This window comes from Telopea speciosissima, chromosome 10, assembly GCF_018873765.1.
Source record: "Telopea speciosissima isolate NSW1024214 ecotype Mountain lineage chromosome 10, Tspe_v1, whole genome shotgun sequence".
NCBI classification, from domain to species: domain Eukaryota; kingdom Viridiplantae; phylum Streptophyta; class Magnoliopsida; order Proteales; family Proteaceae; genus Telopea; species Telopea speciosissima.
In genome coordinates this window covers 25491900-25563988 of record NC_057925.1, presented here as the reverse complement: position 1 = coordinate 25563988, position 72089 = coordinate 25491900, and the positions used below count along the sequence as shown (strand labels likewise).

The 72089-nt window shown below is 40.5% G+C and overlaps 1 protein-coding gene and 1 long non-coding RNA gene across 3 annotated transcripts; one reads left to right on the top strand and one right to left on the bottom strand.

Moving 5' to 3' along the window:
* Window positions 1-23678: 23678 nt before the first annotated feature.
* Window positions 23679-49846, bottom strand: LOC122641787. Its single transcript, XR_006329963.1, has 3 exons — window positions 49738-49846; window positions 25905-25909; window positions 23679-23689 (listed from the first exon to the last, which is right to left on the bottom strand). It is a non-coding gene; the product is annotated as an uncharacterized LOC122641787 (long non-coding RNA).
* LOC122641786 (alpha carbonic anhydrase 4-like) lies at window positions 25592-28484 on the top strand. 2 transcript variants are annotated; one of them, XR_006329962.1, is made up of 7 exons: window positions 25592-25737; window positions 26296-26513; window positions 26661-26767; window positions 26899-27001; window positions 27591-27749; window positions 27811-27879; window positions 28349-28484. XR_006329962.1 is itself a non-coding variant. In XM_043835087.1 (7 exons), exons 1-7 carry the CDS (start codon window positions 25647-25649, stop codon window positions 28436-28438), a joined length of 822 nt encoding a protein of 273 aa, XP_043691022.1. In that variant the 5' UTR covers window positions 25592-25646; the 3' UTR covers window positions 28439-28484. The 2 variants fall into 2 exon arrangements, 1 of the variants encoding a protein (XP_043691022.1); XM_043835087.1 differs by having other exon boundaries at window positions 27826-27879.
* Window positions 49847-72089: the final 22243 nt, after the last annotated feature.

Genomic DNA, 72089 nt, shown 5'->3' with positions numbered 1-72089 from the left:
GGAAAAAAGTATTCCTCTGAGTATCTCCAACCCAAGGATTGCTACGTTTCAATAAGAAGGGCAAGTTGAGCCCAAGATTCATCAGTCCATATGAAATTCTTAACAAAGTGGGACCCGTAGCATACCAACTGGCTCTGCCACCATCCTTGTCTGACGTCCATGATGTTTTTCATATGTCAATGCTACGAAAGTACTTAAACAATCCAACACATGTATTGTCAGCTGAACTTGAACAGTTGGATGTGGATATGACCTACGAAGAACACCCCACGGAGATATTGTACAGGAAGGAGCATAACCTCCATAACTGTACCATCGCTTTTGTGAAAGTTCGATGGGGAAATAACCCAGTAGAAGAAGCTTCATGGGAACTTGAAGAGAAAATGAAAGAGAAGTATCCTCAACTTTTTGGATTACAAGGTAAGCAAATTTTGAGGATGAAATTTTTGTAAGGTGGGGAGAAATGTCAAACCCTACCCCTGACTGGCTGAAATTGTTGCTAAAGAACAGGAACCCCTGACCATGCAACCAGGATCACTGTGGAGCATCACTCCAGTGATATGGATCAATGAAGAAACCCAGTGCATGTCTTGCTATACACCTGTCAGAAGATGGATAGAAGACCCCTACAACTGTGCAGCTCACAGCCTGATGTATAACTTGGATCCCAGGTAATCTCTCTCTCCTCCCCATTACTGTGGGACCCACCTATGTAAAAATGTGCCAAAAAACCCCTAATGGGCATGTGGGGACAATACTCTGACTTGGGGTCAAACCCTGTGCAAGCCCCATTGAATTTCAGCTTGCTGGAATTCTCTAGACGATGGCACTGGGCAATGCAGCAAGGCCCAGAGACATCGCCCAGTGACTGATTTTGCATATTTTTAAGTATTGTAATTATGGGGACCACCCATTATGGACATGGGCACCCTCCATAGGATGAGGGGAGTCTGGGGAATCATCTCCTGCCCTCGGATCACTGTGGACCCCACCAGAGAGCTCAGAATCAGTCAAAATCAATTTAAAAACTGATTTTTAGAAATGGCCTTCACACGCAAACAGGCCTCAGTGAAGGGGGGGTCTATAAATAGGGGGGATAGAGCTCATTTTGGGTTTTTCTATCTATTGGAAAACCGTGGGAGAGTAGAGAGAAAAGGAAGGAGAAGAAGAAGAAGAAGAAGGGAGAAGGAAGGAGAAGAGGAGGAGCTGCCACCACCCTCATCTAGACTGGAACCGAGCTTCTCTTGGCTCTGTGCAGGTATAAAAACACCCTTATATGCTGTTGTTCCCAATCTCTTCCTTGCTTTCACTGTGTTTATGCTCTCTGGGCAGCCCAAACTAGCTAGCGTTTGCCCAGATCTGATCCAGATCAACCATGCAGACCTTGTGCATGGAGTATCTGAGATTTTTATAGAAAAATAAAAGTCTGATATGCTGTTCGTGGGAGCCAAATCTGGTTGTGCCCTACTGCACTGCCCGGATTTGCTTCTGATGAGCTGATTTGAGTCCTAGATGCAAGCTAGGGCTGCATAGACCAAACCCTAGGTGGTTGCAGTCCTGAACTGTTGTTTTTTTTACTTTCCAGCCTTGCATGTGGCTGAAATCAGATTCCAAGCTTGGCAAAACCCTGTGGCACTATTCATCGGGACTGTCTGGGCAGCCATTGGCAGCCTAATGGTGGATCTGATGGAGGATCCAATTGGACCAATAGGTGGGCCATCTCAGGGGCTACCAAACGCCCCTAACATGCAGGAGATCCAATCTGACCTCAGCCCATAAGGCCCCACCTTGGAAACTCAGTCCATATCGATTCTATAGCCACTGGGTGATGCACTGGGCGATTCTATAGCCACTGGGTGATGCACTGGGCGATGCAGACATCGCCCAAAGCCAACGCCCAGCGAAGGAAAATTGGCTGGATTGATGGACAGACTTGGGGGACCTCACCCTTTGACCCCTGGACACTGTGGGAAGGCTGGAAAATTACCAAAAAGCCCTTCTCCAACTCTATCCTAAATTGGAGATGCTTTGGAACCCTAGTGGGCCCCGCAGGTAAAGGGAGCCCTGTTGTGCTTGGTCCTACAGCACAGACAAGCTATGGATATCACTGTAAACATATTCTGACCTATGGTCAGGTACTACCATTGAAATGACTATTCTACCCTTTGAGCCACTGACACTGGTTGATGCACCGAGATATGAGCCTAAGGCCCAGTGCAAGGCCCAGTGATTCCGAGTGTAACCAACTGAACCCCGGGTCAACCCGATAAGTTTAGGGTAACCCTAGGACTTCCAGTGACAGACTGATAACCTAACATAACAACTTTTGATTTACATTTAGGACTGGATTCTGTGCTCGAGGTCAACGACCAGACAACTGCTGGAACTGAGATTGTGACTGAATACCTAGAGCCAAGTGTAGGTGAGTGAATAATACTATCATATATGTATATGTAATTATGATCTGATGCCAGCTAATAAGAATTGAATATAATTGCTATGTTATTTACTTTTGTTCAAATTACTCAAATCACTGCATAATGACTGTTTGATGATCAACATTGTGAATTCTTCTATGATGATTGTGAATGTTAGACTAGATGCCGTAGTCGGCTTGGAAATGAGACCCGTGGTAGCCCGTAGTATGGGATGCGGTTGACACCACCTGACTCATATGATGCCATATAGACATGGGGTTAGAGTTTCATCACCCGTGCTACGCACCCTTACCAACAGGGGTTAAGGTGTTGGATGCCTGTGGGGGCGACCATCAGAAATTGAGAAAAGAGAAAAAGAAATTAATAGAACACCGGAATGGTGCACATGGGCTTTAAGCCAGAAAAGAAAAGAAAAGAAAGAAAGAAATGGATTGTCCCACGGGTTAATCACAAAGGGCTGGTCGGGCTGACCTTGGTAAACGAATGCGGGAGCTGAATAGTCCTCTTCGACAACTCAATGGATATATCGCGGGAAGAGGTAACCAAGCCTGCACCAGGGATACATGTATTGGGGATTGTAGTAGCATAGACCCGACTTAGTTGTATTGCTAGGTGGCTAATAATTAAACTGGACTTGCATATCATGTAGGACCATATGAATTATGAATTGTGATTGCATGTGCATGCATGATTGATGTTATTTGCTCACGAGCTCAATGGGGCTCACACTCTGTTATGCAATGTTTTCTTAGATGATTTTGCAGGTGGATGCCGCTATGGCCTGGCGGGTCATCTTGAGGAGAAGACTTTTGGTTGTTACGATGATATTGGTGTGGACCCCGATGGAGGTCATACCGATCCTGCGCACATTTTCGGTGGTTGTTGATGAAGACCATTGAAGTGTGTTCGTGACAGCTTTTTGACTTGGGGACTCCTTTTGGGTTATCTAGAGTTATCCCCATTCTGACTTGGTTGTGTAGTTTTTTTTTCTTTTTCCTTTTTAGGGTTGAGTATGCTCGCCCTGTACATGTCTTTGTATGTAGTACTCTACTTATCAGCTTTGTTTCATTGTTTTCTTTGTGTGTGGGTTGATGGGAAATGTAAGACTTTTATATGTATATATTATCACTGTTTCCCTGTATCGCTATGCTTCCTTTTATTATTGAACTATAGTTTATCTGCTGCACTTTGATCTTGCCTATGGTAAAGAGATGGTTGTGGTTCCGTGATCGTAAGCACTACTTCTAGATCCATGGGATTTGGCGGATTGCCGTTATACAATTCGGGTCACCTACCCAATCCTCCTGGGGGTGGTTTGGGGTGTGACCACGCATACTCCAAAGAACTATACACATGGTATAAATCATTTGATAATGCGTTCAAGATCCAATTTTTGCACTGATAATCCGCTTGAATCTGAGCCACCCTTTTACCCTCCTTTTCAAGATCATTGCTATTTTCTGTCATGGTTTCAGTCAAGGTAAACACCACCCCAACTTGGGCTAATGCAAACAACATCATTTGCCTCCATCGTTTGAAGTTTTGACCTCCAAACTGTTCGATCTTGTCAAATTCAGAGACAATCCTCATCTTACCCAAATCCGGGATAAGCTCCGTTATCGATGGGATAATATTGGTGGAAATTGAATCAACGGTAGGGAAAAGAGGAATCTCCTTACAATTGCGGCTAACAGGACTCCACCTTCTTAGTTGTGGATTATTCCTTCAATACTGTTATTTAAAGGATTTCCTTCGTTGGTAGCTCCATCAACGGTGTTGTTGTTTGATGCATCACCCTTGTTGTAACTTACAATTCCAAGATCAGCCATGAGATCTTATAACAATCAATTACCTTAAACTTGTTGGGTAATTGTATTATAATTCCTTACAAACAATTAAAATAACACAAATTGTAATACAATAGCTTAAGCAGTAGAAATTAGGCTGTTGTTATTTTGACCTTTGGCTAAAATGAGAAGACCAAAATTTGAATTTGATGTTGAGTCACACCTGCAACAACTTGAACAAGCTTGAGGTTGAGTCACATTTGTGGTGCTGCCTTTAAGGTAATTGATGCCTCCTACTGCCAAGGATTGTTCTGCATCACTACCCCAAGATAAAACAATCTCCAACTAGAAGATAAAGCAGTTCTTCTAGTCCTTTGAAGGAGCCAAAAGCTTCAGTACAGCAACCCTCTAACCTTATACAGACTTAGAAGAAAAGAGGGAAAGAAAAAAAAGACTGTATGTGATTGCAAAGTATGGGCATGGATGTGTATCAAGATGTGTGTTTTGCAATGTATTTGGTTGGATTTATATAGACCCAAAATCAACCCTTGCACACCCTTGGAATCCCCAAGAATAACCACCCACTAATGACCAGTTTAATTAGAGAATGAGACTTATAGACATGAATTAGAAATTAATTCCTAATTCATGGTCATTCCTCATGAAAGACCATGAAAGGCCTTAAAACTCCATAAAGGGTCATTCCCCACTAAAGACCATGAAAGGCCTTAAAACTCCATAAAGGGAAAGACATAACCTATGGCCATGAATTGAGAATTAATTTCACAAATGAAATTAATCTCAAGCAATATTCTTGACCCACCTTCCCACTCATAGTAGTGACCATGAATGGACTTTAGGGTACACATAGGATGTTACAACCCTTTGGAATTCAACCATTACTTCCTTGATCACATGGGTCCCACACTATAACAAAGCAATCAAATCCTTTTGAAACTTAAAAAATAAAATATAAAATACATTTTAAATATTTTAAATCTAACAGTATTTGATTTGATTAATTTCTCTTGGCATAAATTTTAAAAGTGTTTTGGCCAATTTAAAAATCTTGTCGAAAATAAGTCCCCCTAGACCAAAAATATAATTTCACTTAAAAAATAATATACATATCAAATCATTTTCAAAACGCACAAGTTTAATTATGAAACACATCTAATACTAAAATTTGGTTTCTACCAAAAAAGAAAAACTAAAATTTGGTCCAATTGTAAGGTCTTTTGACTGACTAATGTGTGTGGTATTATTGTTGTAAGCTTTTTTTTTTTATGCCAAATTTTTAATAATATTATTGAAGTCTATGTCCATTGAATAGCCATATTTGTCCATTCATATTTTTTACTATATCCATATTTACTAAATATGATCCATCCAAGACAATAAAGGGTGCGCTCAAGATGTTGAAAATTCTATGAGAGAATATCTTAAATTCCAATTGTGCATAAATTTTAAGAGTAAAAAATCAAAAAATTGTCTAGTCCTTGTAAAATTTTCTTCTATCAAACTTTTATAAATTTAAGAAAGCACGCAATGAAAATTTTGTTTCTACAATAAAATTTTGTTTTTCAACTATTTACACTAAAATGGATTTGATAAAAAAATTGTATAAATTAACAGTAGACATGAGCTAAGTAACAAGTATAGTGGAATGGCAAAGTATGATTCATGTATCCTACTCAACTATGTATAATAGAGTCAAGATGGCCTCATAATCTGGCTTCCTCCTTTGAAAGTGAATGTAAATGAATCAAAAGTTCCTTCAAACGGAAATCAGTTTGCAATCTCGCTATCAAGATGCTCTTTTGTGTTACTATTTACCATATGATGGGAATGGAACAACTGTAGATGGACTTCTACATATTGTACTTTTAATCAGATTTGGAATTTATTGAATTTGAGATCAAGACAAAGATCAATCATCTTCAAGCCTTTGACATAGACTATGAAAAGATCCATCACATTAGGGGTGTCAATTCCAGGCCCGGCCCGCCAGGCTCGATCGAGCCCGCCCGGTTAAAGCCCAGCCCGACATGTTTAGTAATCGGGCGGTCTCGGTGTGGGGTCCTAGCCTGTCGGGCGCCCGACCGAACTGACGGATTCCAGGCCCGACCTAGGCCACCCGGTTACAGCCCGACCCTTTAACTTATAAACTTCCCCTCCCCTTCCCTCCAAATTTCCTTTTTTTTGTTTGTTTCTTTATTAGTCTTTGACATTTATTGGTTAGATACACTTAATGTAAGTGAGATGAGGCTTAGTTTTAGTTTTTAGATCTTACTTTGTTAGATGTGCTTCTATTCGGTGTTGTGCTGCTATTTTTTTATTCCCCTCTATTTACTTTGTTAGATGTGTTTCTATTCGGTGTTGTGCTGCTATTATTTTTTCCTCTACTTACTTTGTTAGATGTGCTTCTATTCGGTGTTGCTGCTATTTTAGTTGGGAAAACCTTTATTTGACTTTGAGTTCAGGTGCACCATGACTGCCCAACGATGTGATGGTTTGAACTTAAAATTTTGGTTGCATGACAATTAGTAAGCCCACACCGTTTAGAGACCGTTTAAAGTTAAACGGTTCATTAGTCCATTTTTTACCTAGTTTAGGTCCGTTTAGCCCAAATAAGGCTGCCCCGATTAAAGACCGAACACCGATCGATCGAAACGAAAATTGGTGAGGCCCGTCTAGACCCGACCGGTTGACACCCCTACATTACATTGTCTCCTTTTCTAGCCTTGAGATATGGCTTCGTTAAGTAGCTTTTGTTTTTTCTTATGTTGGGTTCATGTGATCCCTTAGAACACAAGCCCTTATCGCCCAAGTGGGGCAGAGCAAGACTTTTGGGTCTAAGCGCAAGAGACAAAGGAAAACGGGAAATCAAGGACAAGCTCGGAATGCTGCACAAATGGAGGCAACTCCGCCAAGTTCAAACGAGGCAAGTGTGGCGGCAAGAGATATCTGTCCAAGGTCAAATGTTATAACATGTAGACACCTCATTTTGTCACCCCAGAAGTTGTCCTGACGAAGATGATTATCCCTTGACACTAAAAGACTTTGTATCTATGGATTTAGGAGGTTTTTCATGCTCTTTGATATGTCCACCAAATCATCCATGTAAAATTACCAAAATACCCTTAAAGAGAAAAACATGATAATAAGTGATTATTAATCCCAAAAATATGTTGAGATGCCCAAATAATGGATTATTTCACCATACCCAAATTTAATACGAAAATAAATTCATTTGCCCCTTTATTGGGAGAAGATTCTATTTTTGAAAAATGGGACCCACACTGGAGACAGTCCATGCTAGCCAGTATTATCCCCTATTTTCATACCAAAATATAGTATGCAAAATAAGGAGAAAAATGGCTTTTGAATCACTCGATTCGGGCATACGGATCAAAAGTGATGAGCATTTGAATATTCCAAACCAACTTTAGGTGGGCTAGACTCAGCCCAGTTCACTTTGGAACCGACCTAAGCAGCCTAAAATGCCCCATCGATACTCAAATACGAGGTTAACATTAAAAGGCTCTGGGTCGATATTGAGCCACTCTCCATCAACATTGACCCTACCCCCTTTCAATGTCTAACAGGGCCATTTGTGTGTCTATCCATACTCGACATTCAGACATGTCTCCAACAACATTGAACAGCCCCGAGTAGACATTGAACCTGGTTCATTGACAACATGTCAATGTCAATGGACCTCCTTTCAATATCGACTGAATCCCTGTTCAATGTCGATCCTATGCAAATTCAGGAAACCAAATCTTACCATATTTTGCTCTTATTTCACTTCCATTTGCGACTAAGCCTTATTTTGGCAACTTGGTTGCGTATATTGGCTTCCTTAGGCCTCAAGAAACACATATTTGGTAAGAAAACACTTGTTTGGACCTCATTGGCCAAGATTATTGGCATAACCAACACCATTGATGCAAAATCACTTGGGGAAATTCCCCATGGACGATTCGGATTAATTGAATGATCCATGGACTTGTTTAAGAGCATGTACACTCCACTAAATCTATAAGTACATTGTCTCCCATGTTGAGGGGGATCCTCCTCTAGTTTTCTCTATGACACAACTATGCTTAGAACTTGGAATGAGCTAGAAAGAGAAAGATGTACAATCCTAACACTTGGGTAACTATTGTGAACGAATTTGGGCCTTCTTATTGAGTCAAGGGCGACCTCTAACCCCACTTTTTTGTATCTCTTTGATCAGGTAATCTTCCATTATTTCTCTTCACTTTGCTTCTTCTCTTTTATATTTTCTTTGCATATCTTCTCTCTTTTCACTATACACAAAAGGGTATGTGATCCTACCCTACTAGGTAGTGGTCATACACCCATGTGTGTTGATTTTAATTTTTCTTCTAGTATTGTTTTAGATATTTTAATCAAGTGTATCAATTTCTGCATTCTTTATTTGTATCCTTAGATCTAGTTTCATGATCTTTGCATTACATATTTACGCTTTGGTTTTCTCTTTATTTTTCATGATATTTTTATAATAACAATTTTTTAATAACTCTTTTGATGCATTATGATCACTTTATGGAAGAATCTTCCTTTTCTTTTAGTGTAGGTTTTCTTTGTCTTCTTCATATATTCCATGTTATATGAGTTCATGCTATCTTAGGTGTTTTGTGGTCATATCTCACATTTCTCTTGTTTAGTCTTATGATAATCTCCATATTGATTGATGATACTTGATGTAGTACAACAAATGTGGTGATTTAATGGATTTGGTATTTATGTCATCTCCTAGTATGTTTTCTTTATACCTCGTGCATCCATGTATTTTTTATTTCTTATCTTGCATGTTTTGCTTATAACTTTAGATCATGATTTCTAGTATCATTGATTTATATGTGGCTAGCATGTCCATGTTTGGTTTTCTTTCATTATCTTCATGATGATTTGCATGCTTATTGATTCTTCCAATATTATGATGTCATTGTCAATTATGGATAGTTATTTTCATCTTTATATTTGGTGTTATCATAGCTTCTTGCATACATGCATATACTTTAGACATTCTTTTTAACTTTCATATAATAATACCCATGATAGGAGCTATGAAGCAGATCGGGGGATATGGGGTGGCAAATGATTAAGCATCCGGGCTTACTAATACATAACTCCTGCTCCCTTTATTGATAAAGCTGATCCAACCACTTCTACTATTTACTGATCCTTGATTAGTCATTACTCCCTTTACCAATCCCTTGATAAGTAACCCTATGGTGTGGGCCTCTTACCGCATTCCACTCCCTATTGCAATCCTCCTTCCCTTTACCCGAGTAGGCTTCTCTCCCAATAGTGTATCAGTGCTTGATGGGGCTGTCCAATAGTAATAGTGGCTATAAGCCCCGAATCTTACCAAGCCATCCTGGCAAGCTCTTCCGATTTGATTAGTACTACATCCATAAGACCACTTGACCGATCTCATCTATCCTGCCGGTTCCATTGCTTAGCGGGAGTTGCTCTTTTTCTCTCAAAAGAGAATCGCGTTCTTGCTGAAGTTCACGAATCCGCTCTTGTAATCCCAGTCCTTCGGGATAGTCTTGGTTCCTACGATGCATTGTGATTTCGTTGTTGTGCCACAATTACCATAACTGGTTAAGATAATCTGTTTTTCCTTCCATAATGCCAGAATAGAAAGGTGATTTGTGCCGTTCTTGGCACAAACTTTGCAAAATCTCGGAGAATGTCGTTTGGTCGAATTCAAAGCTCTCTAGAGCTAAACGAAGACAAAGATCAAAGTCATTTATTGGAATAAAAACCATCGGGTCCACTCTACCATAGAAAATGGTTTTGTCTAGGTCAATAATCATCTCACGAGTAGACGTACACAACTCAATATCTTTCCTATTTGGGAGTGAAAGATTGGAATTCCACCCATGGTTCTAAATATTAGCATTGTCTCATCATATCGATATCACTGATATCTAATATTTATAAATATTGATACGAATTGAGAATATCGGTCAAAAAGTGTTTCACTTTTAAATTTAGACTATGTTTGGATATCAAGAAAAAAAATCATAAAAAATTTGAATTTAAAGAGAGAGATAGACACATAAATCAGTCATGCATATTGTTGCTGCAAGATCTGGTCTGAGTTACGGTCCACCAGGTTGGGTCGACCTGCACAGGTAGACAACACAAGACAGCAGAGTACCGGCCTGGACCAGTTAGTACACTTTGATGCCTAAGTCAGACCTCACAACAGATAACTCTCCCAAGTAAAAACTCAAGAAGATGAGCCTAGAGAGTCCCTTTTACCTGGGCTAGGCATGTCTATTTATAGCTTTGATTTACTGGATCGATGTGAAAACTTATCTGATCATAGACGGTAATCTTGGCTTCATGTAGTCCTAGGTGGGATGATCTATGCTTGACATATGTCAGGCTGGTAGTCATGCATAAAATGTGACTTTGACCTGATCAGGGTGTGTGGTTAGGTTAGTTAACCGCCCCAAGTTCTTAAAGAGCTAGGCCGACCCGAGTCAATTATCCCAACCCGAGGCCTGGGTGCAATTGGTTCTTGCCTTTCTGCATAGCTAGGTTTAACCTAGTTGGTTTGGTAGTTATCCAGTTCTCTACGTTCTGCCTAGGGATTGGATGGGACGAACTATGACTCACCATAGGCCCCCCACTCTTATTTAACATGCTTGATCGATGAGAGTAAGGTCGGTTCGTCCATTTACGGTTCGAGTTGAGCTTGCCTGTGCCTTCAAGGGATCGGGTTCTCCCATTATGAGGTTGACTGATGGGACATCTACAATTATTTTGATCCGTACTACACCTTGGGAAGATAAGCACCGGCGCGATGCGCCTATCTGTGCTTTGACGCATGGCGTCTATCATGACTACGTCTCAGGTAGAGAAACCGTCATGCATTATTGACTGTCGATTCTTTTAATCTAGGCCATCGGATATCGCTGTCTACCCGCTCTTTAACCCTATAAATAGGGGTTTCATTTCTTTTTCCTTGTGCTCTTTCGTGATTCCGTTGTTCGGTGACTGTTGCTTTCTACTTGGCTCCATTGCTCTCTCGTGCTTAGTTCGCTCCCTTGCTTAGCTCAGCTCAGCTCAGGCCCCTTTTCTTTTCTTCGACAAGTAAGTATACCCATAACTTCAAATCTCATGTCTTCTGATAGTGATTATAAACCCATCCCCACCAAGGGTGATGTAAAGGGCTTTAGTGAGGATAGCTATCCCGAGAGCAAAGGCTTCGATTCCTCAAATTACTATTCTAGTGATAGTGAGAGTGGAGAGGTAGTTTCTAGGATGGGTAAGGATGTAGAGATAGATCTGCTAGTTGTCCGACCCGACCAAGGGGCTGCTACGCCCTCTGGTTGTGTAGATGATACAGAGGGCCAAGGATCCGTAGGTCAGGAAGAAAGGGATGATGGTTTGTCCGAATTGGAGGGGGAGGAGGAGGTCGAATTCCTCAAAGCTCGGAATCGTACTCTGGTGAATGTCGAGGATTATGAGTGCACCCTGAAGGACTCGACCCTTAAAGCTATTAGGAAGAGATATTTCATCCCTTCTAATGTAGTAATGCACCAACCCAATCGATAGGAGAGGGCCAGCTCAACCCGTAGCCCCAAAGTCTATCTACACCTTGACGCTTTCAAGGCGGGGTTCCATTTTTCAGTGCACTGGTTCGTGACCTATGACCTCGATCACTGGAGTTGGCCCCAGGCCAGGTCATGCCAGACTCCTGGAAAGCCATTTTTAGTTTATATATATATATATATTTGTTTAAGGTTGAGAGCCAACCCTCTTGCTCTTTGCCCATTTCTACTCATTGAGGAAGTACAAGGAGGGTTGGTATTACTTCACTCGCCGGGACATTGGTGAGGCTTGGGCACGGTTCAAGTTTTATAAAGTGCCATCCTCCAACAAGTACTGGAAGGGGAAATTCTTCTTTGTGGTCATCCCGGGGAATCCACTGAGGTCGGGGTGGCCAAAGAGCAATCTAAGGGTCGAATATCATGCGGTTGGTCTGACCCAAGATGAAATAGAGTCAGTGAAAGCCACTCTTAGTGGCCCCCGGTTCGATGTATGGAACTTGAAATCTAAGGCTTTCCTTTACAGATGGGTTCTCAGTCTGGGTCAGTCTGACCTCCCTTACATATCTCAGTTAGTGCTTTATATTACTGTCTCCCTTTCCTAACCAGTTAGTATTCTTTTTTCAGTGAAGTTGGATCCAGTGCGGTAGAGTGTCGTTGCCGCTAAGCAAAGGGCGGCAAAGCAGGACAAGAAGGCAGCTAATGGAGCTACAAAGTCAAGACACGAGCAGGCGATTGACTCGGGTGTATTTTCAAAGAAAGGAAAAGGAGAAAGGGGTCATGGTCGACCCTCAGGGAAAGGGTACTAGTTGGTCTGGGGGCCGAACTTCACCCCCCATGCCCGATAATAAAAGAAAAAGTGAGGAGCATCATTTTCCCGACAAGCATGGGAAGATGCTAAGGTAGTCCGAGGAGAGTCACTCCTTGGATCGGGTCAGTGAGGACCAACTCCCCCTGACTGTGCTTTCAACTTGAATTGCCACGCACTGGCCGTCCCCTTATAACCCTTGCTGAAAGGTTAGTGTCGGCGCTTCGGCCTATAATGATTTCGTTATGGCTCCCGAAGTCCTGACAAAGGGCCATCTTCCTCGAGACACGGCTTGCTTTAAAGCCTTCTCTCATGGTTGGTTCACGGATCTCGCATACAAGGAAGTGACCAAGGTTATCTCTTTATCTTTACTAACTCTTTCCCCCTATCTTTTCCCCTAGGTCAGATCTTCATTTGCTCATTTCTTTCTCTCCCTTTTAGGGTTTACTTTCTTTTGTTGAGGCCATTCTACAGGTCGAGGAGCTCATGGAGGTGAGCCGCAAGCTGGCCCATGAACTGAAGGAGACCAAGGGGTTTGTTGAGACCCTTAATAAAAGCAAGGCAGAGACCGAGGCTGACCTGGGGAAGATCAGGACCAGCCTTTCTGAGACCATGGCCTTGAATGGTCAGTTGCTAAATGAGCAGACCCATCTCAATGACAGTATCAAAGTCATGTCTGACGAGCTTGTGTAGGTCAGGTCAGAGAAGGCAAAGCTCAAAGAAGATTTTGCTTTCGAGGTCCAGGCTGCTCAGGTGGATGCTGTTGAGGCCCTCAAATAATCCAAGGAGTTCGAGGAGCTGATATATGAGTATAATGGGAAGGCCTTCTCTCTCAGTGCCAACAGGACCTACCACTTTATCCATAAGAGCAACCCAGCGTATGATTTCTCCAAGTACCAATAGTTTGACCCTGTGGTTGAGAAAGAGGTGGCCGATGTCGAGGAGAAGATTTTGAAGGAAGAAGCTACGGATGCTATTCCAGTTCTTTCTGAGGCCACTGCTCTTCTGGATGATGTGAAGGGCCTTGATGCTGGTGCTTCCTCCAGAGCTCCCACAGCTGATGATGCCAAGTTACCCCTTGCCGCCTCTGATTAGGAAAATGAAGAGATTACCGTTGATTAAAGTTTTTCAAAGAACTGCCCTTCTTTTCTCTCTTTTATTTTTTTTAAAGAGCATGTGAGTATTGGATCTGTTGTATTGTAAGGAAACATTGACAGCACCTAATGAAAAACTTTTTCTCCACTCCCCTTTTCATTGCCTGTGTTTCTTTCATTGTATTTTCTTCATCCATTTATAGCTCAGGTCTCTACTTTATGGGACACCCTCTATTCCTTCCAGACGAGGACTTTTATGACTCTTTGGGTCGATAATCTGCCTCACGATTGAGGACTCATTTGGCCCTAAAGTCTGGCAGGCTACCTCGCGGGTTAGGGCTCTTGTTCCTCACGGATGAGGACCTATCTAACCCTGAGATCAGGTAGGCTACCTCATAGGGGAGGGCTTTTGTTCCTAATGGATGAGGACCTATCTGACCTTGAGGTCGGGTAGGCTGCCTCACGGGTGAGGACTTTTGTTCCTCACAGATGAGGACCTATCTGACCCTAAGATTGGGTAGGTTGCCTCACAGGTGAGGGCTTTTGTTCCTCATGGATGAGGACCTATCTGACCCTAAGGTTGGGTAGGCTACCTCATGAATGAGGGCTTTTGTTCCTCACGGATGAGGACCTATCTGACCCTGAGGTCAGGTAGACTGGCTCACGGGTAAGGGCTTTTAGTCCTCATGGATGAAGACCTATCTGGCCCTGAGATCGGGTAGGCTACCTTACGGGTGAGGGCTTTATCTGACTCTGAGGCCAAGAAGTCTAAAAAATTGCATACTAGAAAGTATGTAAGTTTTGAACTCAACTCTTTTTGTATTCCTTCTTGCTAGGTAGTTAATACATGGTAAAAAAGTAGAAATGAAATGTAGTGATTCCATATCCATAATTGGGGGTCAAGTCTGGGTTTTCACTGGTAAAACCTTCTTAAATTCTCAGAGTTCCACGGTCTTGGGATGTCTTTACCTGCCATAGTTTGCAGGCGATAGGTCCCTGGTCGAATCGTTCTGGAAACTATATAAGGTCCTTACCAATTTGGAGATAACTTATTCACATTTCACGGATCTGATGCACTGGCTTTTCTGAGCACCAGGTCTCTGATTCTGAAAGTCCTTGGTTGGGCTCGGGAGTTATAGTACCGAGACATCCATTGTTGGTAAGCCGCATTCCTAATCAGGGCGTCCTCTCATGTCTCATCCAAGAAGTCCAAGTTCGCTCAAAGTCTGTCCTCATTCAATTGTTCATCAAAAGTTATGACCCGATGTTATGTGGCCAAGACTTCTACGGGTGCTAGGGCTTCCATGCCGCATGCTAATCTGAAAGGTGTCTCACCGGTGGGGTCCAAACTATGGTTCTGTACACCCACAAAACACTTGGTAGCTCATCGACCCATCTTCCCTTAGCCTCGAGTTGTCTTTTCTTAATGCCATCTAGTAGGGTTCAGTTCGTGACCTCTACCTACCCATTGCACTGGGAGTGCGCTACGGATGTCTTCTTGAACTCAATATGGTAGTGCTCATAGAAGGCCTTGAAAGCAGGATTGTCAAATTGCTTGCCGTTGTCAAAAAGCAAGATCTTAGGGAGGCCAAACCGATAGATGACCTTGTCGTGAAAGAACTTCTTCATGTTTTTCTCTGTGATGGTTGCCAGGGGTTCGGCCTCGACCCACTTAGTGAAATAGTCGATGGCGACCACGAGGAACTTCCTATTTCCCAATGCTGGGGTGAAATTCCTGAGTAGGTCCATTCCCCATATTACAAATGGTATGGGGCTAAGTACTGAGGTCAACAGGGTCGCTAGCCGATGGGGTACCGAAGCGAACAGTTGGCACTGTTCACATGTTCTAACATAACTCACTGCCTCCTCTTGCATTTTAGGCCACCAGAAGCCCAGTCGTAGGATCTTGTAGGCCAATGCCCTACCCCCTAGGTGATTGCCACAGATCCCTTCATGTACTTCAGCTAAAGTGTATGGCACCTCAAAAGTGGTGCACTGACCGATCTCTTGTATAGCACTCCGTCTATCAAAGTACATTGAGCTGATCTTATGACTTTCTGCACTTTGGCTCAGTTAGTTGGCAGGATATCTTCCTATAGATATGTGATGATCAGGTCCATCCAGCTCGGTCCTTCCTCGATTACGTTCACCTGGGGCTCTCCCCTATGCAACGATTGTTTCAGGACCTCGATGTACACGGTCCGGTCAAGGTTTGACCATCCTGCGGTGGCTAGCCTAGATAATGCATCTGCCGACCCGTTCTCACATCTAGGGATATGATTTATCTCAAAGTAATCGAATGTCGAGATCAGTCCCCAAACTTTTTTGAGATACTTTATCATCCTCTCATCTTTCGCTTCGTAGCTACCCTGTATCTGGTTAACCACTAGTTGAGAGTCACTATGGGCAATCAGGCATTTGAACTGAACTGATCGCGCCACACTGAGGCCAGCCAGTAATGCTTCATACTTGGCCTCATTGTTTGAGGCTGGAAATTTGAACCTGAGTGTGTACTAGATCCTAAACCCTTCTGGACTGGTTAAAATCAGGCCCACCCCACTTCTCGCAGAACTGCTCGACCCATCTACAAACAGTAGCCACGAGTCCGAGTCGACCTCACCTTCTTCATCGACCCAAGTACACTCAACTAGGAAGTCTCCCAGGCTCTGCCCCTTGATGATGGTACTGGGTTTGTAATCGATACAATGTTTGTTGAGTTCGACGGCCCACCCAACTAGTCAACCAATCAGGTCGAGCTTGTACAGGATCTTTTTCAAAGGTTGGTTGGTCAGTAACATGATCGAGTGGCTCTGGAAGTAAGGTCTGAGTTTCCGAGCTACAACTATAAGAGCAAAAGACATCTTCTCAATTTGTGAGTACCTTGTTTTTGCGTCCAGTAGCACATGACTGACATAATAGATCAGTTGTTGAATCTGGCTATTCCTGTCTATTCTGATGAGGGTTGCACTTACTGCCACATTCCATGTAGCCAAGTATAACTGTAACTCTTCTCCATGTGATTTTTGTTTAATTAGGTTTTTTTTTCTTGCCAGTCAAACATAGCCTATGGGCTGATGCAAGATGCAACCCAATCCACATGGTATGCGTAAAAACTAAAGTGGTAATCTTCTTTTAGTGGCTGAAATATCTACAGTTCCCAATTCCCAAAACAAAGGGAAATAAAAATTCAAGAAATTGCTACAGTTTGTTCGAGCTTTTTTTTTTTTTTAGGGGGGGTGATGGGGGAGGTTGGGGACCAAGAGAATCAAGTTTTTTGGATTTGGTTATGAAAGAATTGAATCAGATGTTCCTCAACAAAAAGGAATTAAGTAACTATGCAAGAGACATGCTTGTTGCAAACAAAATCCTATTATTCCATATATTTTTTCTTATACACATTTCTTTTGTTATTCTTTACTTTATATTGAGGTCATAGAATCCAACTTTAGAAACTACGTTGACCCCTAAAAGGATTTTACCATCCCCCATGGATGGCTCTAATGCCATTGATCATTGACATCCATACCCATAGTGTATGTGGTTGTATAAACAGGGTCATATGTATTGGTTTTGATACCCTATCGGTCTCGGCTGGTACTGATATGAATCGGACTATTTTGCCTTTCAAATATCAATAACTTGGTTTTTTTTCTGGACCATTTTACACTCTCGATACCACAGCTAAGGTATTGGTATCGCAGCGATATCGTGTTCGATCCATACCAAAACCTTGAACTATGTATATAAATAAACAACATTGGATAGAATTCCAAAATCCAAATCAGTTTTTCATCCACATAAACAAAACCTTAAAATGAAGTTGAGGAGAGAAGCAAAAGACATTACTTTCATTGCTATTTCATTTTATTTTTTTTGGTAAAAAGAGATTCATTCAGATAAAGGACATGGGTTACACAAGGTTTCAATACAACGTATTAGAAACCAAGGAATGGAATATGGTCTTACTGTCTTATATGTCATTGACAGGACCTTCCGAGCTAGGAAATGGTTAAAACCAATAACTTCCCCAGAAATACAGCTGTTCAAACAACCGATTTGAGAATCCCCCAGTGGAGGCATGGCAAACAACACGGATTGGACACATGCCGAAAACTAGTTCGGTCCCACCATAACTCTGTGGCCACTTGCCACCTGTACTGTAAGTGGTTTGACCAAGAATTTCTCCGAACTATTCTTCCAACTTGGTACTGACAAAGGCAGCACATTTCTTCGCGGAACTGATGCACTGGCTTTTCGGAGCATCAGGTCTCCTATTCTGAAAGTCCTTGGTCGGACTCAGGAGTTGTAGTACCGAGCCATCCTTTGTTTGTAAGCCGCATTCTTGATCAGGGCATTCTCCTGTGTCTCATCCAAGAAGTCCAAGTTCGCTCGAAGTACGTCCTCATTCAGTTGTTCGTCAAAATTTATGACCCGATGTGATGTGGCCAGGACTTCTACGGGTGCTAGGGCTTCCGTGCCATATGCCAATCTGAAAGGTGTCTCACCGGTTGGGGTCTGAACTATGATTCTGTACGCCCATAAAACACTTGGTAGCTCATCGAGCCCCGAGTAGTCTTTTCTGAATGCCATCTAGCAGGGTTTGGTTTGTGACCTCTACCTGCCCATTGCACTAGGGGTGCGCTATGGATGTGTTCTTGAACTCAATGTGGTAGTGCTCAAAGAAGGCCTTGAAAGCAGGATTGTCGAATTGCTTTCCGTTGTCAGTAAGTAAGATCTTAGGGAGGCTGAACCGATAGATGACCATGTCGCGAAAGAACTTCTCCATGTTTTTCTCTGTGATGGTTGCCAGGGGTTTGGCCTTGATCCACTTGGTGAAATATAGTTGATGGCGACCACGAGGAACTTCCTATTTTCCGATGCTGGGGTGAAATTCCCGAGTAGGTCCATTCCCCACATAGCAACTAGTATGGGGTTGAGTATTGAGGTCAACGGGGTCGTTGACTGATGGGGTACCGGAGCGAACAGTTGGCACTGTTCACATGTTCTAACATAACTCACTGCCTCCTCTTGCATTTTAGGCCAGTAGAACCCTTGTCGTAGGATCTTATAGGCCAATGCCCTACCCCCGAGGTGATTGCCACAGATCCCTTTGTGTACTTCATCCAAAGTGTATTGGGCCTCTGCTGGCTCGAGGCACCTCAAAAGTGGTGCACTGATCGATCTCTTGTATAGCACTCCGTCTATCAAAGTACATCGAGCTGCTCTTCTTATGACTTTTTGCGCTTCGGCTCAGTCAATTGGCAGGATATCTTCCTTTAGATATGTGATGATCGAGTCCATCCAGTTCGGTCCTTCTTTGATTATGTTCACCTGGGGCTCTCCCCTATGTGATGGTTGTTTCAGGACCTCGACGTACATAGTCCAGTCAAGGTTTGACCATCCTGCGGTGGCTAGCCTAGACAGTGCATCTGCCAACCCGTTCTCACATCTAGGGATATTATTTATCTGGAAGTAATCGAATGCCGAGATCAGTCCTCAAACTTTTTTGAGATACTTTATCATCCTCTCCTCTTTCGCTTTGTAGCTACCCTATACCTGGTTAACCACTAGTTGAGAGTCACTATGGGTAATTAGGCGTTTGACCTGAACTGATAGCGCTGCACTGAGGCCGACCAGTAATGCTTCATACTCGGCCTCGTTGTTTGAGGCAGGAAATTCAAACCTGAGTGCGTACTGGATCCTGAACCCTTTTGGACTGGTTAAAATCAGGCCCGCCCCACTTCCCGCAGAACTGCTCGACCCATCTATAAACAATAGCCACGAGTCTAGGTCGACCTCTTCACCTTCTTCATCGACCCTAGTACACTCAACCAGGAAATCTGCTAGGCTCTGCCGCTTGATGGTGGTATGGGGTTTGTAATCGATACAATGTTCGCTGAGTTCGATAGCCCACCCGACTAGTCGACCAGCTAGGTCAGGCTTGTGCAGGATCTTTTTCAAAGGTTGGTTGGTCAGTACCACGATCGAGTGGCTCTGGAAGTAAGGTCTGAGTTTCCGAGCTACAACTATAAGAGCAAAAGCCATCTTCTCAATTTGTGAGTACTTTGTTTCTGTGTCCAACAGCACATGACTGACATAATAGATCGGTTGCTGAATCCAGCTATTCCTATCCGTCCTGATGAGGGCTGCACTTACTACCACGTTTGATGCGACCAAGTATAACTGTAACTCTTCTCCGTGTGATTTTTGTTTAATTAGGTTTTTTTTTCCTTGCCATTCAAACATAGCCTATGGGCTGATGCAAGATGCAACCCAATCCACATGGTATGCATAAAGACTAAAGTGGTCATCTTCTTATGACTTTTAGTGGCTGGAATATCTACAGTTCCCAATTCCCAAAACAAAGGGAAATAAAAATTCAAGAAATTGCTACAGTTCGTTCGAGCTTTGTTTTTTTTTTTTTTAGGGGGGTGATTGGGGAGATTGGGGACCAAGAGAATCAAGTTTTTTGGATTTGGTTATGAAAGAATTGAATCGGATGTTCCTCAACAAAAGGGAATTAAGTAACTATTCAAGAGACATGCTTGTTGCAAACAAAATCCTATTATTCCATATATTTTTTCTTACACACATTTCTTTTGTTATTCTTTACTTTATATTGAGGTCATAGAATCCAACTTTAGAGACTATGTTGACCCCTAAAAGGATTTTACCATCCCCCATGGATGGCTCTAATGCCATTGATCATTGACATCTATACCCATAGTGTATGTGGTTGTATAAACAAGGTCATATGTATCAGTTTTGATACCCTATCGGCCTCAGCTAGTACTGATATGAATCGGTCCATTTTGCCTTTCAAATATCAATAACTTGGTTTTTTTCTAGACCATTTTACACTCTTGATACCACAACTAAGGTATTAGTATCGCATCAATATCGTGTTCGATCCATACCAAAACCTTGAACTATGTATATAAATAAAAAACATTGGATAGAATTCCAAAATACAAATCAGTTTTTCATCCACATAAACAAAACCTTACAATGAAGTTGAGGAGAGAAGCAAAAGACATTACTTTCATTGCTATTTCATTTTTTCTTTTTGGTAAAAAGAGATTCATTCAGATAAAGGACATGGGTTACACAAGGTTTCAATACAACGTATTAGAAACCAAGGAATGGAATATGGTCTTACTGTCTTATGTGTCATTGACAGGACCTTCCGAGCTAGGAAATGGTTAAAACCAATAACTTCCCTAGAAATATAGCTATTCAAACAACTGATTTGAGAATCCCCCAGTGGAGGCATGGCAAACAACACGGAGTGGACACGTGCCGAAAACTAGTCCGGTCCCACCATAACTCTGTGGCCACTTGCCACCTGTATTGTAGGTGGGTTTGACCAAGAATTTCTCTGGGCTATTCTTCCAACTTCGGCACCAACAATGGCAGCACATTTCTTCAAGAAAGAGAGCTTTCGGCATAATGTGGATGGAGGGATAGATGATGAGTTCCATCACCAAGCAGATCTGTGAAGCAAGATCGCACAGCTGGGAGGAGAGCTCAGATCTAGTGACGTAGATCTCCCATAGCGGAGAAAGGACCCTAGCCTTCAGCTGATTCGTGCAAGGGGTGAACGCCACAGATGTAACTTCAATGGTGCTGAAGATGCTTTCACCAAGACAAGACTCGCAACTTCAAACCTCTCCCGGTGAAGATGGAGCAACAAAGCAGAACTTCGAGCAATGATAGTTAATCTGTCGCTGCGTCGATGATTGGTTGCGGTGTGATGGTGTTGTATGCGATCACAGATCTTATCCACGATGCCTTTGACCATTTACATGAATAGGAGATCTACGAATCGGCCGTGACTAAGGAGATCAGTACCAAAGATGACGTAGTTGATACAGATCTTCTGCCAACCGGTGTCGAAGCCTGATGCGTCATAGAATCCCCCAACCAACCAAAAGCTACCACGTAAACGTACTGGAACTGAATCCGAGGCCGAGGCCGAGCACTGAGACCGAGGCCGAGGCCGAGCACTGAAGCTAAGGCTGAGGCCAAGCACTGAAACCGAGGCCAAGGCCGAGCACTGAGGCCACGGCTGCCCGAGGCCGAGGCCGAGCACTGAGGCCGTGATAGGGTATAAAATCACCTCACCAATTAGAAGCTGCCATGTGGCCGACCTGAGGTCAGTCCAAGAACCGAACTGAGCTGAGCAGGAAATCGGGCTGACCCGGTCTCTGATAGGTCACTTGACAGAGCCAAGCTCACACAAGTCAGCCGGGGCTGAGCCAAGCTCTGAGACGAGCTCACACAAGTCAGCCATAAACTCCTGACCGAGCATACACAGGACAGCCTAGGCCGAGCTGACTGCAGAGACCGACCTAACAGGCAGACCTCCCAGGCCGAGGTGACTGCCAAGACCGACCTACCAGGCCGACCTCCAAGGCTGAGCCCTCCTCCACAGAAGCTACCATAGCGCCCCACCGGGGATCGCGGGGCCACTTCAGCACATCCCGAGAATCACGGGATAAGGATCGGGCCATGATCCCAGCGCAATACGAAATCACACTTTACATGGACTCTTACCTTAATAAGAGCCCGACCCCGAAAATAGCTCTCCACTCTGCTCTACGCGAGAGAGCCTTCCAAAAGAAGGACTCCTACCATACTAGGACTCTCCCAACCGCCTCATCTCATCCTCACTCTATAAATACCCAGGTATGGAGCACAATTCCTGATCTTGCTTTCACTATGCAGTTACGCTATTGCATTGGAGACCTGACTTGAGCATCGGAGAGTCCTTGGCCGGAGCCACACCGGCTCTCTTGTGCTCATCGCTTGGTTTTTGCAGGCTCATCCGTGTTTTCACCCGCAACAAAGTCAAAGTCGTAGATTGTGAAGACGGTGGCCATAATGGGGAGATCAAAGGGCAAGAAAGGAATGGATGAGATCTGATGAGTCAATTAAATGGAAGGAGAAGGAAAGGAAGGGAATGAGGAAAAAGAGGAAAACACGCCACTGGGGCAAAGATAGACACGCAACTGTGGCGGAGAAGGTTCACGCCACAGGGGCGGAAATGCTACATCTTGAATCGGAGACCATGAAAGGGGGTTTGACAGAGATGAAGTTGAAGTTGCAGAGCGGCTAATGATACATTTTACATATATATATATATATATATATATATATATATATATATTGTAGGTATTAATAATATGCATAGGGATGGAAGGTGTATTCTAAGGATAGCTCAGCATGTTAAATTAAAGGGAAAATTACATCACTCTCCCCTGAACTTTGCCATAATTACACATTCCTCCCCTTGATTTTATCCAATTACATACGAGTCCCCTGTAGTTTTTGAAAAATTACTAAGACCTCCCCTGTCGTTAGCATCTGTCTGTTAAGTACTGACGTGGCATAGTTAGTTTTTTTATAATGCCCAAACTAACCCTGGGTCATTGTGAGATGACTCATTTACCCTTCTTCTTCCTCCTCTTGCAACCCCTTCTTCCTCAAGCCACCGCAAAACAGGAACCTGCGAGGGTTTTGAATTGAACTTAAATCGATGCCAACTGCTTTTCAAATAGGCTAGAACAAGCCCTGAAAGCCCTTCACCATTCAAACGAAATGAGGAACCCTGAAAAATAAAAACAGTTTCAAATATTTAGAACAGCCATTAATGGTTTTCAAAACCCAGCCCTCCATTGTTCTGTTTATGGCCACTGTAGGCATGAAATCTCTGGTAAATTTGAAGACTAGAAGTCTCCTTTTTATCAAGTGGGATTTGGAAACCATGATCTATACTTTCTTGTTAAACATTCTTCATTCTTGTTCAAATCGTTTCATTTTACCCTTGAAAATTATTGATTTTTGCATAACATAGTTCAATCATGAAAACAATGGGAGAGTTCGGCGTATCCATTCACTTAAAAGCAAAGCTTTCCACTTTATGATTAACTTTTGCCAGAACTTTGGGGCACGCAAGCTCACTATCACCACCCCTGAAACTAGCCCAAACATAGACGGCATCCACATCAGTGAATCCAATTCTGTCACAATATCCAATAGCACCATTGGAACAAGGGATGACTGCATCTCAGTCAGTCAAGGCCCAATCAATACCACCATTAATGAGGTCACTTACGGACCAGGACATGGAATTAGGTATTTTTCCCCCTGATCTCTAACCCCAATTTTCAAGAGTAACCCAGAAATGGTGTGGGCTTTAACTAATTCAATATTAATATTGTGGGTTTTATGTTTAAACAATAGTATTGGTAGCCTTGGCAAGTATCCAGCTGAAAAAGGATGTGAATGGAGTTGCAGTGACGAACTGGATATTATCGAACACAGAAAATGGTGTTAGTTAAGCAATCTCCTGGTTTTCTTTATACTATTTATTTCTTGCACCCGTGATGTGGCCTTTCCAGTTAAGCAATCTTCTCAGTGAAATTTTCCACCGGAGGTGACAGTGGTGGTGGTGTTGGCAGTAGAGGAGGAAAGATAATTCTAGGTGTTTTAGGTTGAAGATGAAGAAAAGGGTAGTATTGTAATTTTATTTTTGATGTTTTCATATAAGGGTAAAATAGTCTTTTCCAAATTAAAACTAACAGCACGCTAATACCGTTAGCCAGAAGGGGTCTGGGTGTAATTGGACAAAATCAAGGAGAAGAAAGTGTAATTAAGGCAAAGTACAGGGGTCGAGGATGTAATTTTCCCTAAATTAAAAGGGGGAAAAAAATATCTAAAGGTATATTAGTGAATAAAATCCAAAATGTGTTTTCGCCCTTTAGAATGTTAGACACAGGGTTTAATCCCAGAACAAGCGTATGTCAGGTTATGTTAATTGATGCCAACTCTTTCTTGAGAGTTAGGTTTTGTTTTTGTTTTTTTGGCTAGAAATGAATGAGAAAGAAAAGAAATAATATTCTTCTTTCAAATTCAAAATAGGTAATAGTGCACGGTGGTGCTTTTAATTATTGGATGAGCATATCATGTACAGACTCGTACAGTAAATGACCCCTCAACCCCATCCAATGGTTGAAGTCACGGCCATTCACGAAACAATTTCCCATTGAATTCGTCATCAATGATTATGAATTAATGGCTGAATTTGAAACGGTTCTCAATTCCCATAACAGCCAAAAGGGAAATAAAATTTCAAGTGATATGGGATCTTTTCTATCCATTTCTATCTAATCAAACATAACCTAAATACTGCATTAGATAATTTTTAAGAATAAAATAAAGGCAAAGAAAGTAAGGTCACAATATATCAATAGGAACATCACTTTAAATATTGATATCGGTGTTGGTCACTATTGATATATCGATACCGATATCGATATGGATACCAAACTGGATCTGTATCAATCAATTTTACCTCTATTTTTCATTAAAAGTTAATTTTTTTTTGGGAAAAAGTTCTCTGTTTGGGAGTGTGGCCAAATGTTAGCACTCTCATGAGTCTATCTCTCTCCTTCTCATGTGAAAAGACACCTCTGCCACCTTGTTTAAAGAAGGAGAAAGATAGATTCATAGGAGTGCTGGCGTAGGCCACACTCCCATGTAGAAAACTGCTTTTCTTTTTTTTTTTTTACGATTTTACCCTTGATCAGATACCAATATCGAATCCAACATCGGCCAGGGATCGGTATTTTCCTCGGTCGATACCGATTCTTCATTCCCCACGGATTATGGAATTTATAATGAAAACGGAGAGACAGAGTTCACACCTCACGCGGATTGAAGAATTTATAATGGAGTTGAGGAAGACAAAAAGACAGGAAAGGTAAAGCAGAACAGTTCTGAGCACTACTACCATAAATTGAATGTCCTTCTGCAAGTTGTCACTCCAAAATTCTTAACACCACCTCCCCCTCCCTGAGGAGTGAGGAGCCAGATGCAAAGGAGAGAGATTGAAAGTCAGAAAACCAAACTCAATGTTCACCAAGATCAGCTTTCCTTTTCTCCTCCTCACTTCTTCCCTTCTTTCATCACTCTTCATCTGCAGAGCTACCGAAATTGAAGTGGGTAATGTCTTCACCGGAGCATTCCTTCACGGCTACTCTTCTGTACCACATTTTTTGAAAATTTTCTTTTAGGTTTCCATTCGTCCCATTTTTTTTGGCAGTTTCTCTGTAGTCAGTATTTTGTGAAGTTCCATTGCCGTCTAAGGTGGTTTCAGGCTGAACTTAAACCTTTACTGTCCATAAACTGATAATAGATGTATGGATTCTGGAGAAGAGAGGAGCCATGGTGATCCCACGAGTGAATAGAAAGTTGGATCAACACTGCTCATCTGAATCTCACCATCTACCTTAGATTGATGCTTGAAGATATAATCTACAAAAATGTTTCTTTTAGTTTTTCAATTTTCTTTATTTTCTATCTTTGGCTGTTTCTTTTGTGATGTGCTTAAATCAGATCTCTGGAGTGAGGGTCCTCAGATCATGTCCCATTTGCATTCTGAAATGTGAAAACTTCCTTTTGTGCATTTCATATTGTTCTGTCTGCCAAGTATCTTTCTCTTCTCATTTTCTTCTTTCCCCCCCCCCCCCCCCCAAATGGGTTCAATGGCAAAACAAGCAGAAGATGAGACAGCATTTGGTTACCAGGAAGGAAGTGACAATGGGCCAGAGCAGTGGGCCAAAATCGACCCACATTGGAAAACTTGTGCCAATGGAGAAATGCAATCGCCCATTGATCTTCTCAACAAAAGGGTTCAAGTTTTTCCTGGTTTGGGGAAATTAAAGAGGGACTACAGATCAGCCCCTGCTAAGGTGATAAATAGGGGACATGATATTGCTGTAAGTTCCCTTTGATCTTTAAATTCCAATTCATTTTTCTCTCTAAACCTATCAGTGCACATGTGACCTCTAAATCTTCTTCTTTTTTTATAATTTAATTAACTTATTTATTTAATTATTGAAATAGAGGATATGTTCAATTTCCAGGTTGAATGGATAGGAGATGCAGGGATTATTAATATAAATGGGACAGATTACAGTCTAAAACAGTGTCATTGGCATTCACCTTCTGAGCACACCTTCAATGGCTCAAGGTTTGCACACTTCTACAATCTATCTAAACTGAAATTATTAAATTTCGTGCTTGAAACATCTTTCTGGTGTTGGCTTCCTATTCTGTTGGACAGAAATCTGAAATGGTTATTTTTAATATCCTGCTTTGCAGGTACAACTTGGAGCTGCACCTTGTTCATTATAGTGAATCTGGACAGATATCTGTTGTTGGAATCACCTACAAATATGGCAGACCTGATCATTTCCTATCTAAGGTTAATCAAATCTCTCTCTCTCTCTCTCTCACACACACACACACAAGCATAAACATGTGCTTGCATATCTACTAATCTATGAATATGAATACATTAGTGTATAAGGAGATTATTCTCAGGTTCCCAATCTTTTATTTCTCAATAAATCAGATTGGGTTATTTTTTTGGTCTGGATTTTCATATTTTAAATAGAAATATAGAGCAAGCAATGAAGGAACATCTACAGGGTTCTGTTCAATTGTCATAGTACTAATTTAGCCCAGTCTTGTGAGGCTGTGCCCAGAAGCAGCAGGGAAATTAGACTATCAATTACGATCCACGAAACAAGGGTCACTGAGTCCAGCGTAACTTTGAAAATTAAATTTGTTTTTTTTTTTAAATCATAACAATTCATTGTTATGAACTACTAATTTTTTCTTGTGTTAGTATTGTATAAATGAAACTATTCCTATTATCATTTGTTTTGGTGATGAAAGGCAATAAGTCCATTTTGAAGAGTATATACACTCAGATGCAATGGAAAACCATTTGAAACAAGCATGACCTTAGTTTGGATTTTCTTGGATATAATGTGGCCCTTGTTTGGCAGCTGGTCCCTCAACTTGGCTCGGTTGGAATGACAGAGAAGGATGTAAGAATTATTGATCCTGGAGATATTAAGTTTGGGAGCAGAAAATATTACAGATACATAGGATCTCTGACTGTTCCTCCATGCACAGAGGGTGTTATTTGGACCATAACCAAGAAGGTAGGGTATCTGTAACTTTTTCCATTTTTTATCACCAAGTCCCCCACAACCATTGACAGAGATTTTGCTTTTGTAGGTAAGAACAGTTTCAAGAGAGCAAGTAAGGGCATTAAGGGATGCGGTTCATGATGTAAGTTCTTTAGTGTGCGCAATAACTGAGTAACTTTGATGCTTATGTTGTGCAAATACCACTTTCTCACAAAACCAAGATCAAATTCTATATAAGAAGGATGAATTTCTTTCTATTTTTCCCTTAAAAGGATTCACCTCAAATTATGTATTAAAAATATCTCATTGAACGAGCAGTGATCTCGTCTGAATGACACATTGTAATATGACTGCAAATGAATCCAACAAAATCTGATCTTTGATCAACATTAGATTGAGTGTCCTAGCATATCTCATCATCCCTCCATTCTATGAAGCACACTTATATAATTTTAATAATCATTTTGTAGTCAGGATGATTATATTTGGTAAGAAATAATAACTAGTATACTGTGCTGAATTTGATGAAATAAATAGATAGACCAATCTATTTATAATTTGTTGGTTTCTCCTTAGTCCTTTTTAATTTAATTATCTTTAATTTTTTTCAGGGATACGAAGAAAATGCGAGGCCCATTCAACATCAAAATCATAGAACTGTTTGGATGTATACTCCAAGAGAGACTGTAGGCTTTACCTAGCATATGTTTTAAAATCTTAAAGAATTCTGGTGTTTATTCTTATAACTGTTATGTTATATCTTTGTTGTCATTGTCCTTGTTAAACTCCAATTCAAAATTTAATTAAGTAGGTTAAATGCTATAGATGGGTTTGTTGTAAATCTGTTCTTCGCCATTATGCTGGGTCAATATGTGAGATGTGACGATCCATCGAAAAAGCGTTGCTTATCATCCAACACCAACTATTTTCTTTTTTTTTTCCCCCCATTTTTAATCTTAATTGCATATGAATCAGTAGATATGAATTATAGTTCAAGAAGACAGAGATAAAAGAAGTTTATTTATAGAAGAGTTTAAAGGACAGATACTGTGCTTAGAACAAGTATTTTCACAGCGAGGTTCTGGATCAGGTGGCTATATAGGGGTCCAGTGTGATACTAATTTTCAAACACAGGTTGGATCATTTCTTAAGCCACAGGTCTCCATCCAACTATTTGAAAAAAGTCCTTTTTCTCTGTTCGGTTACAAGGGAAATACAAATATTTTCTTAAGAAGTGAAATATACTTAACAGGAAATGCAAATATTTCCCTTCACTTTCCTCACTTTCCAACATATAGATATGGTTGTTGATGTTACCAAACTGTCCATCAGTTTTGGAATCCAACTGCTGGACATGTGCATGTATACACGAATTTTTTCCTGTCCGACTCCCTGCTTGGTACGATTGTCCCATTCCTCTCATAGGGAGGCAAAAATGATGACTTAACCTTACTCGGGCAGTGTGTTCGGGCAGGGGTTAGGTCGTCATTTCCGGCCCCCTATGAGAGGAACCGGACAACTATACCGGGCAGGGAACCGGAGAGGATAATGATCGTGTATACACACCTTAGACATACAGTAGGACACATAAGTGCAGCCGGTAAGGGCCTCAGCTGGTCGGAGTAAGGTCTTGGGATCGAACCCCGCCAAGCCTTCAATGGAAAAGGGAGGGGTTTAAAATATTATTTATTTTTCCTATTAACAACCCCCGGAGCATGACATGTGAGTGTACATCAAAGAGTAGTGAAATGATCCTAATTTCTGGAGTCAGTTCCTTCAATTGATCAGTGATCCCACAAGATGTGCCCAATCCTTAAAGCACTACTATAAATTTGAATGCTTTGGCTTGTTCCTTCTCACACACCTCTCTAATGGAAGGCAGAAGACTCAAAGATGACAAGCACATGTTCGGCGAAGCCAGCAGTATCTTTATTCTCCTCACCTCTCTTCTTTCATCACTTCTTCCCCTATGCAATGCTCAAGGTGAAGTGGGTATATAGAATGACCCTAAACTGTAACCTTTCTTCTATAATATCTTTTGATCATTATTGGGTTTTTCATCAGCCCATATCTATCTAAATGTTTAAATGCTTCTGTAGGGATTTAAGTGAGTAGGCCTAACTATTGGGTGTTGGACTATGTTGGTCCAGTCCCATGTCTGAGTTATTTGGGTGCTTTGTTAAGAAAACAACACCCAAAAGTGGCGATTTGCAGAAGAAATATGAAAAACAGAGAAGAACAAGCACACACAAACACACAGGATTTACGTGGTTCACCCCCAAAATGGAAGCTACATCTACCGCCGAGCAATAGAACGAATTTCACTATTCTCTGAAAATGTTACAAACCCTCTCTTGCAGTCCTCTCAAAGATAAGAACATTATATAGAGAAACCTTAACCTGAGAAAATATAGAAATACCCCTGGACCCAGAAATTGCCAAACCGGATAGGGTCGGACCAAAACATAACATATATCCCAAAATATACCGTTTTGAAGTACTCCATTTTTGGCAATCCAAGATCGTTTCAAGGCCGAAATGGCCCTCCGAAGATCTCAACTGCATATTCTGGGCCAAAATCAGGCTTCGCCAATAACAATCTCCCACTTGAAGACTGATACCAACACTCCAAAGAAACTAGAACCCTTAACACCTATTGCTTAAGCAACACCACCAACCACCATCCATGAAGATCGATCAAAGTTGAGTAAAGTCCCAACTTTTTCCTATTAACTCCCTTTGTCAACATATCAGCAGGATTCTTACTGCCATCTATCTTGTCAAGCTTCAGCTTCCCATCCTCCAAAACAGACCGAATGAAGTGATACCCCAACTGAATGTGCTTTGTCCTTGAATGAAAGGTTGAGTTCTTTGCAAGATGAATAACACTCTGACTGTCACTCCATAATATGCTATTCTCTTGCACTCTACCCAACTCATCCATAAACCTCTGAAGCCAAATCATCTCTTTGCTAGCTTCAGTTACAGCAATGTACTCTGCCTCTTTGGTTGAAAGAGCAACCAACTTCTGTAACTTCGAAATCCAGCTAACTGCTGTTCCTCCTACAGTAAAAACATAGCCTGTAGTGCTTCTTCCACCCTCTCTATCTTCTAAATGATCTGAGTCAACAAAACCTTGAACATTAACATTAGTACCACCAAAGCATAAACAGTAGTTAGATGTACCTCTTAGATACCTAAATATCCATTGAACTGCTTTCCAATGCTCCTTTCCTGGATTTTGCAGGAACCTACTAACAACTCCCACTGCATGTGCAATGTCCGGTCTTGTGCTTACCAATGCATACATCAAGCTCCCAACTGCTGATGAGTATGGTACTTTTTTCATGAACTTCTTCTCCTCCTCAGTAGAAGGACACAAATCCTTTAAAAGCTTGAAATGAGCTAACTGCCAATGGAGTGGTCACCAGCTTTGCCTTGTCCATGTTGAAACTCTTCAACACCTTCTCCACATACCCTTCTTGGGATAGCCACAACTTCTTCTGCTTTCTGTCTCTTCTTATTTGCATGCCAAGAATTTGCTTTGCTTCACCCAAATCCTTCATGTCAAAAACCTTGGACAAATTCTTCTTGAGATCACTTATTCTTTGTTCCCTGTTTCAGATTCTGCAAGAGCTTTCCACTTCTTGAAAATATCAAAAACATCAGATTTATTTTTCATAGCATAAATCCATGTTTTCTTAGTTGCGTCATCTATAAACAAAATAAAGTAAGATTTACCACCAAAAGATTTTACCTGAGCTGGTCACCAAACATCTGAGTGAACAACCTCCAACCTTTCCACTTTTCTTTCTCTTCCTCCTTTGTGAAAGCTGACTCTCTTTTGTTTCCCATACACATAGTCTTCATAGAACTCGAAGTCAAAATTCTTCAGGGCAGGTAATAGATTTCTTGAGTGAAGCTTCTTCATGCCTACCTCACTCAAGTGTCCAAGTCTGTGATGCCAGAGTGTGGTATTTTCATCTGTAGAAGTTACTGAAACAGTATGGTTATTAGTACCAGTAAACATATACAAAGTACTATGCAGATTACCCTTGGCCACAATCAGAGACCCTCTTGTAATCTTCCATTGGCCATTACCAAAGCCAACACCATACCCTTCATTGTCCAACTTGCTTGTTGAGATGAAGTTCTTCTTCAAATCAGGGACATGTCATGCCTTTCTCAATTTCAAGTGTCCGCCATTTGACAATTTTAGAGAAATTATCCCTTTCCCTACAATCTTACACACTGTAGTCCATTTTCCATAGTAACATATCCAAAATCACCATGAACATAATCACAAAAATAATACTTATGCGAAGTACAATGAAAGGAAGCTCCAGAATCAATGAACCAAACTTCAGATTTAACATTTACTAATGCAGATAAACATAAATCACTGTATACCTGATCATTCATAGAAACCAAGTTTGTTTTTTCCTCATTTGACTATTTACTTCACCCTTGTTCTTCCCTTTCCAACAATCTTTCTTCATGTGACCCATTTTACAACACGTCCAACACTTTTCATTTATCTTTCCATCATTTTTCCCTTTTTCTCTTCCTTTTGACTGTGATCTGCCTCTGGATTGTGATTTTCTCCCACTCAAGCCACTTCCTTTTTTTTGCTGTCTCCCTCTTGTTTCGACTGATAGTGCAGTAGTAGATGAGGTTGTTTCAGAACTCTTTCTACGCATCTCATCACTCGGTCTACAATTGATAACATCCTTGAAAACCAAATTTTCAGTGATGGTATTGCTCACTATCATTACCAAGTTATTCCAACTTTCTGGTAAAGAACACAAGAACAACAAAGCCCTAAGCTCATCATCAAAACTCACATCCACAAATTGCAATTGACTAGTAACCATATTGAACTCATATAAATGATCAACAATAGATTCAGAACTAGACATTGTCATATTAAACAGTTTCTTCATAAGAAAAACTGTATGAGAAGCAGAGGGTTTTTCATATAGCTTATCTAGGGCGGTCAACACTCCAGTTGTAGTCATCTCCTTTGTGATGTTGAAGGCCACCTGCAATATGAGCGATAGTCTCACCGTAGCCAACGCCTTCCTATTAAGGATCTTCTAGTCCTCGTCCTTCATCTCCTCTGGTTTCTTCCCTCCCAGTGATAGATACAAATCCTTCTGAAACAGAAGGTTTTCCATCTGCATCTTCCACCATTAAAAGTTTTGTTCGTTGAACTTCTCAATCCTCACCTTTCCATCTTCTGCTATCACTCCCACTCAAGCCAAAAAACTTTTGCTTCCTGAACCAAAGCTCTGATACCAGTTGTTAAGAAAACAATACCCAGAAGTGGTAATTTGTAAAAGAAATACGAAAAACAGAGACGAATAAGCACACACAAACACATAAGATTTACGTAGTTCACCCCCAAAATGGAAGCTACATCCACAGTCGAGCAACAGAACGAATGTCACTATTCTCTGGAAATGTTGCAAACCCTCTCTTGTAGATCTCTCAGAGATAAGAATATTATATAGAGAAGCCCTAACCCAAGAAAATACAAAAATGCCCCTGGACCCAGAAATTGCCAAATCGGACAGGGTCAGACCAAAACATAACATATATCCCAAAATATACCGTTTCGAAGGTCTCAATGAGCCCAACACAACTCATCGCCATCGACGGTGAAGTACACCATTTTTCGACAATCCAAGATCGTTTTGAGGCCGAAATGACCCTCCGAAGATCTCAACCGCACATTCTGGACTTCATCAATAACATGCTTAGGCCAAGTTGGGCCTAAAACAAATGTCAAGTCCAATAGCCAATGAGTTGGCATACAATAACTTCCTTAGTGGATTGTAGAATTTAATCAGTCACTTTGTGAAGTATGTAGTGGGGCTTTATTCCAAGACAAGAAAAGGAAGAGAGAGAATTAGTAGACTTTCTCTAAGGAGAGAGAAAATGCAAGGTCTGAGAAGAGGAAGTTTTCTTGCTTGCTTGTGAAGTTAAGAAAAAAGAAGTTTGTTCTTGAAAATCTTGGAGAAGAAGTGCAGAATTTTTTTTGTGGAGGTTTTGTTCACACATTTGGGTATTCTTGAGGTTGTTTTGCTACGTCTCATGCTCTTGTTCAGCTAGGTAACCAAAGTTGCAGCTTGCTTGTTCGGTTGGATTCTCCAAGCTTGGGAGAAATTGTTGATGGCTTTTAGAGGGGATTTGGTAGCATTTTTGCTAAAGTATGAGGTAACCTTGTAATCTCTCCTTGTGCTTGTTATTTATTTTCTCAATTTTGTGGTGAATCTCAAGTTTGGGCATAAACTTGATAGGTGATTCATTGTAATCTTTTATTTGTTTTAGTAGATTATTTTTGGGGTTGCCCCGTGGTTTTTCCCTTCACATTTGAAGGGTTTTCCACATTAAATCTTGTGTTCGTTTGGCTTTGTGGTTGTTTGTTTCGTTTTCATTTTTTGTTTTATTCGCTTCTTTGATTCACACAGGTGAGAAAGTTTTTCCGCATCTCTTCCCAATAAGTGGTATCAAGCTTGGTTGGTTTTATTGTGTGTGGATAAAAAATGGATGCAAATACTTCTTCAAGTATGTTTAGTTTGAATGAAAACAATTGATTGATTTTGAAAGCCAACATAGAAGACCTTCTCTATTTGAGAGATCTCCATTTGTCAGTTGAAGGAATAGAGAAGAAACTAGAAACCATGTTAGATGATGATTGGAAGAAAATTAACAGAAAAGCAATTACTTATATCCGTTAATGGTTACATGACGTTGTGTTCCACCATGTATCAACAGAAACTTATGCAAATTCTTTGTGGAAGAAATTGCATGATTTATATGACATAAAGACAACTAGAAACAAAGCATTTTTAATCAGGAAACTTGTCAACTTGAAATTCAAAGAAAATGAGTCGGTTGCAGAGCACTTGAGTGAAATGCAAAGCATTGTTAATCAATTGACTGCCATGAAGAATGTTTGATGATGAGTTACAAGCATTGTTCTTGTAAGCTCATTACCTGAAAGTTAGGAAACATTGGTTGTATCTCTTCGCAACTCGGCACCCAATGGTATCATTACCATGAGTCATGTTACAAGCAGTTTGTTGAATGAAGAAGTGAGAAGAAAATCTTCAGATTCTTCACACCCACATGCTTTGGTTACTAAAGAAAGAGGGGGAGCAAAGCATAAAGAAAATCATAGTCGAAGCAAATCAAGAGGGAGATCTAAATAAAAAAATGTGTGACTTGTTACTATTGTAAGAAGTCAGAACACATGAAGAGCGATTTTGGAAGTTAAAGAAAAATCAGAAAGGAGAAAAGAGTGGTGATGGCAACAAAGAACAATAAGAAATCACTACAGTTGCTTCTGATGGAGTTCTACTTTTTTCTATGTGTGTTGATGGTTGTGTAAATGAAAAATGTAATGATTCAAATTGGGTAATTGATTCAACAATATCCTTGTCATACCCACGCCAAAATTCCGGACTAATTTTAAATTTTAATAATTGGTGTTATAGTACTAGCAAATGTTGACACTGATGACATTGGACCATGACAGTCAAGAATAGAATTATTGATCAAGGGATGGGAATTTTGCTTTGATGAGTGGTGTGACCACCCAATGGTGAGCATCTAAATCTTAGCACTATATATATATATATATATATATATATGACATTGGACCATGACAGTCAAGAATAGAATTATTGATCAAGGGATGGGAATTTCACCTTGATGAGTGGTGTGACCACCCAATGGTGAGCATCTAAATCTTAGCACTATATATATATATTCCCATTGAAGCCCTTATGAGTGCGAGTCAAGACCTGGAAGTGATAGGCATTGAAAAAGCTTTCTCAGCAAGGGCGGTTGATCAGGCGGCTGCACTTGCTGATGAAACCGCCTATGCAACCGCCTGTACTGTGAGGCTCCCCACTTGCTCTGTGAATCTAGGCAGTGTGTTGGTGCCTTGAGCATCGTCAACCTTGACCATAAACCTCCCATACCTCATGGGGTTGGTTGTGGGTCCCATTGCCCAAATTTAAAGTTTAATTGAGTTGGACTTGGAGTTTTGGGTTGCTAGCCAAACAGGCCTCAATGAGCCTTGGTCCATAAATAGAAATGATCTCTCAAGGCTCATTTTCTCTTTCTCCTCAAGCCAAAATGGTGGGAGAAGGGAAAGAAGAGAAAGAAGGAAGAAGAAGAAGAAGAAGAAAAGGAAGGCAGGGAAGAGAAGGAAAGAGATCAAAGGGGGCTCACCTAGCCTTGGTTCTTGCTCCCTCCATTGGTGAGTGCTCTTCCCATCTTTCCCCTCCATTTTCCTATTTTAGTCTTGGGTTTTGGGTAAAACCATTTGGGGTTGGGAAAAGCTTTTGAGGTCCACTTGGAATCCAATGCTCGTGTGTTGGAAAATGATTTTAGTCCTTTGGGGTGCCGTTGCACACCCTTGTACCTCCCATTGGGGTGTCATTCGACCAAACCATAGAAACCTAGGGTTTTACACACAAAACCTAAGTTTGAAGTGCGTTAACGGGATTAGACCATAGATTCCTCGATCCATTATGCCATTCGGGTAATAGGACCCTAATGAACTTTAGAAACCTTCCCTACAAGCCCTTGGAGCCTTTGATGGCCTTGGGAATCAATTGGCCGAGGTTGGGGCATGAAAACCTGTGTTCTATCGAGGGCAGTTGCAAGGCCAGTTGCAAGCAAATATGCAATTGCTGCATACCCGAGGACATTATACCAGAGCTGTCACAAGGGCGGTTGCAGTTGCTGATGCAATCACCACTTCAACCGCCACTCCCCGAGACTGTTGATAACCAGCCGACCTATGCCTGTTATTTTGGCCATAACTTGGTCAATATATAACGAAACGACGTGATTCAAAATGTGTTGTAAACTAGACTTAAAGGGCTATATTTCTTATGAACAAACTTCTGACCAACTAGGAGTGAATCTAAAGTGGGTCCAACCTTGCTAATATGTTTGGATAAAAATATTAGAACTGAATTTACTCTGGTGGCCTTGCTTACTTCGAGTATTTTTAAGTAGGCATTTAAAAGGTTTTAATGGGGGTTATATACAGCCATTAATACTTTCTAAACATGCTAATTAGGTTACTAACACCTTAGGAGACCCTAGGATGTTTCTCCTCGAGCTCACGGAGCTTGGGAACCTAAGTGGGTCGAGTTTGGGAAGATGAAGACCTGAGAAACTTGAGTCTAATGGTGGGTGGTTGCAGACCCTGAGAACAACCGCCACTACAATCGTAGTAACCTGGGGCTCCTGATGTTGGGCGGTCACAAGTACTGATGCAACCACCACTTCAACCGCCTCTACCCTGAATTGTATATTTTTAGGAAAATTTGGGGAGATCTTTTGAGGACCTCTTCTACACTTTGACTCATGCTTTCACGCATATTTAGGAAACTTTACACTATATGGCGAGGCATATTGGGTTGACGAATGGGACGAAAAACCTTGAACCTTTTACTTGAGAAAACTCTAGGTGAGTGGGGATTGGATCTTGATTTATTTTTGGAATGTTTCTCACTCATAATATGATCATTCATGCATGTGTTATGTTTACTATGCCAATGATGTTATACTCACTATGCTTGTTTAATTAAGAATTTATATCCTATATGACTGATAGTCTAGGATTGATTATGATAAGATGCTATCATGTTGAATGTTAGATGCTAGGTAATATGCTTGTACTTGAATTGTTATATTGAAATTATGAATGTGAATATTGTGATGAACGACACTTGGCATAGAGAGAGGGTGTTGAATTTGTGCTAATTAAAATTTTTCCCAAATTTAGAGTTGCACAACCAAACACACAGTCGTATGGTCACCCACCAATCACTACAAAGTAGCTTGGTCTACTAGTGAACCATACCCACTCTACAAGCAAGCACTTCAAAATAATATATCAAATCATAACATAATCATATATGTGGTTCGGCATAATGACTTACACCCACGGAGCAATACCCCTTCATGAGTTTCGAGCTTTGCTCTGTACTCCACTATTAAAAACCTTATGACACACGTTCAGCACATTCCATATGACACAGGAACCACAAAAAACAATCTCATGCCTAATTGTATCAGCATAGTAGGCCTTAAATAATAGAAATAAATTAAAGTGGTCAACCCAAATTCCCAACACTAAAAAATATATGAATCTCGCTCCCCCAATAAAACTCAATAACAAAACTAGGAACTGGAAAGAAACAACTACCTCAAGAATGAAGTAGAACAACAATCATTGTCGATGCAAGCCTTCTAAACATCAGTAGCAGTGTGTAGCAAGTCCTGGAAGCCTCTGACACAGATCCCAATGCATCGATCCACTTAAAACACCATCTTCCTTGAGCAAAATACGAAAATCAAATCACAGAGGCATCAAAACTTGGATCCGACTCCACCAATGCGTAGAGGACATCAAAATAGTGGGAAGTGTCTCTGCACGAATCCCCAAAAATGACTCTTAAGTAGCCCAAAGTTCCAGATAAAGAATGAGTCAATTCTAATCCTCAGATCAAGATGTACAAACGACCAGGATAAAAAGAAGGATCAAACTTCCATCTTCCGTTTTACATAGGAGAGGTGTCAGCATCAGCCATTGGATCTTCATCTATGAAATGAGATTTAAACATAGCCACCGGATCAGATTCTTGATCCACCAATTACAATAGATTCGTGACAAGAAGACAAGTCACTACTTAAATGTACCAAATACGCACATGCTTATTTCTTAAGCACTAATATAGTATCTTCAATCAAAGCCATTGAACAAACCTTAGATCAATCCATAATAGCCATCATATCTTCAAATGATTCCATGAAAACACTTGTACACACCCTGATGCCCCATCAACCAACTAGATTAAAAGATTTGCAACCCCTATTAAGAATTGATCTCAGCCATTCACCTAGTAGCGTTTTTGGGAAAATGACAGGTCAATCGTGAGCTGTACACGTGGCTAAAAAAGGTGAACCTTATATGCCCCGACTCCTTGACATGTGGGCTTCACATCTATAATGTTGGATGATGCATCAGATGTAAAAAAAAAAAAAAAAAAAAAAAATTGCAAAAATTTTGCAGGTAATGACTTCTAGTGAGCTTGGTTTTCAAAAACTCAAAATATTTTCTAAGGTATTAGATGCCCACCATCTATTCGACGAAAGTCTCAAGAAGGGCTAGGCGGCTGCAGTGCCCATGGCTAGGTTTCCATGAATGTTACTGGGCTAGTGCCTGGGCAGCATGGCTACCATGGTTGTTGTGGCTATTGCGATGCAGGTTAGCTACATCATATAGCCTTGTTGGCCTACTAGGCAGCGTAAGTGGCCATCCCACCTCACATCCCTGACACGTGGCACCCCCAGGTGGGGTCCACACTCTGTGTCTCTTTAAAGAATAACTAAGGCTTGATGTCCAACTTCATTGACAGTGATCTTGATGCACTGTTCTAGCCTTCACACATAACAACCTATAGCTCAATGACTGTGTGGTTTGTTCACCCTTGTAGAGAACAACTTGTAAACATGTTGGCACAAACCACTTGTTTTTTCTCTCTTATATGCACACTTTTCAAGAGGCTCAAAAAGGCTTCGCAGTCACAGTTTTTGAATTTCAGTTTTACTTGAAAACTTACAACTGAACATTTCATTTTCACAAATAACCACTTTTTGGCTCAAGTAACACTTAAAACACATCACAAACATGAATTTGAACATATGTAGCCATTCAGAAGACTTGTGGGTCCTACCAATCATCAAACTAACCTCTAAACCAAGAAAAACACTATTTTGACTTGAATCTTCAGCATTCTTGAACTTGATACTTGAAAAGACAATATAGCTCTAGTCTAACCTTTAACTTGCTTGGAACACATCCAATACACTGAAATAAGATCCACCAAGAGCTCAAACTACCAGTAACAACTCTGTATTAGTATTTCACCTGTCAAACCAAGCTAAGACAGCTACAATCCTATAAATGCTTTCCATGAACTATTCACAAAGCCTTCAGAACTCTGAGATTAGAGTTGTTAGACCTCAAATATAATGATTATGAGGTTATTAACAAGTTCACACAATTAAACAAGGTAGCATACACTCACACACTCATGCAATGAGGAAATCTACTATGCAAACATGATAAGATGAGCAAGAAGGAAATTAAATACTTACTGTGTGCTACCAAGGAATATTTTAAGGAGTCATGTTTTACATCCACACTCCAGCTAATCTATTATTGAACCCTTACTTATAGATCAAACCCATGAGGATTAGACTTCACAATTGGATCTATGCCTTGAGTGTTGAAGGTAAGATGATTCTCTACTTAATTGGATGAATGGACCTCATATCACTTTTTTTAAATCCTTTAAACTGCATGATTTAATTCCCCTTCATGCAAGCTCTTTGATCTATATTTTATGTGTATTATTGTTATCCATTTGTACCCATTAAGACCCCCTCACATGTGTAAACATCTAGGAGAAGAACCACCAAACATTAGAGATCAGACCAGGCCAGAATACCCACTGGGGAGGATGATCTAGGCAGCCTGCCAAGGCAGCAGGGAGCCTCCACAGAGGCTAAATCATCCTAGATCCGAATGGGACCCAACCTAGGACTCCACCCTAGGTTGACCCAACCTATTTAAGACCTAAGGGATCCAACTTCCCCTTCATGCAAGCTCTTTGATATATATTTTATATGTATTATTGTTATCCATTTGTACCCATTAAGACCCCCTCACATGTGTAAACATCTAGGAGAAGAATCCCCAAACATTAGAGATCAGACCAGGCCAGAATACCCACTGGGGAGGATGATCTAGGCAGCCTGCCGAGGCAACAGGGAGCCTCCGCAGAGGCTAAATCATCCTAAATCCGAATGGGACCCAACCTAAGACTCCTCCCTAGGTTGACCCAACCTATTTAAGACCTAAGGGATCCAACCAAACTCTAAGACTTTAACCCTAACCTCTATTTGGGGTTTCATAAGTTTTAAAATCCATTCTATGTTTTAAAGCACCCCAACCAAACACACCTTAGGACACTTAGCTAAACCACCCCAAAACCCCATCCTTTCCCTCATTTCTCTCATATCTAACATTCAAGAGAAGAGAGAAAACGTGGGAGTTGAGGAAGAGGGAAGATGGAAGAAGAAGAAGAAGAAAGGGAGAAGGAGGAAGACAAGGAGCCCTAACCCTATTGGAGCCCCTCTTGTGTGCAAACCTCACCCAACCAGCTGGAGATCCAAGCTAGGAGCTAGGAGCTCATGGAGAAGAGAGTTTGCAACCCATTTCTAACCTAGGACTTGCTCCACCTTGCTGTCCTAAGCTAAACTCTTTGTAAGTATGCCAAACCCTATCAATTCTAGGTTAATCTCCCTTGGATTTGATTGAAAATCCATCCAATCCTTAGTCAAACCATAGGGCTTCTTACCCTACTGTAGTTAGACCTTCTATTAGGTGTTAATAATGTTAATTGGTGACTTTAATCTACTGTTTATCCATCCCATGGCCAAACCACCATGACAACCCCATTGTAGGAGCTCAAATTGGGAAGATCTTAATGCTAGGGCTTGATCCTGGTCCCATTGGGGATTGAATCCCTATGTAAAAGAGGGTTTAGGAGACAAATTTTACTCCCTCAATGACCCACCATAGGCCCCAAGACCCCAGGTCAAGCATTGACCCAAGCCTTACTGAAAAACATCAATTCTGGGTTGTGCGGAGGTAGGCTGCAGAGGATGAAAACAGCCTCCGTAAGGATCCTCCCCAGAGGCCAGAATGAACTAAAATACTACTATTTCTGAGTTTGACCTCTGCCCACTGTTTTGACCATAACTCGATTGATACATAAGAAAATGATGCAATTCAAAATACGTTGTAAACTAGACTTAAAGGGATACATTTTATATGAAGAAACCTTTTACCCAATCAGATGGTAAGGATCTCTAAAGTGGGCCCAAAGCTAGCTGTTGTGCACTGACAACATTAGTGAAACTGAAATTACTCCGGTGACCTTGGCCATTTCTTGGATGTTTAAGCAGGGATTGTGAGGGATTTTAATGGGAGTTATTTATAACTATTAACATCATCTAAACATATTAAATTAGGCAAACAAAACTGTCTGGACAAATCGTATGGGTACACGTGCAAATCGAATTTTGGTTAGAATCACCTATTTGAAGAACAAGATGAGTGGATTAGATAATTGGACTTAATTTATGGAATGTTTTTGTGATGACCTGCGTTGAATGCCATTCATGCATGTTTGCGATAAATGATATGATGATCTATGCTAATTTAAATGCATGCTACTAATGATGGAACATGGTAAGAATGGTTTAAGATTATCATGTTGAATGTTAGTTGTTTAGGGACTTAAGATTATACTTGAACTATTATAGAGAATGTGGATATTGGTTATGTGTTGAGACATGAATATGAGATGTGATTTTATGATGATTATGCGATGAAATGTGGATGTGAAAATGGTTAGGTGTTGGATATACGATGTTTATATGATGAGTGTGAGTGATGGGATCCAAGTGCCATGAGTGGGAGCCAGACTTGGGATCGCCATGAGTTGTACGAGTTTCTGATCGGGCCGATAGTCATTCGGTATCACATCCACCGTACCCTTGCATGGACACATGTAAGCTAGAGGGGGCAAGAGGATAGTTGGGCCGACTGATATTTTGGCACTATAGACTCGACCTCTGGTTTATACGTGAGCATGCACCCTTCTTTTTAGATGCATGGTTAGGATTATATTTCCTTAGTGCTACAGCCCTTACCAACAGGGGGAAAGGTGTTAATCGATGGTGATTTTTGACGGACTGGGGTGCCATTCTCAATAGACCACCGGTACTCAGGTGAGAGCTTGGGTTATCTCAGGAGCTTGCGGATAACCCGGTGAGGGGGTCTAATCTTGCAGGTTTCCAATCGCACCTCAGGTTGCTATTGTTGGATAGTTATCGTGTTTGACTCTGGAGGCTGAGGATGCTTCCTAAGGGATGTTGCAGTAGCACTTTACCTCATGAACTTAGGCATTTGATTATTAGGTGGATGCATACTAAAACAGGAATTCATTAATGTGCATGAATGTAAACTGGATCTGATGTACGAATTGTCTTGGTGGTATGGAATGCTATGGGATTTGTTTATCAGGTTTTGGTTGTGTCATTGTGTGATGTGCATTCATGATTGTATGTGTATGCTTGCATGACCTAATTGCTCACTGGGCTTGGTGGAAGCTCATCCCTCGAGGGTCCTTTTTTTAGATATGGATACTGGTAATGCTGTAGCGGCTAATGTGGATCCTCCTCACCCATGAGTTGATAGACTTGATTATTTGGGGTGTTCCCAGTGAGGAGGAGCACTGGCCGGAGTGCACATGCGAGGCTTGTGCCTTTGGAGTGGTGTCGTGTGACTTAAGCCCATTGGGATATTTGAGCATTTCATGTAACTACTAAAATGTAATTAAATACTCTTTAAATTCCCTTTAATGGTTTAGACTTGTATACTTATATACTTAGTACTTTTGTTAAATAATGTTATGATGGAATAAGATTCAACCTACTTAGGGCCTCTTTGGTATTACTTTTCATTTTCATTTTCTGACACAAACATTTTTACAAGTGTTTGGTACACTTTATGGACCCTATTTCTAATTACAAAACATCAAAATAATTGAAAACACCCCCAAAATGATAATGGACACAAGAGTCCATTATGGATTATGGCCAAAATCTATTTTTCATTCATTTTTTGCCTCAAGCAGTCAAGTTTAATGAGCATGTGCTTATAAAGGTCCCAAAATTGAGGGTAAAGGAGTCATTTCCTCCTTTAATTAGAAAGCTAATCCCAATCCCCCTCTTCCTCTTCTTCTTCTTCCCCGACTGTAGACACTGATTTTTGTCACCACCCTCAAGGATGACGACAGGACACGGACAATAGGCAACGCATTTTTTTCCTTCCTGGAACCCAAAAGATCTGGCCCATGGGCCCAAACACTCTCTGGAACCCAAAAATGATCCATTAAGGCCCAAGAAATGAGATGAGGGGGACCACACTGTCCAAAGCGCCGTGGCCAGTGTCCCACGGCACTGTGGAGGTCCCCCACGGCAAGGGTGTACGGAGCCACGCCACCGCAGGGGTTTTCGACTATAGCCTGCTGACGTCGCCCACGGCGCCGTGGAAAAGTCCCCCACGACGCCGTGGAGGATCTATCCAGGCCAGGCTGTGGGGCACCCTCCCCTATAAATAGGAGGGTCCCCCTCCCCTCATTTCATGGATTTTTAGGGTAGGGAGACCCTCCAGGTGTGTGTTTTACCAGCAATTCATCCTCTTTGTCTTGATTTCCCCTCTTAAAAGTGCCCGTTTAAGTGAGGTTCTCAAGTACGGGTAGATCCTTCGATTACCTGTATAACAAGAGAGTAATCCCTTTTCCCTCATGTTTGTTATCCCATCTATGCACGGATAGCAAGCAGAACCCCATATTACAGCCGTCATTCTGTCCGAGTGCTTACAACTAAACCATCTAGAAGAGCCATTATTCTGTCCAAAGGAATCGATGTCGGCCCATTTGTCCGTCTCCCCTGAGCCAAGGGAATACCCTCATACAGGTATAATTACTGCACTTTTATTGATCCAATGTAGTCATTAGTGTTTTACCGTCTTAATGTACATATTGTAGGTATTAATGTAGTGTACATAATTGTTGGATAATCTAGAAGGGGGGTGAATAGGTTATTACTAGTGAAATAATGTCCTTTTTAAATTTTTTTGAATTAAACAAGATAGAGAGAGAGAAATTGCGCAAATGAGCGACACACAAAATTTATAGTGGTTCAGCTAAACTTAGCCTACGTTCACTCCTTTCAACCTTGAGAGAATTTTACTAGTTACTTTCTTTCAGTACAGTAGGTGGGAAGAACACCTTTACAATCTTTTTCTATGGGATAAGAGAATCTGAATCTTTTAAGGATAAGTGAATCTGAATCTTTTAAGGATAAGAGGATCCTTGCAAAACCTAAGTACAGTCTAGGCTAATGCAACAATGCTTTATAAACTCAAAAGCATAAACAAATACAAGAAAATAAATGTAAGGATTACCTAGGCAAGGAGTGTGATGTGTACTCCTTGTAACTGCCAAATGATGCAAATGAATGCTTGCAAATGAAGACCTTCTTTAAGACTATTCTTTAGAGTGCAAGCATGTGAAGATCCTTTGAGCTTTGAAGTCAATCTTGAGTGATGTAGATGTGGACAAGTAAACTTCAATAATGAGAACAATAATTGACTTTTCACCTTTCACAAAAGTTAGATTTTGGACTATCGTGGATAGGTGAAAAGGTATGACATGTTCTCTATTTATAGGCTCATTAATGGCTTTCAGAACATGTGCAAAATGTGCTCTAACGGATCTATTTTTCACCAATCCGGTCGATTGAATCATAGCCGTTGAGAGGCAAAAGGAGCATCCGATCGATGTCCGATCGACCGGATCATCGTCCCACTTGATCCGATCGATCGGATCATTTCTGGGAACGTACCAGTGAGGCCACTATTTCTCCCGGTTGATGCATACCCTATGATTCGATCGACCTGATCACAGACCGGGTCACTGTCTTGGCTTGATTTTGATAGTTTGACTGAGGGGATTGGTCCGGGACTTTCTCCAACCGATTCTAACATATTCTAAGGTCAGAGGGGGTTCAAATATAATCTCCTAAGGTCCCTAAATGATGCACATGCTTATTTCATTAATTTTATGCAAATTCCATTACAAGTATGAGGTATGTGTGTCTAAGTATGTGCACACGAGCATCTTGATGCGGGTCTTGGTTTCTTTCTTTCTTTGTTTGTGGACAAGTAGACTTCAATAATGAGAACAATAATTGACTTTTCACCTTTCACAAAAGTTAGATTTTGGACTATCGTGGATAGGTGAAAATGTATGACATGTTCTCTATTTATAGGCTCATTAATGGCCTTCAGAACATGTGCAAAATGTGCTCTAACGGATCTATTTTTCACCAATCCGGTCAATCGAATCATAGCCGTTGAGAGGCAAAAGGAGCATCCGATCGATGTCCGGTCGATCGGATCATCGTCCCACTTGATCCGATCGATCAGATCATTTCTGGGAACATACCAGTGAGGCTACTATTTCTCCCGGTTGATGCATACCCTATGATTCGGTCGATCGGATCACAGACCGGGTCACTGTCTTGGCTTTATTTTGACAGTTTGACTAAGGGGATTGGTCCAGGACTTTCTCTAACCAATTCTAACATATTCTAAGGTCAGAGGGGGTTCAAATATAACCTCCTAAGGTCCCTAAATGATGCACATGCTTATTTCATTAATTTTATACAAATTCCATTACAAGTATGAGGTGTGTGTGTCTAAGTATATGCACACGAGCATCTTGATGCGGGTCTTGGTTTCTTTCTTTCTTTCTTTGGGTGATGTTCTTCAATCTTCAAAGGTCTTTCAAAGTCTTCTTTTCTTGTAAAACTTTGTATGTCTTCGAACTCTTGATCTTCAAGGATTTGTTCTGAACATCCTTACTTTGTACTATATGTCTTCTACTACTTTGACTTATTTGTCCTGTTGACATATAGACACATACAAGACCATGTCTAATATGTTTGTTATCATCAAAACACTTATGGAGGTAGGGGTAGAATTCCCCAATAATCTCCCCCTTTTTGATGATGACAAACATATGATTTGGTAGCAATATATAGCATAGCATCCATAGCTTTAAAGCAATCAAGTCATGCATCAAGTCATGCAATCATAAGTCAAATGCATCTCCAAACCATCATATCTTCTCCCCCTTTGTCAACAACAAAAAGGAGTAGAGAAGGCTCCCCTTGCAATATAGAGTCATATGCAAACAAAATATGTAATAAACAAAGTATTACAACTAATAGTCAAAGTAAAGCATCTACATAGCAAGTCAATCATATAGTTATAAAAATCTAAAGCACTCTCCCCCTAGAAAGTGCAGCAGTTCAGAGTCATGCTAAAAGTAAAGCAGTTGGTTCAACTATTACAACCCAAATTGTCCTTAAAAGAAAACATAAATAAAAAGCACTAATCATCTGCAGGAGGAGTGGAAATGTTAAAATGCTGAGTAATCATCCGAAGCTGAGCCATAATCCTTGTTGTCTCCACGAAGTGCAGCGAACTGATTATCAAAGCCCTGGAGGCAAGAGTCAAGCTTCTCTTGGTAAGCAGCAAATTCAGCTCTTGTCACATATTCTTCATCCTCACTATCATCATCATCAGAATCCTCACTGTCTACAATGGATGAAGAGGCTTGCTTGCACCTAGCTTGACAGCCAGGAGGAGGAGGAGCATCAGATGCACTGGTAGGAATTGTCATTTTCTTCAATGTAGAAGTATCAATGGCAGTAGGATTTGTGGAGGGAATCTCATCAGTGAGATCCACTTCAAAGTGCTTAAAAATGATTGTCAAGAGACGACTATAGGGGAGGCTAGCCTTGGAATCTCTTTCAGCAGCCAATTCCATAGATTTCATAATCACATAGGGAAGACAGATTGGATGGGTATTGGTAATGCACCAAATGAGGTAGGCTTGGAAACGGCTAACGACATCTCTATGCCCACCAAGAGGGAGGATATTGTAAGTAAGAATCAGATTTACCACCCTAGGGATATCTCCAAGATGAATGGCGGTAAGACCCTTCGGTTCACCCAAATAATTCTAAAAAATTGCTCTATTAACTTCATCAACATGCATGAACCCTTCTGGAGAAGTCTTGGTACGGAGATACTTGCGGTCTCCAGAGTCATTAATTCCAATCATTTGGGCAAGTTCCACAGTGTCAAAGGAGATGTGTTTTCCCTTAACAAGAAAGGTGATGGTATAGTCCCCTTCAACACCAACAACTTGTAGATTACAATAGAAAAGTTGCAGAAGCCTAGGGTAGGCTTTCTCTTGGGGATAAAGGATGGAATTCCAACCCAACATCTCAAAGAAAGTATTGATTTCACAAGGGAGAATATTGTTAAGTTCAGTGACACTTACTAGCCTTTCCCTAATGAGTTTCTTTAGTTGAAATTGCTTCCACCAAATCGAAGCCTCCTTAGAGATGAACAACGTTCCATCATATGCATCCTTCTTTGAAACAACGGTCTTTCTCTTCTTTGAGGATTCTCCTTTGGAAGCCATAGAAACCAAGGGTTTTGAAATAATAGGGTTTTGGAAAGGGTTTTTGGTGTAGAAGAGAAAAGCTTGAAGATTTGATGGTGAAATAGAGATTTGATCACCAATAGAGCAATAAACTTCAAGGGTTATGAAGGATTTTACCCTAGAAACTCAAGAGAGGGGTTTTGGAGAGAAGAGAGAAGGGTTTTGGTAAAAAAGAAATGAGCCAAATGACCCACGGATTGGGTTAAAAAGCATTCTGTCCGTGATCCGGTCAACCGATTTCAACCATCCGGTCGATCGGATGAACTAAAACCTGAATTTTAAGTCAGTTTGGCCCAGAAATTGATCGTGAGGTCTATATGGGCAAGCTCAAGGGATGCAACTCAATCAAAAAGATTACACATACCTAATTCACGTCGAAGAGTGCAAAACCGTTCTTCGGACAGCGGTTTGGTGAAGATGTCAGCGACTTGCTTTTTAGTCTCAATGTGTTCGAAAACGACTTCACCCTTTTGGACAGTGTCGTGAAGAAAATGATGGCGAACATCCATATGTTTTGCTCTTGAGTGAAGAATCGGATTTTTACTCAGATTGATGGCGCTAGTGCTATCACAAAAAATTTTTTTGGAAGGGTTGAATTGGAGTCCATAGTCTTGAAGAGCCTGACGCATCCAAAGAATTTGGGCACAACACCTGCCAGCTACAATGAATTCAGCTTCGGTAGTTGAGAGTGTCACACAATTTTGCTTCTTGCTAAACCAAGTAATGAGGCAAGATCCAAGAAAGTGGCAAGTACCACTTGTGCTCTTGCGATCAATATGACAACCAGCAAAGTCAATGTCAGAAAAGCTAAGGGTCAGTTTGGTTGCAAGGGAAATGGGAAAGGGAAGTGAAGTGAAGGGAAGAGAAGTGAAGGGAATTTTTTTCCCTTTTAAGTCGTTTGGTTGCAAAGGAAGTAAAGTGAAATTAATTTTACTAAGTTGTTTGGTTGTCTGAAAAATTGAAGTAAAATCAATGTAAAATTTTTTTAAATTTGTAATCCAACCCAGTGTACTAACTTTCACTTATTAAGACTCTTTCTTAATAATTTATGAAAAAAGGAATGCTAACCGGTGCTGCAGTGTGGTGTGTACCTGTGCCTAGGCATAGTCGCGTGAAATGACCGGCACACCCCCTAGAAAGGCAAAAAGGACCAAGGAGTGTAACAGTCATTTCAAACTTTTATTATATATAACATAATTTTGATGAATTTGAAATAATATCTGAAAACACATCATAACTACCCTATTGAGACCCACACACACACACACAAATGTGCATAGGCAATTAGAGAACGCGTCTGAATTCTAACAATTTGGATGGTTGGCAGAGGGTATCGCACATCAATGGGGGGACATTATCAAACATTCATAAATAGGTGGGCAGACATTTTATAGTCATTAATGACCATTGAAACAAAACCAAATTGTAAATTCGGGCCTAATGATTCAAAATGCAAACATTTAATATGCCTCTTCTGCATTTCTCTAATCTTGTGTGGAAGAAATAAATAAAACGATTTCTAATGACAAGTTGGATAAAGGAAATTCTATCTATAACCAGTTGGATTTTTCCTCAATCAACCAAATAGTACATTTTGCTTACCCCCAAAAAAAAAAAAAAATCCAAAAATGGTCACAAACAAGACCAGCCTCAATGGCATGTCTGTATCAGATTGCAATGTCAAGTTCCTAATTGAAGTTTTCCAACTACGATGTGAGCACTGTATACAAGGGCAAGGATGGGGTTACCATAAAAGAATATATATACGGAATAGAAACTAGGATCAAACACCATATCCAAAGACCAAAATTAAGCTCCACAGGAAACACCAATGAAACTCAACGAGTGAGCCAAACATTATAAATCCAAAGTGCAAACAGTTCCATACTTAACTAACAATGTTGTATTTTATGTAGCTAACAATGTTGTATCTTATACTAACTCAACTATAGGTTCCCAACCCCACACCAATGTCTTTGCCAAAGTCAGATCTGAATCCATCCTTAGCCTTAGAATAGCAAACATAGAAGAGTTCATTGAGTATGCCAGTGAACACAATGAAGGTAGCCCCTATTCCAAAGACTCCTTTCCTTAAGATCTAGCAAGAAGGAGGTTGGTCCCCAAGAACTATCCTGTATCTGGTATGGTAGGCATTCCTCACAGAACCCACAAGCGAGCAAATCTCTGCGATAAAAAATGCCAACCTGCGATGGACAAATCAACATTATATTTAATGGTTGGAGCAAAGGAGAATATTACTAATGTCATGGAGTGAAAAATTAAGGCATTGGGTAGATACAAATCAAAGAGAGTTCAATTTGAAAATTTATCCACCATTAATAAGTCCCAACACCCTAAATTTCATCAAGCAAATCCAAGTATGCTGCAAGGGAACCTTTTCCCAAAAATAACAGAGTACAACCCCCCCCCAATAAATAAATAAATATTGACAAAGCGTTGAAAGCAATCTACAGTCATCCTAGTCATGTGTTTGTAGTCCTCATCTGACTCCAGTAAATGACTCACAAAACCATGATGAGTATAATAAGTATTCCTATAGATTGACTTGTCCACATATTTTGAGTAGTATTCCATAGCGTTGCATACCACAGCTGCTGATGTTGCTATTAAAGTTGCAATGTCAATAATAAGTTCCTCCTTTGCGTCACCATCTCCTTCTACATGTGAGTCCTCCATGGAAACTATTCAACCTAATGTCTACCATGGTAAAAAAAAAAAAAAAAAAAAAAAAAAAAAAAAGCAAAATTACACCATTGTCTCACATCTACTTTAGCAAAAAAAGAAAAAAAAAGAGAAGATAATCCAACATCCACATCACTCTCTCCCTCCTTAGTTGTCAATGAACAAAGATAACAAAAAGGGTCCCTTGAGGTATTGCATCATAAGGCCCAAAATGGAACCAACAATCCAATACAAAATAGCAAATCCAGTAATAGAAAAATCTAATAGCAGCATTTACACAACAACACAGATGAAAGTATGAAGCCACAAGCACTTTAATATGTTCCCACATTGCTTAAGAGCTGCTTTAGCTGAAAGTCAACAGCAACAGCTTCTGCATCAGATCCACCAACTGAGAAATACGAATATCAACTGATTGCTGGTTGCTTTTGGCATGTGGTCTAGGGTCTTAACCGTGTCCTCTGGGTCCAATTCCATCAATGCCCACATATTAGAAATAAGTGGAAAAATTTTCCTTATAGCTGTATGAGGGTTAAATAACATAGCAAGCAAGTGAGGGAAAGGATAGTTGCTGTGTAATAAGAGACCATGCTTGCTTTGAGATGGATACACTTCTCCCTTTATGAGCCCTCTCTTTGCTCACTTGCTCCTTTTGAAAATAAAAAACTAAGTAAGCTTTGAAGTGTATATCAAGTGAGCTTGGTTTAAAAGGGCCTAAAGGGATCATGTCAGTTAATAGAATCCAGCCAAATTCAGTAGATTTCTACAACCCTCTTGTTTGTTGCCTATATTATTCACAACCGACTCTGGTGGCTGATCCCATATCTGATCCAGGTTTCTTAAACCATGGGAACAATTACATATTCCTCCCCTTGGCAGGGTACTCTGATAAAAGAGAAAATTATGTTGCTTCAAGAAAACAAATCAGAATGGTCCAAAATTTCAATAAATGGGTCTATTATGTAACTAACCTAAAAAATCTGAATTGATTCCATCAAAAGAACAGTTACTCTCTGAAGAGTCCTACAGTGTGTAATGTTAATAGCAGGATGAGGACTGAGGTGATTGAGCAAGAGATTCAGAATGGTAGAAAAAAATCCTAGAGAGGATAAAACCAGATATCACTAAAACAATCTAAACCCAATTCAATAAGAATACTGCAGGATTTTATAATTAGTAGAAGATAAAAAATTTGACAAAACTAGAGTAACAGAAAGGTTAAGAAATTGAATAAATTTGACCCAAGCACGATTTGGAATCCACCTATTAGACAACTGAATCCACAACAGAAACAGTTAATAAATTGAATAAATTTGACCCAAGCATGATTTGGAATCCACCTATTAGACAACTGAATCCACAACAGAAGCAACTATATCCACAACTACCAAAGTTTCATAAACTAAAAACTATACAGAATATAGAAATCAAATGTCATACAAAGAAGCCTTTGGAAATGCCTTCTCCACCACAACTATTTTGCTTATAGTTTGTTATCTTCAGTTCGTCTAGGAGATGGTGCAACAAATATATCTCTAAATATCATATGCCTAACAAATAAATATCTAATAATCTCTGATCAACAAGTCCTACACCAGTTAAACTATCAACCAGATAAGCCATGAAAAATAGAAAACAAGAACAAATTTATGGATTTAGAAGTACCTAATATTTAATATAAGTGTGCATATATACCCTTATAACACAACAAGGTGGAGATACCAACATTTCCCTCAAAACATCCATAATCTGATATATAATGAACAAGAATAACCTACTGCAATCAAAATATCTGGAATTCCTAAAACCCCAAGCATTGATAAGCAAAATGACTCAGTTTTGATCCATTAATATGCAGAGAGAGAAGCTGCTGGATTATTATGTCTTAAGAAGGTTCCCCATATAAGCTACTGCTATCCTTAATCAGAAACCAATTCAAACCATGCCGAAGCAGGACTTAGACATCCCAACAGTATATTCAACAAAAAAAAAAAAAAAAAAAAAAGAAGAAGCATGGGAGGGAACAAAAAGAATATTCCAAACTCAATGGCATAACATGAATCTTGTTCCGTCTTTCTGCTCCTAGTAAATAGTGACACAGTGGAATCACAATGGCCATATGCAGTATTAAATCCAGTTTCCAAACTCTTATGTAATAATAAAAATAGAGAAACAAATCCATACTACCAGGAAAAAAGAGAGAAACATATCCAAGCATATTTTTGTTTCGTATTTATTTTCTAATCCTTCAAGAACCAAAGTACAGAGAGGGAAGGGAGCTGTTGAAGTTACAGTACAGGGGAAGTTCATAACTACCAGATCATCTGATGGACATTTTTACATACAGAGAGAGAAAACTTACAGAGTAGATAGATTGTCGCTGGCCGAATTGAACAGAGATGGTGAATCTGCTGTTGCAATTACCGACTGCCACGGGGGGTATTCCGGTATTGTGAGGTCGCACTTCGCAGGTTGCTACAATCGCCGAGGAACGGAGATGGAGAAGAAGGGAGCAAGGGTTTGGGGATTTTTTCAATGAACCAGATGCAAGGTCTACCGAAGACTTGAATCGAAGGCCCCGTCCTAGCTTCGGAGCTTGCTCGAGCTTCAAAGCCTTCTCAGAACCAGCACCAGAGACGTTAGGGCTTCAGCTTCTCAAACGTTCGCAGAGATTCTCCAATCAACGAAACAACCCACAAAGCAAGGTTCGAGAGTCGTTTCTCGGGTTTTGATTTTACTTACGTTTTTTGTCAGTAAATTAAAATTTCAATCTGACCTCAAAAGTGAAATTTATTCTCTATGGGAAAAACAATTATCTGATAACCAAACATCTAAAATTATTATCCCTTGGGAAAAAAATTTCACTTTACATCAAAAATTTCCATTCCCCTTGCAACCAAACAAACCCTAAGTAATTCAAAATCATTATGCATTGGGTACCACAATCCTATATTGATAGTTCCTTTTAAGTGTTTAAAAGTTCTTTTAACTGCACTTCAGTGTGATTGCATAGGACTAGCTTAAAATCTAGCACATGCACAAACACTAAACATGATATACTAAACATGATATCTGGCCTATTTGCAGTTAAGTATAACAAACTTCCAATCATACCTCGATAATGAGTAGGATCAACAGGAGTTCCATTCTCATCTTTTGATTTTGTTATTGAGGTACTCATAGGAGTGTTAGAGGCCTTTTGGGAGTTAATGTCAAATTTCTTTAACAACTCTTTGATATATTGTCGCTGGCCGAATTGAACGGAGATGGTGAATCTGCTGCTGCAATTACCAACTGCCACGGGGGGTATTTCGGTATTGTGAGGTCGCACTTCGCAGGTCGCTACAATTGCCGAGGAACGGAGATGGAGAAGAAGGGAGCAAGGGTTTGGGGATTTTTTCAATGAACCAGATGCAAGGTCTACCAAAAACTTGAATCGAAGGCCCCGTCCTAGCTTCGGAGCTTGCTCGAGCTTCAAAGCCTTCTTAGAACCAGCACCAGAGACGTTAGGGCTTCAGCTTCTCAAACGTTCGTAGAGATTCTCCAATCGACGAAACAACCCACAAAGCAAGGTTTTAGAGTCGTTTCTCGGGTTTTGATTTAACTTACATTTTTTGTCAGTAAATTAAAATTGCAATCTGACCTCAAAAGTGAAATTTATTCTCCATGGGAAAAACAATTATCTGACAACCAAACATCTAAAATTATTATCCCTTGGGAAAAAAATTTCACTTTACATCAAAAATTTCCATTCCCCTTGCAACCAAACAAACCCTAAGTAATTCAAAATCATTATGCATTGGGTACCACAATCCTATATTGATAGTTCCTTTTAAGTATTTAAAAGTTCTTTTAACTGCACTTAAGTGTGATTGCATAGGACTAGCTTGAAATCTAGCACATGCACAAACACTAAACATGATATACTAAACATGATATCTGGCCTGCTTGCAGTTAAGTATAACAAACTTCCAATCATACCTCGATAGTGAGTAGGATCAACAAGAGTTCCATTCTCATCTTTTGATAGAGTTATTGAGGTAGTCATGGGAGTGTTAGAGGCATTTTGGGAGTTAATGTCAAATTTCTTTAACAACTCTTTGATATATTTTGATTGATTGATAAAAATTTCATTTTCAGTTTGTTTGATTTGAAGGCCTAAAAAGAAATTGAGTTCACCCATTAAACTCATTTCAAACTCACTTTTCATACAATCACTAAATTCAATGCATAGAGATTCATCAGTAGCACCAAAGATAATTTCATCTACATAAATTTGTACTATCATTAATTTAGAGTCCTTATGTTTAACATACAATGTAGTGTCTATCTTACCAATAGTATATGCATTTTCAATCAGAAATATCTTTAATCTGTCATACCATGCTCTTGGTGCTTGTTTAAGTCCATATAAAGCTTTCTTTAATCTAAAGACATGATCAGGGTGAGAAGAACTTTCAAAACCTGGAGGTTGAGAGACATACACTTCTTCTTCAATAAAACCATTCAAGAAAGCACTTTTCACATATATTTAAAAAAATTTAAAATTTTTATGACAAGCAAAAGCTAAGAGCATTCTAATGGCTTCTTAACACTAGCAATAAGAGCATATGTTTCATCAAAATCGATTCCCTCCTGCTGATTATATCTTTGAGCCACTAGTCTAGCTTTATTTCTTACTACAATACCATTTTCATCTAACTTATTTTTGAACACCCATTTTGTTCCAATTATGGATTTATTTTTTGGTTTTGGCACAAACTCCCAAACATAATTTCTTTCAAATTGATGGAGTTCTTCTTACATGGCCAAAATCCAATCATTATTCAATAGAGCTTCTTTTATGTTCTTAGGTTCTACCATAAACAGAAATGCAGCATAATTACAAGTGTTCTAAAATTTAGACCTAGTTTGAACACCTGATTCTAAGTTACCAATAACTTGTTCTAATGGGTGATTCCTTAGTGGTCTAACTTCTTTAGAAAGCTCCGATGACTTTTCTTTAGATGTTTCTACATGAGAATCTTCATCTTCTTTTAGAGAAGTGGTCTCAACTCTTTTTGAGATTTTAGAAATGACATCCTCATCAACATCAACTAGGGGTTTGTATTTTTCTTTTGGAGGAGAAATATCAAATCTAATGTTCATAGATTCCTCTACTATTAAGGTGTTTTTGTTGAATACTCTATAGGCTCGACTATTGCTAGAGTACCCAAGAAAAATACCTTCATCTGACTTTTCATCAAATTTTTCTTTAGAGTCTTTAGTATTTAAAATGAAACATTTACAACAAAAAATTTAAAAATAATCAATTTTGGGTTTCTTATCAAAATATAATTCATAAGGAGTTTTAGATAAGATTTTTTGAATCAAAATACGATTTAAAACATAACATGCAGTATTCACAGCTTTAGCTAAAAAATATTTAGGAAGAGAATATTCATTTAGCATAGTCCGGGTAGTCTCTTGAAGAGATCTATTTTTTTTTTCAACAACCACATTAGATTGGGAGGTTCTAGGAGTAGAGAAATTATGGGTGATGCCTTCATCATCACAATATTTCCCAAATTGGTTTGAGTTGTCAAACTCACCACCATGATCACTTCTTATTGTAGTGACCATATAGCCTTTTTGATTTTGAATTTTCTAACACAGTTTTGAAAATTCATTAAAAGCCTCATTTTTATGTCTAAGAAAAGATGTCTAAGTGTATCTAGAGTAATCATCAACAATGACAAAAGTGTATACTTTTCCACCCAAGCTTGGAGTAGGGATAGGGCCAAAAAGATCCAAATGGAGAAGTTCAAGTAGTCTAGTAGTTGAAACAATGTTCTTAGATTTGTGAGAAACTTTAACTTGTTTATCCTTTTGACATGCATCACAAAAATGATTCTTGTCAAACTTTAGTTTAGGTAAGTTTCAGACAAGTTCCTTGGAAGCTATTAATTGAATTAACTTGATATTTATATGTCCAAGTTTTCTATGCCAAACACTTGAATCTTCATAGAAAACTAAGCAAGTATTGCTAAAACTAGCTTCATCAATAATGCAAGTATATATGTTGTTATTTCTAGTTCCTTTCAATGCTACTTTGTTATTTGTATCCATAACTAGGCAATGTGAAACATCAAAACTTACTTTATATCCAACACTACATAGTTGACTTACACTAAGTAGGTTGTAGGCAAGTTTGTTTACCAGATAGACATTTGAGATGGTAGTACCTCCTATATGGATGTTTTCAATGCCGATTATCTTTCCTTTGCCATTATCTCCAAAAGTCACCTATCCTTCATCATATTTTCTCAACTTTATAAATAACTTCATATTTGTCGTCATATGCTTGGAGCATCCACTGTCGATATACCATTCTACTTGGCCTTTGTTCTTCAAGTATACCTACAAAATAAAGTTTACATATGCATTGGTCCCTATAATCTCATGGGTCCATGGTTGTTAAAATTGAGAGATTCCTTAGGTACCCAGACTTTCTTATATTTATGGTCCTTATTTGAACCATAGTTTGTGTCTGAAACATAGTTCTTGGTCGTTGGTACCTAGGGTCACAAATATCAAATGGAGATGGTGCCATTTTCTGCTTTTGTGATCTTTGCCAATCAAAGGAATTTTGAGTCCTTCTACCTCTTTAGAATTTTTTATATTCATAAGGTCTATATGAGTTATACTTCATATATAGCCTATGATTTTGTTGAGGTCTATAGCTTCTTTTCATTGTGTATGGGAATTGTGGTCTATGGAATTGTCTTTGGGGTCTTTGAGGTCTTTAGGTTCTTTGAGGTCTTTGGGGTATATATTCCCTTTGAGGTCTACTCCTTCTTTGAGAAGTATATTAAAACGCATAATAACGTTGATTTCTATACCTTTGATTTTTATACCCTTGATTTCTTGAAGAGGGAGCATGAGAAATTAATGTTTGACCTTGATGTGTTCTTCCCTCTTCTATAGACACCATTTTCTCTTTACCTTTGGTATGATACGGGATTCTCCCATTATAGCTTAGTCCTTCCTTGTCTTGTGGTGGTTTTTGAGGTATACCAAGAAGAGTGTCTAGTGATTTTTGTCCCTTGGTAAAGGTAAGCAAGGTTGACGTCAGTTCCTCCTTTTCTCTTTCAAGTTGGGTAATGTAGATACGTAGGTCATCTATTTTATTATGCAATTCTATCCCTTCCTTTTCTAAAAAGGTGTTTGAAGCTTCAAGTTTGCGACTTGTCTCATAGAAAGCTTCAAATCCCTTTTCAATATCGTTTTCATCTATGTCATCCGTATCTATTTCTTCAATAGAATCACTATATTTAGAATTAGAGGTGAGATAGACTGAACTTACCTCTATGTCATCTTCTGTTGCCATAAGAGCTAGATTTGTGACTTCTTCATCAGAATCTCCCACTATTTTTTCTTCACTTGAGTCCCATGAAATTTCAGCGGCATATGCTTTCTTCTTATCTTGTCCTTTTGGGCACTCAGTCCTGCAATAGCTAGGCTTTCTGCACTCATAGCTGACAATATCTTTCTTAGAAGAAAGAGTTTTGTCTTTAGATAAATTCTTACTTTTGCTTGTTTGTCCCTTGTTGAAATATTTTAATCCTTTCTTTTTGAGGAATTTCTGAAATTTCTTGGTAATAAGAGACATTTCCTTTTCTGAGAGATTGATATCCTCTTCTTCATTGCTCTCTTCATCAGATGGTTTAGTAGTCTTGAGATCTATGGTCTTCTTCTTTGGTTCTTTATTTCTGACCATCTTTTATCTTCATTCAATTTTGACTTCGTGAGTAAGAAGAGATCCAAGCAATTCGTCCAAGCTCACTTTGTCGAGATCCTTTGCTTCCTTTACGACAGTTACTTTCAATCTCCACTTGGGGGGTAGTGACCTAAGAATTTTTCTTACATTTTCGGACTTGGTATATTTTTTACCTAAGCCCTTCAATTTGATGGTGATGTTAGTAAAACGCAAAAACATATTCAAAATATTCTCATTTTCTAACATCTTAACTAATTCATATTCATGTACTAGTTTATCAATTTTGGATTCCTTCACTTGTGAGGTTTCTTCATATGAAACCACAAGTGTATCCCAAATTTTTTTAGCCGTTTCACACATAGCTATTTTGTTGAATTCGAAATTAGTTAAGGCATATTATAGGAAAGTGATAGCCTTGAAATTATATTTAATTTTCTTCTTTTTAGCAGAAGTTAATTCAGAGGTTTTCTTAGGAACATTTTCACCTTCTATAATTTTAGTGAAAGAATAAGGTCCATATTCAATTACATGTCAAACTTCAAGATTATGAGCACATGTAAAGTTTCTGAATCTAATCTTCCAATATGAAAAATTATCTCCATTGAACAGAGGAGGTCTAGAGATATTCAGTCCCTCAAAAGGATTGGTGTAATGTGATCCTATAGATCTTTAAGTCTCAAGTAAAATGAGCTCCCGCTTTGATACCAAGTGTTCGATAACCTAGAAGGGGGGTGAATAGGTTATCACTAATGAAACGTTGTCCTTTTCAAATTGTCTTGAATTTAAACAAGATAGAGAAAGATAAAATTCAAAAATAGAGGACACACAAAATTTATAGTGGTTCGGCTAAACTTAGCCTACATCCACTCCTCTCAATCTTAAGAGAATTTCACTAGTTACTTCCTTTCAGTACAGTAGGTAGGAAGAACACATTTATAATCTTTTTCTATGGGATAAGAGGATTTCAATCTTTTAAGGATAAGAGAATCTGAATCTTTTATGGATAAGAAGATCCTTGCAAAATCTAAGTACAGTCTAGGCTAATGCAACAATGCTTTATAAACTCAAAAGCATAAACAAATACAAGAAAATAAAGGTAAGGGATTACCTAGGCAAGGAGTGTGATGTGTACTCCTTGCAAGTGCCAAATGATGCAAATAAATGCTTACAAATGAAGACCTTCTTTAAGACTATTCTTTACAGTGCAAGCATGTGAAGATCCTTTGAGCTTTGAAGTCAATCTTTGAGTGATGTAGATGTACACAAGTAGACTTCAATAATGAGAGCAATAATTGACTTTTCATCTTTCACAAAAGTTGGATTTTGGATTGTAGTGGATAGGTGAAAATGTTTGACATGTTCTCTATTTATAGGCTCATTAATGGCCTTTAGAACATGTGCAAAATGTGCTCTAACGGATCTATTTTTCACCAATTCGGTCGACCTAAAAATTGATCCAGTCGACCGGGTCATAGCCATTGGAGAAACTAGCCATCAGAAACTAGCCATTGAGAGGTAAAAAGAGCATATGGTCGATGTCCGGTCTACCGGATCATTTCTGGGAACGTACCAGTGAGGCCACTGTTTCTCCCGGTCGATGTATACCCTGTGATCCGGTCGACCGAATCATAGACCGGACCACTGTCTTGGCTTGATTTGGACAGTTTGACTAAGGGGATTGGTCTGAGACTTTCTCCAACCGATTCTAACATATTATAAGGTCAGAGGGGGTTCAAATATAACCTAGTAAGGTCCCTAAATAATGTACATGCTTATTTCATTTATGCAAATGCCATTACAAGTATGACAGTTTGACTGAGGGGATTGGTCCGGGACTTTCTCCAACCGATTCTAACATATTCTAAGGTCAGAGGGGGTTCAAATATAACCTCCTAAGGTCCCTAAATGATGCACATGCTTATTTCATTAATTTTATGCAAATGCCATTATAAGTATGAGGTGTGTGTGTCTAAGTATGTGCACACGAGCATCTTAATGCGGGTCTTGGTTTCTTTCTTTCTTTCTTTAGGTGATGTTCTTCAATCTTCAAAGGTGTTTCACAGTCTTCTTTTCTTGTAAAACTCCATATGCCTTCGAACTCTTGATCTTTAAGGCTTTGTTCTGAACATCCTTACTTTGTACTATATGTCTTCTACTACTTTAACTTATTTGTCCTGTTGACATATAGACATATACAAGACCATGTCTAATATGTTTGTTATCATCAAAACACTTATGGAGGTAGGGGTAGAATTTCCCAATACATAATATCCCCCAACTATAATAAAAGGAGAGAATATTCATCATTTAGTAGCACCTATAACTGAGAGATCGGCTTCCGTCGAGCAAGATGGGTGCCTAACACCTTCCCATGCTTGTAACCTGACCCCTTACCTGAATATCTGCCCAGACCACATGGAGTCCTGTAGCCCAACTCTGTTGGTGACGGATAGGGCTACACTTATTGGGTCCTAAGCCCTAACCCTAGGTGGCGACTTCACATTTTTTTATATATTCTGATGTATGACCCCAATCCCATGATGATGTGTCAGAATGACACCCTGTACCTAAAGTTAATATTCATGTCACCAACGAGGCTGCGAAAACCTCGTCACTCGAGGACCATGGTACTTACAGTGGCAACTTCACTGGGGACAAAGTGGATAAATATCCACTTGAGGTCAAGCTTTCTAAAATAGATGCTACCAATAAATGCAAGAATACTCTCCGATTTTGTATGAAAACTTGTGTGGCTAACTTCTCTGTGTACTAACTACATTATGCATAGTACTCGAAGTGAAATCAAACGACGAGGGTACTCCCTGTCGTACCTTTACCCTTGGGGAGGTGAGGTACATCATACTAAGTACTCTGAGATCGGATGATAGTCGCTTCCTGTACCACTTTCATGCACACACACACAGCATGGGAACACATTTACCCTATGGTTAGTCATTGGACCCCGTGAGTAGTCATGGGTAATTTGCGCCGGAGCCACAACCTTTGATATTTACTATACGAGTTTAGGATCACCAGCGAGGGTAATCTCTAGTGTGTTGTGGGGTGCTTTCGCCGCTCAAAAAAGACACTAGCACGGTTACTCTAAGATTGTGTGACCTACTCTCCAGGTATATTAAAAGAACCATGTACCCGTAATTTACGACCACGAGCGATAGGTATATCGGTTCTGTCAAGGGTGACCTTTTTCTGTCCTATCAAGCGTACCCATTGCATGCATCATGTAGGGAAATAGACCATATATGATTAGGGTATGACACAAACTAACCCTTTTTTGCTCCAAGAAGGGCCGAATTTAAGGCCACTTGATGACTAATTTGGCTTCAATGCGAGATGCTGCCCAAAATAGGGAATTCCATAGTCCCACGATAGTCCCTCAAAGAAAAAGGGGAGTCCACTCTCACATGATGGAATCCTACATGTCCCTAAAAAATGGGGCATCTCATATTGATTCAAGATATAATCATCTGGAACCTGAAACTAGGCTCTCTTCTTTTTTTTTTTTTTTTTTTAAGAAATGTCTAGGCGATGACAGCATTCAAAGTATAGTCGAAAAGGACTGCTACAATACCGAAAGTTTCGACGACGACTTCGATTACTTAAGCCAAAACAAAACCAAAAAAAATAAGAAATACAATGAGAATTGTGCAAAAAAAATAAAAGAACAAAATACAAAAAAAAAATGGAGAAATCAATCCTAAACTGTCTGATGTGCAAGCATTCTTAATTCAATCAATACCTAAATTAGGGCTTCTCCATTTTTTCGTAGAGGCACAATTTCACATCTGAAAAGATCATTCCCACCCATTTGGATCTGACAAGAAGGAAGGCTGATCCAAGCCAGTCCATCGCCTTTCCCAAGCCTCCTATCTTCTTCTCATTCTTCCGACTCTTCAACTAAGATATCACTTGGGGAAAGCATGGATCCGACAAATGACCATTTATCTGAAAGTCACGTGGAGCACCGAGTGGATAGGTTGCAAACAGACATGGCCGAAATGCAACAACTTATGGCATAGCTGGTGCAATCAGTCCTCCTATCACCAGAACTTTGATCACCATAATGGTCGAGGAGGGAGACGAAAGTCAGCCTTCAGATCCTCCTAAAATCGAGAGAGAAAAGAAAATGAGAGAGAAAGTTGTGGAACTTGAGGAGGCAGTCAAAGGCAAAGTTAAGGAAAAAGATGAGGAAGACTTGGTATTTTTCCTTGAGGGGAAAATCCTTGAAGACTTCAAGTGGAAACTGGATAAGTTCGATGGGTTGGGAGATCCTCAGGCTCATCTCAAGATTTTCGCCACTATCGCTAGATCATGGGAACTTTCTGAGAACCAAATGGGACAAGCATTCTTATATTCCTTGGCTGGATCTGCGCTGCTATGGTTGACTCAATTGGATCACTCTTAAACTCAATCCTGGGCATCTGTTGTAAAGGCGTTCATGAAACAGTATTCGTACAATACTAAGATGGATATCACCCGGAGAGAACTGGAGACTCTAAGGCAAGAACCCAATGAAGAGTTCTCAAACTTCATCATGAGGTTCAGAGAAAAGGCCGCAAAAATGTGAAACCGCCCTAAGGAGGAGGAACAAGTTGAGATTCTGCTGGAAAGTTTGTTTGGGGAATACCATGAAAAGATATATTACCAGCATATCAAGACGTTTGATGCCCTCATGACCATTGGAAAGAAGATTGAAGACAAGATCTTAAAAGAGAAGCAAGCCCAAGGCGTGACCCGGGAGAATACAGGAACTTATTCCGAAAGGAAAAATTCAAGGGCGAAGGGAGGGAATGTGACAGGAACAAGTCACGAAGCAGTAGAAGTGCAGGTAGTAACCACTGAGACCACACCCTTCGTTATCCAAGCTGGGCCTGAACCTCCTAGAAGAACTTTCATTTTCAGAGGGATGACACCCACCCTGTTATTCACCAAGTTTAAAAGGGAAGGAATGATCAATTCAGTTCCCCCTAGGCCCGTGGATCTGAATAATCCACCCGCAAGGTACAAGTCCAATCTCTACTACCATTACCATGATCAGAAGGGGCATCACACAGATAGGTGTGTATTCCTCCAGCATGTGATCCAAGACTTGATTGATGAAGGCAAAATAGAACTTCAGGCAAAGCAACAGCCAAATGTCACTGCAAACCTCCTGCCCGCTCATGGGGTGAACATGCTCCAGGAAGATTCTAAGCAAAGGGATCCTACTTCTTTAATCAAACCGATTGGAGGGAAGAAGAAATTAATGAATGCACGTGCCTATAGAGCAAGTTTGGCAAAAAGGTACAAAGGAGAAAAGAAGTTTCCAGTTCAGAAGGAAGTTTCTCAAGAGGTGGATCGCTCGGATTCCCCTTTTTATCATCCGAGGTCAATAGGAGCTACATGGGTGGAATACCCAATACCAGCGTGGAAAGTGACCACTTCCGAAAGGAACTTATTCTCCAGAATCTTCCACAGGGTCAGTGAACATGTTGCAAGAGGAAGCACCAATCCAAGACCCCATGACATTAATCCACCCTATCCCGTGGTATTTAAGGAAGGCTGAGCAGGCACGCCAGATAACGGCTGAGAAAATAAAAGTCTGTGCCTATTATGCAAGAACAAACTGCGATGGGAATGTCCGCACAGGTGGACAATTATGTGACCATGGCAGGGGCATGGTATCCAATAACCGGCTTTGAAAGTTGGATTTCTTAGAGTTTGGATTGGAAGGCCGCGATGTAGGGGCACCGCTACGTAAATACAGCTTCTCACCATTTGAAATTTGCCATCTGATCCCTGAAGAGGAAGAAGTGGATGGTTTTACAAGAGTCACAACCAAGCTTCTCAAAGCAATGTCAGCATTAGCTATAGGGCAAGCTCTGTCAGAAGAAATCTCTCTTATCCATATAGGGAGAGACACTGATGATAGTAGGGATGACGCAGATGATATGGAAATCCATAAAGAATGGATGGAATATGCTGAAGAGGAGCAAGATCCTAAGATAACCGAAGAAGGATTCCATGCAATGGAATGGGTAAACAACATTGGGAATGATGATAGCGATGATCCAACCAATCTCATCCAACCCATTCTGTTGAGTGACTATGAAAGTAGAGATGACGAGGAGATATCATCCCCTAAAGCTCCAAAAGGAGAATGGACTGTGTCTAGAGAAGACTTTGAATGTTGGAGCATGAGTGTATTCTATCAGATATCACACATACTAGACATCTCCACAAGGCAACTTCTCTATTCCCAGATCTAGTATGCAGTAACTTTGCGGCACGATGTAAAAGACTAATAATTTGAAAAACATGACTTGGTTGGCCAATGCCCTGGCACATGATCTATTTGGAGCCCCTCCATAGGACCTTCTCCTATATTCAAACATTTTATCTTACCCTGAACCACCCAGGAGAAGTGAAACATGGGAAGCATGGGTCAATAACATCAATCTGGGAGAGTCTCACGTCGACCCAACCAATAACATCCATCCTATGGAGATTGACAATGGAGAGGGTTCAGGGGGAGAAGAGTCATCCAAAGAAAGTGAAGGCGAGCAGCAAATTGGACCCAGAGAGTCGGACGACAAAGAGCCTGAACAGGAAGAAGAAACTGAAGATGAAGGTTCTGATGAAGGGGAAGAGCCTTATCAACCAAGCACACGTCTTGACAAGTATGAGAATATTTGTGGACCGGCACCAAGGCATTTACCATTTCAAGTAAATTAGATCCACAGAAATGTTGACAAAATTCAAGAAATGCTCTGAAGGATGGTAGCCATAGATGACAAGTACCAAGAGGAACTTCAGTAGCTGGAACCTATTAAAGAAAAGTGGTTGCTCCCTCAGGTAATGTACCATATAGAGAACTCTGTAAAATTGACTCTCGCCTTGGCACAAGACTTGTGTGGGACTCCTCCTTCCTCTCCTAACCGTGGGAATAGGGAGCATTATGAGTGGATAAAGGCGCATGATGATTTCATCCTCTGCCATGTCAATGAAGAAAGATTGGCCCATGATCCGACAGGAAATATTCACCCTGTCATTTCAAGTCCTGAAGAGAGTGTAGAATCCAACACTGAAAGCTCAGACTCCCAAGAAAAGGAGAAGAACTGTAACTTCTATAAGTCCTTGGCGGAAGCAAAGAAAATGTACCAAGCTGCCCTAGAGGCTTTTCAGGCCATAAGCTAGCTGATCCTTGAGGATCCAATGAGTCCTAATCATCATTCTATGGTCCAGCAAATTACTAAGAAGTAAGAAACTTTGTCTGAAATCCTAGGCCAAGCTAAAAAATCTATTGGAGCACTAGCCAATAAGGACAAAGTTAACCGAGAAGCAAAAAAGCGGGATCACTCCAAAGGCCCCATTATCATCACGGATAGCGACGTGGGAAGAATTTTAAAAATAAAGGGTTAATGGTGGAGAAGTATCAACCCAACCAGCCAAGGCCAAGTAGTGAACCAGAGAATCGAGTGTTGAACTAACTAAAGAAGGCCCAAGCCAACATCTCGATCTAGGGATTGTTAATGGCTTCACCCACTCACCGAGAGGCGGTTTTAAAGGTTCTTGCTAAGGTATAGGTGCCCATAGAAATGGGACCAAAAGAATTGTCTCACATAGTAGGGGCTACTTATACTATCCAATCACTTTTTTTATCAGAGGAAGACTTACCCCCAGGAGGGAAGAATCACAACAAGGCACTTTACATCATTGTGGAGTGTAACAAAAATCAAGTCCCCCAAGTTCTAATTGACAATGGATCCGCTCTCAACGTGATTCCTCTAAGGGCTGCGAAGTGCATAGGATTACTCCTTGACAAAATGAAGCCGTCCAGCTAGACCATCAGAGTATATGATAATTCCAGGAGGGAGGTGATTGGGATTCTCACCACCGATATCAAGGTAGGGCCGGCCTATTTCACCATAGATTTCCAAGTCATTGATATTCAGGCATCTTTCAATATGCTATTTGGAAGACTGTGGTTGCATTTAATAGGAGCCTTAGTATCCAGTCTCCACTAGAAGTTGAAATTCATACATGACCAGAAGGTGATTACCATCTTCGGAGACCCAGGGATGGTACATACCTTGGCCAACATAGAGGTGGGTCGTTCACCCTTACCAGAAGTGCAATTAGGAGGGTTTAAAATTGGAAATATCTGCATGGTATCTAAAGATGAGGAAGAGCCTGTCCCAGCAAAGTTTTTGATGACATAGAGTACGGCCTCTATAAAGATCATGAAGAAAATGAAGTATTTTCCAGGGTTAGGGTTAGGAAACAATCAGCAGGGAATCCCGACATTTTCAAAAATACAAGCCAATGCCAACCATTACGGCTTAGGTTTCGATCCAAGAAAGAATCTGAAGAAGAATGCTTCAGAATAAAGAAACGGTGCGGCAGGTAGCATGCCTTACTTCAAGACTCTAAACAGATATTTCATGAAGGAAGGGGAGAATTTTCCCTATTGCGGAAACCATGAGCCATGGTTTGATCAATAAAAAGGCCAGCTCCAGCCAGGGTTTGAGATATTCTTTAAAGATGAAGTGGACTGGATGGCCATAGAACAGGATCAAGCAAGCAAGAATGGAATCCAAGAAGATCAAGGGATTGGCAAGCTGTTCGAAGTAGCAGTAATCATTGAGGAAGAGGAAGAAGAGCTAGCACCGCAGCTCCTTATACGACCTCTTCAAGGATCCATAGCAAATTGGGTAAGGATGATGGAGAATTTCCATATCAATGAGTCTGAAGTTGTTGTCAGCTCTAGCTTAGTCCTATCAGAGTCTGTTTCTGAGTCTGTATCTGCTTTCCAAAAAGGAATTGGAAACCTCCAATTTATTGAGTCCGTCTATACTCCTCCTCTTATCATGAATGAAATTGCCGATTCCGAGTACGATTTGTCTTCTTCTTCTTCTTATACTTCTGAGGATGGCAATACTCTCGAACATCAAAACCTGTTAGAACAATTGGAGTAAAGAAGAGCTCAACCCGTCCGAGAGGACAAAACATCATAAATCTGGGAACTTACCAATGCCCTCGGATGATCAAAATTGGTTCTTCTCTCAATAACTCTCACACCCCAACCCACCCCCTAGGAGGATTGGGTAGGTGACCCGAATTCCATAACGGTAATCCACCAAATCCCATGGATCTAGAAGCTGTGCTTACGATCATGGAACCACAACCATCACTTTACCATAGGCAAGATCAGAGTGCAGCAGAAAAAAAACTACAATTCAATAATAAAAGGAAGCATAGCGATACGGGGAAATGGTGATAATATATACGTATAATAGTTTGTACATCTCCCTCCACCCATAAACAAAGAAACCAAACTGATAAGTACAGAACTACATACATAGACATATACAGGGTGAGCATACTCAACCCCAAAAAGAAGTAAAAGAAACTACAACTGATCCACAGTCAGAACGGGGAAAACTCCTAGCAAAACAAAAAGGAGTCCCCACAATAAACATCAGAAGCACTCCTCAATGGTCTTCATCATCGACCACCGAGAAAGTATGCAGGATCGTTATGACCTCTGTCGGGGTCCACACCAACATCATCATAACTACCAGGACTCTCCTCCTCAATATGACCCTCCAGGCCACATTGGCATCTATCTACAAAATCATCTAAGAAAATAATGTATAACAGAGTGTGAGCCCCACCGAGCTCGTGAGCAAATAACATCAATCATGCATGCACATGCAATCATAATTTACAGTTCAAATGACCCTACATGATATGCAAGTCCAGTTATTATTAGCCACCTAATAATACAACTAAGTCAAGTCTGTGCTACTACAATTCCCAATACATGTATCCCTGGTGCGGGCTTCTAACCCCTTCCCGCGATACACCCATTGAGTTGTCGGAGAGGACCAGTCAGCTCCCGCATCAATCACCAAGGTCAGCCCGACCAGCCCTCTGTGATTAACCCGTGGGACAATCTATTTCATTTCGTTCTTTTCTTTTCTGGCTTATAGCCCGGCATATAGCTCATATCACCATTCCGGTGTTCTTTTCATTTCATGCACCATTCTGGTGTTCTATTCATTTCTTTTTCTCTTTTCTCATTTTCTGATGGTCGCCCCCATAGGCATCCAACACCTAAACCCCTATTGGCAAGGGTGTGTAGCATGGGTGATGAAACTCTAGCCCCATGTCTATATGGCATCGTATGAGTCAGGTGGCGTCAACCGCATCCCATACTACAGGCTACCACAGGCCTCATTTCCAAGCTGACTACGACATCCAATCTAACATTCACAATCATCATACAAGAATTCACAGTGTTGATCAATAGACAGTTATTATGCAGTGATTTGAGTAACTTGAAGTAGAAGTAAATAACACAGCATTAATAATTTCAATTCATATTAGCCGGCATCAAATCAAAATTACACATACACGAATGACAATATTATTCACTCACCTGAGTTGGGTTCTAAGACCTCAGTTGCAAACTCAGTTTCGAAAGCAGTTTGGTGGTTGTCCTCGAGCGTAGGATCAATTCCTAGATATAAATCAAAAGTTGTTATATTAGGGTTTCAGTCTATCACCGGTACTCCTAGGGTTAACCTAATATTACTGGGTTGATCGGTACTTGGTTGGTACTCATTTGGGATCACTGGGCTTTGCACTGGACCCTAGGCTCATGTCCCAGTGCCTCAACCAGTGTCAGTGGCACAAAGGGTAAAATGGTCATTTCAATGGTTATACCTGACCCTAGGTTAGATCAAGTCCACAGTGCTGTCCACAGCTTGTCTGTGCTGTGGGACCAAGCACAGCAGGGTTTCTTCACCTGCGGGACCCACTAGGGTTCCAAAGTGTTCTTCCTCCAAGGACAGATGTGGGGAAGGGCTTTTTTGTCATTTCCCAACCTCCCACAGTGTCTAAAGGCCAATGGGTGAGGTTCCCAAAGCCAAATCAACAATTCTGTAGTTTTCCATTCACTGGGCGATGGCTCTGGGCGATGCAGACATCGCCCAGAGGCTACAAATAGACAATGGGCTGAGATTCCAAGGCTCGGCTTTTCAGGTTATGCCCAATCCTGATCCTCCGCATGTTTGGGGGATCAAGTAGCCCCTGGGATGACCTACCTCTTGATCCAAATGGATCATCCATCAAGTCCACCATCAGGCTGCCCAGACAACCCAGTGAATAGTGTCATAGGGTTTTCTCTAAACTTGGAATTCAATTCCAGCCACATGCAAGGCTGAAATTGGATGCAAAATAGGGTTTCATGGCTATGATTACCTAGGGTTAGGTCTGTGCAGCCATGGCTTGCACCCAGGGTTCCAAATCATAGGGCAATAGAGCAAACTGGCAATGCAGCCATGCACAGTTAGGTTTCAGCCCAAGGAACAGCACAACAGCCTATAGAAATTACACCAAGATCACAGATCTTCCATGCATAAAGCTTGCATGGCAGATCTGGAGCTGATCTGGGCAAACCCTAGCTGTTCAGGGCTGCCCAGGGAGCAGAATCATATCAAATGCAGAGGAGAGATGGGGACAGCAGAGGTGCATAGGTATTTTTATACCTGAAATGGTCTGAAGAAGCTCGGTTCTAGCTGAGATGGGTGGCAGCCAAGCTTCCCTCCTTCTTTCCCCTTCCTTCTTCTTCCTCTCTTCTTTCTCTCCTTCTTTTCTCCTTTCTTTCCTCTCTTCTCTCCCATGGATTTCAGATATGTCAAGGCTCTAAAATGAGCCCAAGGTCACCTATTTATAGGCTCAGCCCTTACTGAGGCTTGTTTGCCTGGGAAGGCCCCTTTTAAAAATCAAATTTTAAACTGATTCTGGGTACATTGGTGGGGTCCACAGTGAACCAAGGGTATGACGTGGTCCCTCAGACTTCCCTTTATCAGTGGAGGGTACCCATGTCCATATGGGGTGGTCCCCATAAATAAAAATCAATAAAATATACAGAAACAACCACTGGGCGATGTCACTGGGCCTTGCTGCATCGCCCAGAGAATTCCAGCAAGCTGAAATTCAATGGGGCTTGCACAAGAGTTTGACCCTTGGTCAGGGCTTTGTCCCCACATGCCACATAGGGGATTTTACACACTTTTTTAGAGGTGGGTCCCACCATTAGAAAGAGGAGAAAGATTACCTGGGATCCAAGCCATATATCAGGCAATGAGTTGTACATCTGCAGGGGTCTGCTGTCCACCTACTGACAGGCATGTAAGATGATCCACACTGGGTTTCTTCATTAATCCAAGTCACTAGAGTGATGCTCCACAGTGTTCCTTATTGCCTGGTCAGAGGTTCCTGTCCTTCAATAAAATTCCAGCCAGTCAGGGGCAGGGTTTGACATTTCTCCCCACCTTACAAAAATTTCATCCTCGAAATTTACTTACCTTGTAATCCAAATAGTTGAGGATACTTCTCTTCCATTTCTTCCTCATGTTCCCATGAAGCTTCCTCTACTGGGTTGTTTCCCCATCGAACTTTCACGAAAGTGATGGTGCGGTTACGAAGGTTATGCTCCTTTCTATCCAATATCTCGGTAGGTTACTCTTCATAGGTCATATCCACATCCAACTGTTCAAGTTCAGTTGGCAGTACATGTGTCGGGTTGTTAATGTACTTTCGCAGCATTGACACATGAAAAACATCATGGACGCTTGACAAAGATGGTGGTAACGCCAGTCGATATGTATGGGTCCCACTTTATTAAGAATTTCATATGGACCGATGAATCTTGGGCTCAACTTACCTTTCTTGTTAAATCATAGCAATCTTTTAGTTGGAGATACTCGAAGGAATACTTTTTCTCCGACCTCAAACTCAATATCTTTCCTCCGATTATCCGCATAACTTTTCTGTCTTGACTGTGCTGTCTTGATCTTCTCTCTTATGACATCCACCTTGTCGCAGGTCGCTTGAATCATTTCGGGTCCAAGATACTTCCGTTCGCCAACTTCGTCCCAATATAATGGAGTTCGACACTTTCGGCCATAAAGTGCTTTGAATGGTACCATGCCAATGGTGGAGTGATAGCTATTATTGTATGCAAATTCCACCAAGGGTATGTGAGCATCCCAACTGTCATTCATTTCCAAAACACAAGCTCGAATCATGTCCTCCAGAGTCTGAATAGTCCTTTTTGATTGTCCATCCATCTGTGGATGGAAAGCTGTGCTAAGATATAGTTGAGATCCCAATGCCTTCTGCAAGCTTCTCCAAAACCTTGAGGTGAACCGAGGATCTCTGTCAGACACAATACTGACAGGCATGCCATGTAAGCGGACTATGTTTTCAATGTATAACTGGGCAAGCTTCTCCATTGGATAACTTATTTTGATTCGTATGAAGTGAGCTGCCTTTGTCAGTCCGTCTACGATTACCCAAATGGCATTCATCCCTTTTCTGGTGTTGGGTAGACTCGTCAAGAAATCCATAGTTATTCTTTCCCACTTCCATTCAGGTATAGGGAGTGGTTGTAAAAGTCCATATGGTCGGTGTCTCTCCACCTTTATCTGTTGATAGGTGAGGCACTTGGACACGTATATTGCTATGGTCTCCTTCATTCCCATCCACCAGTAATACTTCTTTAGATCTTTGTACATCTTTGTACTTTCGGGGTGAATTATATAGGGTGAGCTGTGCGCCTCTTTCAGA

What these genes read in the sequence shown, in the direction of transcription:
- LOC122641786 (XM_043835087.1), top strand. Translation starts at nt 25,647, where the DNA reads ATGTTCACCAAGATCAGCTTTCCTTTTCTCCTCCTCACTTCTTCCCTT. An exon ending in ATAGGGGACATGATATTGCT is followed by an intron (nt 26,514 to 26,660) that starts GTAAGTTCCCTT and finishes TTCAATTTCCAG; the next exon opens with GTTGAATGGATAGGAGATGC. An exon ending in CACACCTTCAATGGCTCAAG is followed by an intron (nt 26,768 to 26,898) that starts GTTTGCACACTT and finishes CCTGCTTTGCAG; the next exon opens with GTACAACTTGGAGCTGCACC.